This window comes from Thalassophryne amazonica, chromosome 11 (genome assembly GCF_902500255.1).
Source record: "Thalassophryne amazonica chromosome 11, fThaAma1.1, whole genome shotgun sequence".
Taxonomy (NCBI): Eukaryota; Metazoa; Chordata; class Actinopteri; order Batrachoidiformes; family Batrachoididae; genus Thalassophryne; species Thalassophryne amazonica.
In genome coordinates this window covers 76216604-76288692 of record NC_047113.1, presented here as the reverse complement: position 1 = coordinate 76288692, position 72089 = coordinate 76216604, and the positions used below count along the sequence as shown (strand labels likewise).

Sequence of the window (72089 nt, the reverse complement as noted above, 5' to 3'; positions counted from 1 at the left end):
GAAAATTGGGAGTTTGTCAAACATACTAAAACTGAAAAATCAATCTCAAGTTTCAGGTCTTTATTATTACTGTCATACTGCACCAACAGGTCCAAAATACTTCATGAGCACAATCTCTAAAGCCCCTTTCACACCGGGGCTGCCTCGAGCTTCCTGTGGTGTCATGACGTCGCAGGAATGTCTGCGTCAGGTGCGCGCAGCAGGGGGCAGAGAGGAGGTGAGAACGCAGCCTGCAGGTTCTCTGCACAGAGGAATCAGAGTGCAGACAGACTGTGCACTCTGATTTATCTTCTAGTTTATATTTCTGCTGAGTTCTGTTATAGTTTATCTTTCCTACTTTGACCGCGAGATGCAGGTGCGAATGAACTGTCTGTGAGTAAATGTGGAGATGTCTGGAGTTATACTTGATGTGGACATGTCCTGTCAATCAGTCTGTGAGCAGGACTTTTATGGACTGTATTTAAACACATTTGTGAGAGAAGACCGAGGAGCTGCTGCAGCCAGCAGCGTTTTTTTTTCTGTGCCCTTAGTTTTTACTGCATTGTGTACACAGCATCGTCATGACGACGCACGACACAACTCAAAGCGGGCCAAAGTAGGCGTTGTATCGTGTTATCTGATTGGATAGATTTGATAGAAGGCGTCGCTCGATTGGCTAGCACTACGCTGCATGCAAGGTGTACTCGGCTCCACCAGCAGTCAACTCAGCATGTGGTACAGCTCAGAAAGTGGCGAATGGGCCAATCAGAAGTTGGCAAAATCACATACCACATAATAATATACAATTATAGACTTTTGATGAGGTGTACCCGTGATTATGCGGACCTGGTCAGGATGGACCCCCCCCCCCACTTCCACAATTTCTCAGATAGTCACACGACTGAAGTCATGAAAGCCATCTGAATCATCCGAATGGTTTCCACCTGGCTGTCGCCCAGTTTCTGGCAAAATTTGATGCGGCGCTGCTCCAGTCGTTCCGTCTTTTTCCTTGAAATGAAAATCCGCTGAGCGCACTACACACAACCTCACACAAATGCTGCTTACCAGAAAATGAAGTTCATGCATGCGCACGAAGGTTCAAGGTTTGCTCATGCAAGCACATGTGATTCAAATCCATCAGGTTTTTGCAAAAAATAAAAAAGGTCCGATACTTTTCTAACAGACCTTGTAAACTGCCCTGTCCCAACCTTTTTTTTTTTCTTGGAAAATGCTACAGGCCTTAAATGTAGGAATGGATATATATGAACAAAAAATAAATAAATTAAAAACAAAGCTGACCACACAAAACATGAAATATGTTGGTTTCATACAGTCTGCAGTTACAGAAATAGAAGTCAAAGTAAATGTCAGGATCATTACATGTCCGCCACCATTTTGAAAAACTGTAAGACCACAGGCCATGCATTATTTATGTTTTGTGTCTTTTAGTGAAGTTTTTTTTTTTTTTTTTGGATTAAGGCAATAAGTGCCTCCATGTATTACCACAGATGAACTGTTTCTGTTGCTACATCTTCTGAATTAAAACTGCTGAACAATAAAGCCTAAAACCTAAAAGAAGGAAAAAAAAATGGGAGCGGTACAGGAGTGGGAGTCATTCTGAATGGGAGTGGGATTCATTTTACCAGGAGTGGGATGGGACAGGAATTTTTTTTTTTTTTTTTTTTTTTCTGCTCTGGCCCAGGACTGGGATGGGACAGGAATTTTTCTGTGGGAGTGGGACAGGACAGGAGTGAAAATCTACTCCTGTGTCACTCTCCAGTTCAGACATCTGATGAGGATGCCCCTGATATCCCAAGGGAGGTCTTCCAGGCACATCCAACTAGGAGGAGGTCCCCAGGGAGGACCGAGGACACGCTGGAGGTTTATATTTCCCAGCTGGCTTGGGAATGTCTTGGGATCCCCGGAAAGATTTACAGGAAACCCCTGATTTAAATAATGAATAGATAAATAGACCAAAATGACCCATAAGCTGCACAGCACAAAACAGCAAGAAAAACCTTTCGTGATGCCGGGCTTGGAGAACATTCACCCACACAGCTTTGGTTTTACAAAAGTCACCTTACAGAGTCACCAGCCGTTATTGACACTTGCCAGTAGTGAGAGTATGCACTCTCTGGTTGCATCTCTCCTTGAAAAGAGCAGGAAAAGGACTGAATCCCGACATCTGGAGAATGTTTGTACAGTGCTGCTCAGCCACTGTGCAGCTGATGAGAAATTCATGCACCTGGAGAACACCTTTCAGTGACACGTCTGCTATTTTTGCCATGTCCCATTTTGGAACAGAGCGCCTTGGCTGCCACACAGGCACCATTTTCCATCCTGATGGCCCTAATGGTAGCCTCCGGCTTGTCTTTCTGTGTCCTCTGGTGGGCAGGAGCAGCAGCAGCAACATATGAAGAATTGGAATCAATTTATTTGCCGGTGGAATGCGACATTTCTTATTGCAGTATAGTTTTGTATAGTCTGTACAGTCTGATCTATCCCTTTCAGTCACCTCTAGAGAACAATTGCTGATTGTGACCAGAGGAAAATAAATGGAGCAGACAAACAAAGTCTTTCTGTCAGCGCTGACTTTATATTTATACGGTGCACCAGGAAACTGGGTTTTTTTTTTTTTTAATTTTTTTACATATAATAAATGTGGCTCCTTTGCCCCATTTCCCCAGGTGTCACGGTGAAGAAACATCTTATTTTTCCCTGTACACAAAGCGTTTTACACAAACAGAAGCCCGGAGGAGCACATATCTCGAGTGGTGCTGTTTTAATTGGATTCCTTTGAAAGTTCAGATTAACCTTGAGGGGACCTGGGTTTTTCATTGTGGTTCGAGGCCCTGTTTGAGTCGGCCTCTCTGCGACGCTGATTAAATGATTCAAAGGAACACGATTCATCCTGTGTAGCTTTTGATCGATTCTAAATTTGTAAACAACAAATGTTGCAGAGTCAGTTCAGAGTTTTTGAAGAGCATTTGCATGCTTTTTATTGTGCATTGGAATAATAATAATATAATGCAACATTTCACTGGTGAAACCAGAGCGGTTAGGACTGTTTTTCCATCAGTTCACTTGTCTTTAGGTACCTCAGGGCAAAGTAGTGAAACGTACACAGTCATTTCTATCCCTTCCTGGGTTTCCCTGTGTTTACCATCATTGTGTTGAATTAACTCTAATAAGACTTATTTGTCCTACGATTTCAGCAGTGACATAAAAGTCTCAGGATTGTTGGCCTCTGACATCAAGAGATAACTGGGAAGAGTTTTTGGAGTCGTGAGGTCATTGGACAGAGGTGTTTGGTGATGCCAATATCTTTGCAAGAGGGGTTATACTCCAGAGAGAGGGGTGTCACTAAATTAAAACTGACTGTGGATGCAAGGGGCCAACCACTACCAGGATCAAGTGTTCTTGGATATGCCTTCACTGGACATTAGAAAGCCTTGGAAACTGTAAAGGTTTGGACAAAGTTAAGAGTTCTGAGGGATTGGGATGTTCTGTGTGGTTCCAAGGATACTCTGAACTCTGTGAAGATCACAGTTATGTTCTGTTTCATGGTGCATGGTCTTTGCTGCTTGATTGTTTGGACAGTTTGTTCATACAACTGCTAAACTATATGAGTAATTGTATCTTTATATTTCTATTGCATGGTTTGGTTTCCTTTTTATTTTTGCTGTCAGCTTTCGATTTATGATGTTGAAAAACTCTGATGGCAATAATTCTGACTCTCCTTTGATGATTGTAATCGCCTTTGATGATCGCCTTTAACTGCTATGCTGATACTTATACATGTGCTGATGACTGTTGGTAGTCTTATCCACATAAAATCCTTAGAAGATTGTATCAGTGAGAAGTTGGTTGTCTAGTAACTTCCTACTCTTAAACTCTGATAAGACTGAAATGATGGTTCTTGGTCCAGCCAGACATCGGCATCAATTTGACCAGATGGCGCTTATTTTGGGTTTGTGTGTTATACATCATAGGGACAAAGTGAGGAATCTTGGGGTACTTTTTGATCCTACCTTGTCCTTTGACCTCCACATTAGAGATACTACGAGGACTGCCTCTTTCCATCTGCGACACATAGCGAAGATTCATCCCATCCTGTCTATGGCTGATGCTGAGACTCATACATGTGTTTATCTCTTCTAGATTGTATTATTACAATGCTTTTTTTCTGGTCTGTCGTAGTCCAGCATGGGTCTTCAATTAGTGCAGAATGCTGCTGCCAGACTTTTGACACAAAACAGAAGGTTTGACCACATTACACCCATTCTGGCATGCCTTCATTGACTTCATGTTTCTGCCAGATCGGATTTTAAAGTCCTGTTGCTGGTCTATACAATTGTTCATGGACTGGCTCCTTTCTGTCATGCTGTAAGGCAACATGGCTCAGAAAGGTTGGGACACAAAGGCAGACTCACACACAGGAACACAGGATTGATCAAAAAAGACTTTATCTCATAACCAGGCAGTTGTTCGGTACACAGAGTAGTGTGGCAGAGGTATCAGGCAAGGGTAAGACTGAGGCGTGTTCAAAACTGGCTGAGGTCAAAAACACAGTAACAGAGTTCAAAGGCTGAGACAAAACCGTGATCCAAAAATACAAAGCAAAGTAAAAAAAAAAAAAAAAAAAATCAGCAAGGCAATCAGGAATATGACAAAAGGCTTGGACGAGGTTTACAGAAACAACAAACTAGCAAGAAGAACCAAACACACAAGGCTTAAATAACAGAGGTGTCAATCACAGCAAACAAGGCACAGGTGTGGGGAAACAAAGAGACAAAGATGAGAGCAAGAGGGTGCAGTCAGACAAAAAGCAAAGCAGACAGAAATGGAGGCGGAAGGAGGAAACAAAGATGAGGTGAGCAGGTGCAAGAGAGTGCAGTAGAGTGAACACTAAGCAGACAGAACTAAACTGAAAGGTGAATCCTAAATACAATGCAAAATTCTACACACAGAAGGAGCAAAGAAACAAAACAAAGAAAAACAAAGGTGAAAATTGGAAAGTGATCAAGACAATTAAAGGCAGGGGCTGAAACTAATATGTGACAAAAGCAAAAAATAACAGAAATTACAAGCAATGACTCTAGTGGTAAAATGCAAAAATAAAACCAGTGACTAAAGTCATTCTAAACTGAAAAACAAAAACAGAGGATCAAAGTGTAAAGCAGATGCAGACAGAAAGTGACAAAGACCAAAGCACAGGGAGGACATGGGACCAGACAAGGACAGACCTGACACTTTCTACCTGTGGACTTGCCCAAGCCCTACGTACAGGCGCGCCCTTGTGTTCACAAGGCGCAGGACTTCTGTGTGTTCCAAGGGTGAATAAGAAGTCTGCAGGTCATAGAGCTTTCTCTTATCATGCCCCTGTTCTGTTGAATGATCTACCTGCATCTATAAGGCAGTCCGACATGGAGGAGACTTTTAAATCAAGATTGAAGACACACTGTCTTATTGTTAATTTATTATGTCTTTATGTTTGCTTTGTAATTTCTTTTTATTCTACTATATTTTTATTTTTTTTTATTGTGCCCTTTTCAATTTTAATTCATTTTGTGCTGCTATGAATTGTGTGTTGTGTGAAGCACCTTGAGGCAACTCTGTCATGAGATGGCGCTATATAAATTAATAAAATTGAAAATTGGATTAAATTGTAACAATGGTTGTCTATTATTCTGGTGGAGATGTGCACCTGTTGGACTTACAGTTGCATAGTCCTTAATTATTTTTGCTAATTCTAGTCATAACCATATGTGAAACATGCATTGCGTATGTAGGGGAAAACTGGGGCACTGGGGTGGATAAATTATGATAGTGATGACTAAACAGGGTGTGTGACTACAAACAGAGAAGCAGGTGTGTGAACTGAAAGCAAGCCGGTGTGCAAACAGGACAGAGAAAAAGAAAACATGACATGACTGAAGTGTGAATTGGCGCTATATAAATGAAAATAAATTGAAATTGAAATTGATTGAGTTCATCTCTTTACCGGGGTTCTGCAGATTTACAATCGCTTTAGTCATTTCTGTTTTGTGACTGTCGCCCTTACAGACGCCAAGGAAAATGTCTCCAAGGAACAATTGATTTCTGCATCTTGGAGGCTCCTGTTTAACTTTAGGGTGGTCTGACCTAGGTTTGACCTCAATTTCAGTACCAATTTCAAAATGGAAGAAATCAGACCTGAGGTTTCAAAATAGTAGATAAAATATATATATTACATCGACTTACATATGCATGTAACCGATTATTTCCGAATACACCGAGTAATTTCAGCTCCCATTACACGGTTGATTTTGCACATTGCTTCTCAAAACTTTTTTACCTGATTGCCGCAAAGTTTAAGTGAAACAAATCAAAATGTGCCATCAGGAATTGGCAGCGACAATCGGGTATCTAAACTCATCAATGGAAGACTGCCCAGAGGTCCCAAATGATAATTTATTTATTGTTTCAATATATCTCACAGCACAGTGTCTATATTTTTCTATTGCACTAAAATAAGAGAACTGTGGCTGTTTTCAGCACCATATTCCCACAAAACATAGTCTTCTTTAATATTTAATTAGTAAGCTCATTTAAGTCTTATTTAGTACTTGCTTACTACCAGTGTGTTTCCATGACACTTTATTCTTGAATATACAGCTCAGCCATTATTTTCCATGTAATCTTGTGTTAACAATGGTGTAATTAAGGCCGCATAGGTCATGATATCCTCCTTTTACAATGCAATTATAGTTGTACCCAACCAACCCACTCAAATCTTTAATATTAAACTTTGATATTTGCACGGGCCTAACTGCAAATATAAATAGCTTCAGTACGTGTTGTGTACACTGTGAAAATGATTAACCCACCTGTCATCATTTTCCTGTCTGTCATTGCATAGAACATTTTTCTTCACTGTTTAATCAAAAATGTGTATTACTTCCATCCATTCTCTATACCTGTTTACTCCACTTAAGGGTCACGCACAGCAGTCATAGGGCATGAGGCGGGGTTCATCCTGGACAGAATTACAGTTTATAACAGGACCTAGTCTCACATTTTTTTTCATGCCCCCGTCACTATAACCCCCCAGACCCCACCCCACATTTGGTGCTCCCATCACGAAATGAAATTGTGAAGTCGTTATGAAAAGTGCCCCATTTTTGTGTCCCCATCACAAACCCATAGATTAATGTAGTTTTTGTAATGGCGCCACAGACTGTTGTGAGATTGGGTTGTTTATGACGTATAGTAATAATGATGGATCATGTTGGAGGCACTCTAGAATGGCATGGTGGCCATCTCTAATTTTGCTATTTATTATCCTCAGAAAAAACTGAGTTAGGTATGATATCTAAAAAACATTTATATATTCATATAATATATATATTTCAAGATTTCATTTCCCAATGTTCATTAACTATATTATATCATTCATTGCTCCATCCATATATGACCTATTGTATTGAGGTATGGGGAAATACGTATCAAACTAATACTAATCCAGTATTTTTGTTACAAAAGAAAGCTATTAGAATTATCATATGACAAATCATATTGTGAGCCAGCAAATCCATTATTTGCCTGTTTACATATTCTAAAATTCTGGGACTTTGGTTGATTACATCACAATAAAAATGAAGTATGAAGTTAAAAATAAGCTGTGGCCACAAAAATGTCCAGGATCTGTTTATTTTTTGAGAAATTAAGGGTCCGAACTACTGCAAAAAGTCATTGTGTTTCTATTAAAGATGTTAACATCTGGAATAACTGTCCTGACAATATTAAAGGGCTTGATACTTTAGTAGGCTTTAAAAGGCATTACAAGAGGAATAAAATTGCATGTTATAGTTTGAAGACTTAAGTTTATGGATTTTATTATTGCTGTTGGGCTTGTGTGTTGTGTGCCACTGGTTGTCTGGTTGTTTTTTGTAAATTTGATTTCATTGACTAATTTTGCAAGCTTTGAGCAGATCCTGAACACGGATTTGGACGCCCCTCGTGTGGTACTGGTCCTGCTGCAGACAGAGAGGTGGGTCTGACATCACACGGAATGAGTCGAGCTCTGTATTCAGTTATCACAGGCAGGTTTGGTGGAAAAACGTTTCACTGCAGCGTGCTTCACGCCGGCTGAACTTCCCTCAGCTAACCGATGCATATGGTTAACTGCTGGCACGTGGTGTGCCGTCATTCCTTAGAAATACACGAACAACAAGAGTTATGGTGAAGGATCGTCAGTAAGCGTGCTGAACCGTTCAGATTCCAGCTGTGACAGAACTGCGATGGCACAGAGGGAAGATCTCATTAATTTTCTATCATAGTCTCTTATGATTTCTGGTTCCTTCTCTCTGATGATGTGTGACAGTTGCCACACATCTATCTGGCCACATGCTGGTTGAAGAATTACTTTAAGAGACTTAAAGAGAACTGAATCAGAGCTGCATGTGGATAAATGGGTACTGTTTGGTTCCAAATAAAAGAACAGAGAAGGGCGGGGCCAAAACATCTTCCTGTAAATATCAGCTGGATCCAGATGTATCGAAAATGTTTTCAGTAATTGTCTATGTTTGAGAAACATATTGTCCTGTTGGCTTTTGTCTGTGATGATACTAAGGTTGGGGTTTAGTTTTTTTTGGGGGGGGCGGGGGGTTGTAGAGATTATAACTGTGGTTTGTTCCTGAGATTCATTATTAATAATAATGTAACTCCTCAGCAGAGTTTGCACCGATCTGCATTGGGATTTGGCACAAGTTTTACGCCGTATGCCCTTCCTGACTCCAATTTTTCATGGAGAAACACCAAAAAGGTCTCCCATCCGAGTGCTAACCAGGACACAGGGCAGACTGGCTGCAATAATAATCATGATAATAATAACACTATAATGTTTGTAGTGTGTGTGTGTGTGTGTGTGTGTGTGTGTGTGTGTGTGTGTGTGTGTGTGTGTGTGTGTGTGTGTGTGTGTGTGTAGCAGCAACACCCTCCCCCCAAAACATATTTAAAACAAAAATAATAACAATAATACTAATAATTCTAGCAGTTAGTCTTTTCTTTTTTAAAAAAAAAACTTGTATAAAATAATTATGCATAAGAAAATTGTATATGCAAGAAAATTGAATTGAATATTTGTTTTTTTGTTTTTGTTTTTGTTTTTACACTTTCAATGTGTAAACAAAGAAGGTTTTTAAATGTATCAGAATCATTGATCGGTAAATGTATTGATTTATGTATTGATCGTATGAATTGATTCATACGAATGCTATGCATTCATATGAATCAATCAGTCTTCTTAATTACTGGTTTGATAAATAAAGACAACTGCCCAAAACCAACATGGCTGCTATCTTTAAATAAATCAAAAAGTCAGTTAAAATATGCTTATTGATGCCGTGATTACATTTTTACCCAGACTAATGCGTTTTCTGGATTATAATTTTATTTGTTTGTTTGTTTGTATGTTTTTTGACCAGTTTGGGAGATCCTGCGACTTCTATTTTGAAGTGCCTATATATGAAAAAATATTGCATTATCTGTGGCCACAATATGAAAAACAAAGGGGTGTAAAGGTACACACACGTGCAAAAAAAAAATCACACTTTGATATGTTTTCAGTACAACAGAAACAAGAATCACAACATTATCATTTTTTTTAGTTTTTAATTAAATATATGTTACCCCAACAGGTATCAGGTATCTGGGCTTACACTCTGGGACAGGATGAGAAGCTCGACTGTGTGGGAGGGACTCTGAGTAGAGCCACTGCTGAGGATACTCCCAGGTCGTCTCACTAAGGAGGTCTTCCAGGTACGTCCAACTGTGAAGAGCCCCCCTGGGATTGTATCACCAACCTATCTTGGAAATGCCTCAGGATCCTTCAGGAAGAGTTGGAGGTTTTTGCTGAAGATAGGGAAGAGTGGGATGAGCTTCTTGGTCTACTGCCACAGTGGCCTGGCTCAGCATCAGAAAGTGAATGAACGCATATGTGTTTCACATAATATACGTTTCAAAAATATAAGCAACATACTCTGGTGCAACTTATACGCTGGAAAATATACAGTTATTTACCCAGTGGTGGTGTTTTTACTTCAAACATCTGCAGAGGCTTCAAAGTCCACGCTTGAACCACCAATACAAAATTTCAGAAGAGAGCTCACTGAATCTTTCCTGACAGGGTGCGCGACTGTCGTCTGACTTTCGGCCCCAGTCACAGCCTCACGTATGTTGGCAGGAATCCAATAAATCCAGCGTCATGTCTGATCCGCCATCTGCCGAGTCACGTAACCGCAATTTGCACAAAATGTTGAGCAACACTTTCATCAAAAAAGAGACCAGTGTGCTGCAGGAGAGCTGGTTCAGTACTGCCAGCAGGCACTGAGGGGTCACTCGCTGTGCCAATAGACATGTTGGCCTACTTATAGCCGCAATCCTGCAGGAAAGAAGTGTGAATCAATTATTCACTGCACCATAAGAGAGGCTGGAAAGGCGCATGTGCTGCCATCTCTGAAGGAGGAATTTAAGAAAAAAAAATCTGCTTTGCTCTTAAACTTCTAAAACACCGTGTGACCATGAATCAGTCAGAGTGTGGATGTGTGCAGCGGGTGTGGGTGGGTTTGGAAATGGCGTAACCAAAATGATGGATTGCTGCAGTGCGGCGTGTGACTCCCTCATTGACCAACGCCCACTGATTCTCTCCATCAGTCCCCTTTAACAGCCAAAGCTTGTGTTGCTTCAGCATCACTGACTGTGCGATCAAACAACCACCTGCAGTTTCTCGTATTATTAACATATAAAATTATGCAGAAGCTGGTCAAATGTAAAAAGAATATCATACAGTTGTTTCGCATGCTGACTCGATTCATATAAATATCTTGTCATAATGTTATCACTTATCAGTCTTTTATTTACTTTATTTGTTCAGAATCCCATAACGAAAAACATTTTGACAGGTTAGTTCTCATAATCTCACAGTCTACGTAGGTCCAAGAATACATGTGGTAGCGCAGGCGGCACAGCGGGATACGAAGGTGGACTAATGTTGGGTTTCCATTTTTTTTCATATATTATCCACTTATTTCTATTCATTCATTTCATATTTATTCTTTTGTTCATTTCACTCATTTGTTTATGTTTTGGTGTAAACTGGAGAGCAGATGGATCTGTGATGTGAAAGCAGTGCAGAAGTCAGTGGAGGATTGTTTTGTCCAACATGCTGACCAAGACGGTGGGACTCAAGATCTGTAAAACTCTGACTGGTTGTACTTGTTCATAAATGGTCTTCCTCGTGGAACATATAATAGAAGTATCTGTACATAGTAGTAATCTGAACGTGGTCAGCATATTAATTCCTGGATTTGTTTGCAGCTCTGTTGCTGGTGTTTAAGAATGTACTGCAATACCTTGTTAATACTATTGTTACTATAGTGTTGTGTCATAGCCACTCAGATTTTCAAACTGTGACATACTCAGTTCCACCACCCATTACTGGGCGTGCACAGAAAAGTCTTGTACCTGTAAGGACATACTTAGAATTTTCATGAGACAAGCAGCCAATTAAGAGCTCACGTTGAAGAAATTAACTGAAAGGTTTTTGCTATGCTAATGCTCTGCTGAAGCATTTACTCAAAAGAAAATCTGAAGGACCTATATGACATGGTGAGATACTGACGAGCTTCGCTCATTCATGTCCACAACATACAAATATTAGTTTTACTTACGTAGGATTTTGAAATGGGAATTTTCACTTTTACTTAATTGCAATTTTACCAACATTAACTTACTGAAAACATGGATCATATGATGCTATTGAAAAATGTATTGTTGACATCGGACATTCAGCTGCATTATTTCTGTCTCAATGAGGAAATTAATGGAACATAAATATTTTTAGGCAGGTGATTATGTCACAAATATATAGATGGACTACATAATCTCACAGCAGTTGCCAACAGAATGTGGCACATATACTTCATCAACATCAAAAAATTATCACTTTGAGATAACCACTTTGTCAAAACTCCATGACTTTCTTCTGAAATGAAATACAGCACTCAAAACCATGTTCAAACATCAGCATTAATCTCTCCATGAAGCAGGTCTTTTCTATTAGTCATCAGCTCTCACCCAGTAGGAACCAAGCACATTCTTTAAATCAGTATTGTCATTGATCACTGACAAGTTGTCCCCTTCTCCACCCCACTGCCACCAGTTGGTCAATTTCAATTTTCATTTATATAGCGCCAAATTACAACAACATTGCCTCAAGGTGCTTCACACAAGTAAGGTCTAACCTTACCAACCCCTAGAGCAAGCACACAGGTGAGAGTGGTAAGGAAAAACTCCCTTTGATGATTTGAGGAAGAAACCTCAAGCAGACCAGACTCAAAGGGGTGACCCTCTGCTTGGGACATGCTACTGACACAATTGACAAAACAATTCATAAAACAAACATACAGGAAATGTTGCCAGTGCAGTGGACAGGAGGGTTTCAGAAACAGACACCACACCCATCTCTGGATGAAGCCACACCTCAAACAGAGAGAAAAAACAAACAGAATCAGGCATCAGAAAGACAACAAATACAGTATAATTTGTTAGCATTAAGTAACAAGAAAAACAGAAGAAATACTAAGGTGATCGTCGGCCACTAGCCCTAAGCTTCACTAAAAGACCCAGAATTTAGATAAAGTTGAGGCTGCAGCCCTCTCCGTTTCCTAATAAAATGAATTTAAAAGGGTAAAAAGCATAGTAACATACTATGCCAGTATGCTAGCCATATGAAAGGGAAAATAAGTGCGTCTTAAGTCTGGACTTGAAAGTCTCTACAGAATCTGACAGTTTTATTGACGCAGGGAGAAAGTAGTCCTGCACCCTGAGAACACAGGGCCAGTATGTAGGGTTTAATTAGGTCAGCTAAGTAGGGAGGTGCCAGTCCGTGAACAATTTTATAGGCTAGTAGCAGAACCTTAAAATTTGATCTCACTGGGACAGGAAGCCAGTGAAGAGATGCCAAAATGAGTGTAATGTGGTTGAACCTTCTGCTTTGTGTCAAACGTCTGGCTGCAGCATTTTGAACCAATTGGAGAGCCCTAATACTGGACTGCAGTAAACCAGAAATACAACATTGCAGTAGTCCAATCTAGAAGAGATAATCACATGGATCAGGGTCTCAGCATCAGCCATAAACAGGATGGGACAAATCTTCACTATATTTTGCAGGTGGAAGAAAGCAGTCCTCGTAATATTTCTACTGTGGAGATCAAAGGTCAACATAGGATCAAAAAATACCCCAAGGTTTCTCACTTTGTCAGTGTGATATATGATGCACAAACCTAGGCTAAGCGTTAGCTAGTCAAATTGCTGCAGATGTCTCACTGGACCAAGAACCATCATTTCAGTCTTATCAGATTTTAAAAAGTATGAAGTTGCTACACATCCAGCTTCTCACTGATGCAAGGTAATCTTTTTAGGATTTTATGTGGATGAGATTACCAGCAGTTATCGGCATGTATAACTGAGTATCATCAGCATAGCAGTGAAAGGTAACCCCAAAGCCTGGCCCCTGTCCTTTCCCTGGGAGCAGGCTTTGCCTCTGCCATTTGCACTGGCAGGCTTTCCGATCATCTCAAGTCTACTCTCTGCCACGATGGGGACAAGCTCCAAATCTACTCCACCATACATTCTAACTTTCGGTACATTATCTTGTTACATTAAAATGATCAACTTTAACTTGTCTTCTGAGTCTTTCCAGTAGAAATGGCATTTACAGTACAACATGTATTTGCAGCAAAATAGTAATTTGAACTGTAAGTATACTCAACAAAAATATAAACGCAACACTTTTGGTTTTGCTCCCATTTTGTATGAGATGAACTCAAAGATCTAAAACTTTTTCCACATACACAATATCACCATTTCCCTCAAATATTGTTCACAAACCAGTCTAAATCTGTGATAGTGAGCACTTCTCCTTTGCTGAGATAATCCATCCCACCTCACAGGTGTGCCATACCAAGATGCTGATTAGACACCATGATTAGTGCACAGGTGTGCCTTAGACTGTCCACAATAAAAGGCCACTCTGAAAGGTGCAGTTTTGTTTTATTGGGGGGGGGATACCAGTCAGTATCTGGTGTGACCACCATTTGCCTCATGCAGTGCAACACATCTCCTTCGCATCATCCGTGAAGAGAACACCTCTCCAACGTGCCAAATGCCAGCGAATGTGAGCATTTGCCCACTCAAGTCGGTTATGACGACAAACTGGAGCCAGGTCGAGACCCCGATGAGGACGACGAGCATGCAGATGAGCTTCCCTGAGATGGTTTCTGACAGTTTGTGCAGAAATTCTTTGGTTATGCAAACCGATTGTTTCAGCAGCTGTCCGAGTGGCTGGTCTCAGACGATCTTGGAGGTGAACATGCTGGATGTGGAGGTCCTGGGCTGGTGTGGTTACACGTGGTCTGCGATTGTGAGGCTGGTTGGATGTACTGCCAAATTCTCTGAAACGCCTTTGGAGACAGCTTATGGTAGAGAAATGAACATTCAATACACGAGCAACAGCTCTGGTTGACATTCCTGCTGTCAGCATGCCAATTGCACGCTCCCTCAAATCTTGCGACATCTGTGGCATTGTGCTGTGTGATAAAACTGCACCTTTCAGAGTGGCCTTTTATTGTGGGCAGTCTAAGGCACACCTGTGCACTAATCATGGTGTCTAATCAGCATCTTGGTATGGCACACCTGTGAGGTGGGATGGATTATCTCAGCAAAGGAGAAGTGCTCACTGTCACAGATTTAGACTGGTTTGTGAACAATATTTGAGAGAAATGGTGATATTGTATATGTGGAAAAAGTTTTAGATCTTTGAGTTCATCTCATACAAAATGGGAGCAAAACCAAAAGTGTTGCGTTTATATTTTTGTTGAGTGCACTACAAAGACAATCAGTGTACAGGCACAAAAGGTTAACACAATAAACGTGTTCATTACTGTAACACTGAGTGCTGAGACCTCTTTTAAAGTCTAACACATGAATGAAATGTTCTTGCAAAAGAGTTTCCAATTGTGGGCATACTTAGTTCCATTTTGTTAATACATTCTACACTTTCAAAATAAACACCATAAAAGCTCACAATAAATGCTCATTACAGCCAGACAGCCAAATAAAATAAACAAATATATAAATACACGGCAAAACACATAAAAATGCTTTGTAAGCATCTGTGACAATTCTTTTAATCAAGATTCTGTGATTTGATCAGCGTCCCTGCTACACTGGTGACAGCAGTAATTTAAATGAAGATATGAAAGAATTGGTAACGAAGCAGATAAAAGCGAATCTCTGAATAATGTCACAAAATGAAAGGCTGACATTCTGCATACATACACACACACAGATTTTGGGTGACAGTGACGATATTGAATTTTCAATTATTCATTTGAGTCATAAGAACATAATGAAGTAGAAGGAAATGAATGTAACCACCTTTAATTCAGACTATCATTTTGTCCAAATGCATAATTTAATCGATTCCCCGCCGAGCATGCTCACTTCAAACACAAGCAGAGACGCACGATTAAGAGGAAAATGAAAAACTAATGTACCAAGACTCTTAAAATGCACAATGTGTCAATGGTCGTGTGGTTCCAGAAGCTGTTGTGCAGTATTTTGTTTTGCTCTTCGTTTATTATAACTGGTGATAAACAACTATACAGGATGAGACTAAAGATGTGTGTGTGTAAGAAAATTAAAACTGGAGTGAAAAATGTTGCAAATTAATTATTGTGTTTATTTGGATTAAAAAAAACCTCATGTTCTTCTTGACTGATCGAATTATAAATCTTTGAAATGACCAAACATCTGTTTGCTCATCTGACTATTTTTATTCATACAGTTTTCAACTAACACAAGATAATTACAGGTTGCGTGGTAGCTGTCACTCGAGGTTCTTCAAGAGATTGCAGAGAACAAATTCTGACTTCTGAGCTTGGAATGTAAATAACCAAGAAGTGTGAAAAAACAGTGAAATAAATCTTTGATTTGAGTCGAGCCAAAAGGATGCCTCATTTACATGTTGAAAGTTTGTCACTTTTGCACCCAGTGGCGGCTCCATAGAAATGTTTGTAGATGTACTCAGTGATGGTATGAATTTGTAGGCAGTTCTATCATTTACTCCTGTCTGTTAAGCTGCAGCAGAAAGTTGTTCCACTATAATGTTTCACTTTTTGGGCTCTGCAGGGGATTTTTGTTCAGCTCCATATGCTACAGATTAAAATGCGCATCACTAGCAAATAAAAAGTCAAATGAGCTGATGCAACACTTTTCACTTTTCCCATTTTAAGTTACTTTTTTAAACGATATGCCCATGTGTTGCATATCAAAGTGTTGACAACAGTCTCAGCTCTTAGAACACAGTTTGTCGAAATATTGGCTAAAAAAAAAATTGATTTTTTGAAAATTCTTCATATCTTTATTGGAAATACACCTTTATTCATGTAAACAAACAGTTTTGGTGCAAGAAATCTTCAAAGTCTTTGGCTCTATCTTAATTCTATCATATCTATCGTCATACAATCTACAAATATCCATCATTGAATGAACCATGGAATGTCCCTTCCAAAAAATATCCACTTGCTCCATTGGGGAGTAAACTTGTTGATCCTGGAAAAACAAATAATAATTTTGCTTTGGAAAAAAACAAATCTCTCTTTTTTTTCTGACAGTATGCTTTGTCTGTAGAACTAAAAAAGTAAGAAGTGTTTCTAGACTGACAGTTTTGTTTAGCATTTCTGAGATTTTAGCGGTAGTCTTAATGAGCCTGTTGAAACAACAGGCAGAGAGAGAGAGAGAGAGAGAGAGAGAACCCATGTGAGGTTCTATGAGGACTAGGATTGGTTGTGAGGCAGAGATCATCTACAACAGGGATTGAAACAACAGGTGACAGGTGACACTGTACTTTCAGGAAGTGGTCAAGTGAAGTCTCTGGGACATTCCATTGCTGACCTGTTAATAGAAACATGATGAAAACCCGAGTGGGATGCGGCCGAGTGTTCACTGGCCCCAAAGGGTTAAGACCAAACTAGAGACCTGTTTCTGGTCTTTTGCCCACAAGCAATATTTCAGTTTAAATAATGTTTCTCAACTTTTATACCCCTGTCACACACAGAGTGGCGTTGCTCTTATGAATTGGCGCACATCCGAAAAGTGTCAGATTTCAGTTCCAAAACGTTCAGACAGCCATCTGCGGAAATCGACACAGTTGGTCAAAATCGGCCAGCAGCCCCGAGTGTGATGCATATGTTCAAAACTCTCTGGGCGCCATCGAGATGGGACACCTATCCGACAGCAGTCCATGTGTAATCTGACGACCATCTGACAGCAATTTACATATTCTGACGGCATAAAAACAGCATTTGAAATGATCTGATCTTGGCTGATTGAGCTCTGAGATCAACTGGTCACAGCAAAGCCTGTCGGCATGTTGTGCCACATTTGACCACCTCCACTGGATCCCGGCCAGGGAGGGTGAAGGAAATGCTGTTATGTAATAACATTTATGTGGTACTGTGCGTTCATCAGAGGCTCGGTGCAGTGCCGCAACGAGCTGAACGGGATGTCACCGCTGTAACACACATATTATTACATTTACACCTCCTACGTCTGTAGCAGGTATGATGTGGAAATGTTTGCCCAGCACATGATGACATAAATAAACATGTAACTCACCTGCGGTACCTTGCGTTCCACAGCGCACTGCAGACAGCTGGTCAAGCCCCTTTCACCCAGCTGCACTGCATGCTGGCAATGTTGATTTTATTTTTTTCATTTATATAGTGCCAAATCACAACAAAGTTGCCTCAAGGCGCTTCACACAAGTAAGGTCTAACCTTACCAACCCCCAGAGCAACAGTGATAAGGAAAAACTCCCTCTGAGGAAGAAACCTCAAGCAGACCAGACTCAAAGGGGTTACCCTCTGCTTGGGCCGTGCTACAGACACAAGTTACAAAACAATTCACAAAACGAATATACAAGGAATGCTGTTGGTGGACAGGACAGGAGGGTTTTCAGCACAAATAACAGTTGATCAGATAACAAATACATAATCCACCTTTTGCATAAATAAGTCCCATGTGAAGTGCTGTCCCACAACAATATTCCAACTATAGTTGTGTTAAGATGCGTATCAAGTAAAATGACAACAAAAAAGAGTTAAAAAAAAAAAAAAAAGAAGGTCCACCGGCTGCATCTGAAAGTTGCACACATGTAGGAGGTTGGCGCGCTGCCAGCACAGGTCAACAGCAGTTATGGAGTCCAGACGGACAAATAAAATCTAGCAATGCAAGTATATACTGATGAGACACCTAAAGGGATTTTTCAGCGGACTAACAGCAGGTGATCACTGACAGCTGTCAGCCTGTTTGTGCACTCTCTGGGTGGACAGCTCCCATGCTCGCGTGCACACACCTGCACATGGAGTGGCTGGTACAGCGTTTATGAACACACATACACGCAGCTGTGCGATCAGCTGTTCTACACAAGCAGGCACATGTGGCTCATTCAGCCACTGTGAATACGCTTGTGCAGGTGAGTGGACACGCACTCATCACCTGTTCTACGCACGTACACGCGCGCAATCCATCATGTGAGACACACTGAAGAGAGGTCAGTTTAGCGTGGGGAATATGAGGATGAGTGGAGATTTGATTGAGTGAGTGAGTGAGTGACACCTCCAATGTCGGTGTCGTCTGACAGCTGTCTGTGTCATCTGACTGTTGTCTGAAATATGTTTGGGCTGCATCCTGCAGGTCTGCACGAGGCAGTCCGGATGCATTCGGACCACGGCTGACCACGCCTCTTTTCCTCCCAAATGTGTCGGATTATGGCAATATTTGCTGTGTCGGAATGGTTCCTCCATATTCTTGCTATGTGGGGGCCTTAGCCTCTACTGCCCAGGTACTCAAAGCACGTCAGCATGAATAGCAGTTTGAATAGCATCAGTTTTCTCCAAAATGAGTAGTGACAAAGTAAAACAAATGGTAAAGTTGCTGCACTACACAGCGTCTGAGCTGCTTTGATGTCAGACATCAAAGACTCGGTCAGCGGGAGAAGATCCCTGGTTTAAAAATGAGCAGCAGCTGCTCTGCTGTCCAGCTCTGCTTTTGATGAGCAGGATTATTATTCATCCATGAAGACAGTGACACATGAAGGACGGCAGTGCATCAATCTCGCTCCTTTTATTCCCACACAGAACAAAGAACCTCATCGGTTTGACCAAAACTGGGTTACAAAGCACTTTTGACACATCATTATCCAACCATGACAGCCAGGCTGCTGAAAATCTTTCAAACTTTATGGCATTTAACTTCTGCATCGCAAATCAAAAGGTGAATTCTGGTGAGCCCAGAATTCCTCCTGCATACATTAAAAGCTGAAAGGTCAACTGAAAAGTTCATGTCGGTGTGACAAAGGTTAATAATGTACCAAGAAAGCTCTCAGGTGGCTGTGGCTTCTGTTTTGCTTTCAAATGGCTTCAAACATCATCAAACACTACATTAAACTTTCATCATCTGTTCATTGCCATTCATGTGCTCAATTGGCTGAGTGTTGTTTGATGTGACTAGTGTGCACGGAGATACCCGACTAACATATTCACAATACACCCATAATAGTGATTGGCACCACCAGCCAAGGATGACCCCAGTTAATTGCATATTTGGTTTTGTGGGGGGAGGCAGCAGTAAAATGGCATCATATTTGTGGATAAGAGTTGATGTGGAGGTCTTACAAAGCGTTGCACATTCCATGTTCTCACCACAAAGACTCAGGAGACAAGAAAAACTTACATTTTAATCCATAGTGATATTGTATACAATGTTAGGACAGTTTTTGGCAGAGATCCTGCCACAACGAAGTTTAGGGCTCATAAATCACAAATTCTGCCATTAGAAAAAGGCAGGGGTGGAACCTACCTGTGGCATCGGATAGAGACTGACTGGTGACAGTGGGATGGAGGAGGTAACATCCAGGTCAGCAACTGGGCAGCAGAGAGATGAGTTAGAACTGGCATTTTTTTCCTAAAGCAAAAGCGCTCTACTCCAAAGTCCTTCCTGGATAGTGAAGCTTCTCATCTTGTCCAAAAGTGTAAGCCCAGATAGATACCTGGCGGGGAATCTCATTTCCGCTGCTTGTATTCACCATCTTATTCTTTTGGTCATTACGGAAAGCTCATGAATGCAGGTCAAAATAGGAGTGTCGATTGACTGGAAAATTGAAAGTCTCACCTTCTGGCTCATCTCTTTCTTCACCACAACAGTCTTGTTCAACAATCGCAGGACCACAGATGCAGCCCTAAATCATTCAAGAAAATCAATCAAGTTGAGAAATTCTAATAGTTAATTTACACAATGATAAACTTGATCTAACACAATGTGATAGTACACCCAAACACAAATGTGAACACTGCAAAAACTGATATCTAAAAAAGTCAAAAAAAAAGAAAAAGACTTGTTTAAAGAAAATTTGACTTAATTTTTGTCTAAATAGAAAAATTATCTTGTCAAGCATTTTTTTTTTTACATGAGAAAAAAATGTCTTATTTTGGGGAAAATGTATCACTTTTTCTTAATAAGTTTGTTTTTTGTTTTTTTTTTTCCAGCTAGCTTTATTTAACCAGTAACAGGGAAAGGCAATGGATTTCAAATTATCCAAACAAAAGAACAAGATTGTGTTCCTTATTTTAAAATAAAAATTCTGTCTAGTTTTAAGGCACATTTTGATTATTTAGTGCCTAGAAAATTTGCTAGTTTTGAGTAATTTTTTCTTACCCATTGACAGATTTTTTTTTTTTTTTTGCTTAATACAAGACAATTTAGCAAGATTTCAGATTATTTATGTTATTTTGAGAGGGACAGTTTTTGCAGTGCAGATGGAGAGTGCGCACTCTGATACTTTGTCCAGGTGAACGTGAATATAACGGATGTAAAATCCTTTTGTCTTTGTAACAAGAGTAGGGGGAAACCATCTGAGAAATCTTGAGGAGTAAATTCCTCATTGTTCAATAATCACAGTGTGGAGCTGTAAGCATTGGGAATTAAATACAAAGACTTGGAATCATTGGAAAATGAGATCTGTTATTAGACCTTGGTTTTGTCCCCAGTATGAACAAGGATACTCGGTCTGACACCAAAGGTTCATCTGGATATCGACTTCGATTGATGATCTAATTAAACTCTGATTATGTCATTTCCATGAACGCTGGGTGACATGAAAAAGACCGACTCGTCTTGTGCCTTTGTGCTTTTCCAGTCCATTTAACACCATGAATGCAGCGTCTTCAGGCAGACCTGCTGGTGAATTGATTTATGGGCCTCTGTCTCTCACTTTTTATCTGTGTCATGACTGAATTCAGCCGGTGATGGAAATGAGGTTCTCTCAACTGGTGTCTCTTAGCAGTTGTTTTTGCACTGCAGAACCCAAGCAGGTCACATAATGTGCAAAATCTGGAACCAAGTCTAGCCTGAGGTGAAAAACTGGTGCAATAAAGTCATTTTTAGCCTCCCATGGCATAAAATGACCATGAGTTATCAAATTAAAAAGGCTGATCTGGTTATGATGTGTACTGTGTCCTGGTAATTACTGTAGATGATCATCTGTTGGGATTTCAAGCTTATCAAAACTCATTTTTCAGGACAGTTTTGCAGGCAGGTTTAATGTCATCACACAAATATGGTCTCATCTCAAGAAGATTCCAGCATATCACATAATCCCTGTGATACTGGATCACAACCACCAAGTCAAGTCTGGGGTGATGTTCTGGTGCCGTGTCTTGCCACATCCACTGCACTATGGAACCACCTAGATGGCAACCACACAGGCAGACAACCGCTCCATCCGCACCTCTTGTTCTGTGTGCGTTTGTGTGGGTTGGTGCACTCCCAGTCCTGGTTCCTTGTCAGTGTCTTGTGTTCTGTGTCTGTTCTCCTTCTTGTTTTGGTTCATGTTGGTGTCTGGTTCCCCTTGTGGTTTGCCCTAGGTCTTTGCCTTTGTGGAGTATGTTGCCCGTCCTCTGTCTCGGGTTCATGGTCAGGTTCCTCTGTCCTGGTCTGGCAGTTGTGTGTGTGGCCCTGTGAGCGTGTTTGCTCTATATGTTCCCCTGTCTCTGTTAGACAGCTATGTGGGTGGCTTCCTGGTATGTGATTGCTGTGTTCATTCCTCTGTTCCGTAGCCCTCCGTGTCCGAGTGTCCCTGTGGACGAGTTCCCACGTGGTGTCGCACTTTTGATCTTGTTTTGTTTTTATTATGTTCCATGTGAGAATTGTACATGTATGCTGTATTAGTTCTGTTATTGTGGTGTTTCACTTATATTATTTTCTGAGAGTACTAGTTTGGGTTTGTTCCTGTTTTGGTTCTGATTTTACAGAAGTTTATTTGCGTGTTAGTTGCTGTAGATTTTCACTTTGGATTTATATGTTTGTTTTTGTTACTTGTTCAGCTTCTGAAAGCCAAAAGTGCTAACCCCCACTAATATAAATGAAATTACATAAAAATTTCACTTGACAGAAATACTGGAGCACAGACTTCTTAAATGACGCATTAGGACAATTAACTGCACAGCAAGCCATATTATTACAGATATGTGTAATAAAATGCTCAGAAAGCACAGACACTGTCCTCCACAAAAACTAGCAGCCCCAGCGAGTGGCCTCTAAGTTACCAGAACTCTGAGCTTGCCTCAGTAGCTGTCACTCAAAGTGACCACGGGCCTAATTATGCGCAACCTTATGGCTTAAAACATGTTACACTAATGAGTTGCTGTCAGGAAGGGTGACGCTAACTATAGAGACTGAAACAACTTTTGTACCAGGATGTAAACATGTTTATTTCTACTCTAAATTCTGACATTTTAACATGGGCTTCTATGGGTTTTGCACTCTGGCTAACATTATCAAAGTAGGTTTTCATCGTTTCTGCACCGACTGTGAAAGCATGGCCATTTACAACGATAATGGACAGCGTGGTCAAAACGCATCAGACTAGAAACAAGAATCACCATTATTTCATAATGATTTGCTGGAAACATGAGACAGCTTTCATTTTGCTCCTGCAACATTCTGCAACCATTTGAGACAGTATAAATTACAAAAAAATACCCTCATGAATGCCTGAAAAAACAAAGAACTGTGATTATAAAATGTGCGTTTCTGAGTTCTGTCACAATCAACAGCTCTGGGTAATGAACGCAGCAGCTGTGGATAGACCCAGAAGTGACGTTTAATATCAGTGTGCATTTATTCTGATAGCTAAAAAATATTGAGATCTCTGTGGACAACTGAAAGAGAAGCTCATCAGGATTTGTTTTTTTTCCACCTTAAATCCAAAGCAGAAGTTGTCTTTTTTTCCTCTACAAATGAGCCTCTGTGTGCAAAGTAAGTCTTCTCTCAGTGGACCACCTCTGATTCATTTTCCACTTATTTGTTCTGTCTTTTTGGGGGGTGGGGGGGGGGGGGGGATTTTACAGGTCTTAGGGCTGCTTTGGCGATGTAAGTCCCAAGTCATCTCCCAATATGTGATATTCAAGCTGACTTGGTACTTCAGGTACCACCTCATTTGTCACGTCCACTCACCGGCCACTTTTTTAGGTACACCAATTCAATTGCTTGTTAACACAAATAGCTAAACAGCCAATCACATGGCAGCAACTCAATGAATTTAGGAATCTAGACGTGGTAAAGACAACTTGTTGACATTCAAACAGAGCATCAAAATGGGGAAGAAAGAGGATTTATGTGACTTTGAACGTGGCGTGATTGTTGGTGCCAGACAGGCTGGTCTGAGTATTTCAAAAACTGTTGATCTACTGGGATTTTCACCCACAACCATCTCAAGGCTTTACAGAGAATGGTCTGAAAAAAGAGTAAGTGGCAGTTGTGTGGACGAAAACGCCTTGTTGATGTCAGAGGTCAGAGGAGAATGGACAGACTGGTTGAATGGGCGACTGCATGATGTATCAAGTCAATATGGACCAACATCTCTGAGGAATGTTTTTCTTCTTATATGGCTGGGGTTTATATATATATATATATATATATATAAAATTTTATTTAAATTAATAATTTATTTGTATGTTACTGCTGTAAATAAGTATCTGAACACCTGTGAAAATCAATGTTAATATTTGGTACAGTAGCCTGCCTGTAGTTTTTCACCAGGTTTTCACACACTGCAGCAGGGAATTTGGTCGTCGACTCCATACAGATTTCAGAGTTTCAGCTCCCTCCAAAGATTTTCTATTGAGTTCAGGTCTGGAGACTGACCAGGTCACTCCAGGACCTTGAAATGCTTCTTACGGAGCCCCTCCTTAGTTGCCCTGGCTGTGTGTTTGGGGTCATTGTCATGCTGGAAGACCCAGCCATGACCCATCTTAGAGTGTGTGAACAGGTGTCTTTTATACAGGTAACAAGTTCAAACAGGTGCAATTAATACAGGTAAAGAGTACAGAATAAGAGGGCTTCTTAAAGAAAAATTAACAGGTCTGTGTGAGACAGAATTCTTGCTGGTTGGTAGGTGTTCAAATACTTATTTGCAGCAGTAACATACAAATAAATTATTAAAAAAAATCATACATTGTGATTTCCGGATTGTGTTTTTTTTTTTTTTTTTAGATTATGTATCTCACAGTGGACATGCACCTAAGATGAAAATTTCAGACCCCTCCATGATTTCTAAGTGGGAGAACTTGCAAAACCGCAGAGTGTTCAAATACTTATTTTCCACACTGTATCAATCAATCAATTTTATTTATATAGCGCCAAATCACAACAAACAGTTGCCCCAAGGCGCTTTATATTGTAAGGCAAGGCCATACAATAATTACGTAAAAACCCCAATGGTCAAAACGACCCCCTGTGAGCAAGCACTTGGCGACAGTGGGAAGGAAAAACTCCCTTTTAACAGGAAGAAACCTCCAGCAGAACCAGGCTCAGGGAGGGGCAGTCTTCTGCTGGGACTGGTTGGGGCTGAGGGAGAGAACCAGGAAAAAGACATGCTGTGGAGGGGAGCAGAGATCGATCACTAATGATTAAATGCAGAGTGGTGCATACAGAGCAAAAAGAGAAAGAAACACTCAGTGCATTATGGGAACCCCCCAGCAGTCTAAGTCTATAGCAGCATAACTAAGGGATGGTTCAGGGTCACCTGATCCAGCCCTAACTATAAGCTTTAGCAAAAAGGAAAGTTTTAAGCCTAATCTTAAAAGTAGAGAGCTCACTCACTGTATATACATACATATACGAGGTCTGTTAGAAAAGTATCCGACCTTTGGCTGGGGAAATAAAATTGGCATACCTGGAGCGTTGGAAACCTAATCACCCTCAAAGTAGTCTCCTTGGGATGCCACACACTTCTCCCAGTGGTGTCGCCACTGTTGGAAGCATTCCGAAAAAGCCTCTTTTGAAATGGAGTTCAGCTCCGCTGTCGTTGCAGCCATAATGTCCTCTCTCGTCTCAAATCTCATTCCTTTCAATGGCCTCTTGGGTTTGGGGAACAGCCAGAAGTCGCAAAGGGCCATATCAGGAGAGTAAGGAGCCTGTTGAACCACAGGAGTCTGGTTTTTTGTCAAAAAAGTCTGAATTAAGTTCAAGGAATGTGCTGGAGCATTGTCATGATGGATGCGCCAATTTCCTGTGGCCCACAACTCCAGTCTTTTGCACCGCGCAGCATTATGTAGGTGATGGAGGACATCCCTGTAGTAGTCCTTCGTGATTGTTTGACCCTGTGGTGCGTACTCATGATGTACCACACCACGGGAGTCAAAGAAAACAGTCAGCATCACCTTGACGTTGTTGTGCACTTGGCGAGCCTTCTTTGGTCTTGGTGACGTGGAATGCTTCCACTGTGATGACTGGAATTTGGTTTCCGGGTCGTACCCATACACCCAGGACTCATCACCAGTGATAATGGTGTTCATGAAGTCGGCATCACTTTTTGTGGAGTCCAGCATGTCCTGTGAGACTTCAACACGAAGTTGCTTTTGCTCCGCAGTTAGCAGCTTCGGCACGAATTTTGTCGCCACTCTCTTCATGCTCAAATCTTCGGTCACAATGGAATGTGCCAAAAAAGTGCTGATGTCCATCTCTTCCGCAGTTTCTCTGATAGTCACACGACGGTCCTGCATCACCACAGTGTTCACTTTGGCAATGATCTGGTCATTTCGGCATGTTGATGGCTGACCGGAGCGCAGCTCGCTCTCCACCGTTACGCGCCCGTCTTTAAACTGGTTGTACCGCTCTTTAATTTGTATGACGCCCATAGCATCATCACCGAAAGCCGTCTGAATCTTCCGAATGGTTTCCACCTGGCTGTCGCCCAGTTTCTGGCAAAATTTGATGCAGTAGCACTGCTCCACTTGTTCCGCCATTTTCCTTGAAATGAAAATCCGCCGAGAGACCACACCCGTCCTCACACAAAGGCTGCTTACCAGAAAATGATGCAATGGACAGGCATGACAAAGTTCAGGCATGCGCACATGCAAGCACACGTGATTCAAATCCATCAGGTTTTTTAAAAAAATAAAAAGGTCAGATACTTTTCTAACAGACCTTGTATATATATATACAAGGTCTGTTAGAAAAGTATCTGGCCTTTTTATTTTTTTAAATATAATATATATATATATATATATATTATATATATACATATATATATATATATATATATATATATATATATATATATACTGCTTTTCTACATGGGTCTCTGTTTGTCTGTGTAGTAACATGAGCAGTTTAGTTTTAGATTAATGAAGCTGTCTTCAGATCAAGACTCAAGGAGCTTACTGACTTATTCCAGCCTAGCCGTCATTGTCAGAACTGTATACACTAAAACATTGCAGCCTCGTTTAGTTATGTCCACTTCCTACCTCACTTTAACATAAGGAGCTCTTGCAAGTTTTGGATGTTCAGACAACTTTATTGATCCTAAAAAAGGGCAGGTACGTTTACACTCCAATTACCTCAGACAAGATACAGCAATTAATCCACAATTATTACTGTTTACCGTAATAATGGCACACATCAAAATTAAAGACAACACATATATGAGGTCTGTTAGAAAAGTATGCGACCTTATTATTGTTTTCAAAAACCATATGGATTTGAATCACGTGTGATTGCGTCAGCCAAGCTTGAACCCTCGTGCGCATGCGTGAGTTTTTTCATGCCTGTCGGTTGCTTCATTCGCCTGTGAGCAGGCTTTGAGTGAGGTGTGGTCTACCCCTCTCGTCTATTTTTTATTACGAATAAATGTCTTTTCACAATTCCTGTGCTAGTCAGAGGACATACCGGATCAAGACAGCGTCCAGTTTAGAAATGAACGGCATATTTCACTGTTACAGGAGTTTTTGTCATGGAAAGAGGAACAAAGGCAGAGGAATTCCCCGCGTTGCGGCGGAGCTGCATGGTGAAAAGAAACACCGTGATGAAGCCTCACAGGCAGTGTTGCCACAGTTACTTTGAAAAAGTAATCCAATTACTGATGACTGATTACTCCTTGAAAAAGTAACTTAGTTACTTTACTGATTACTCAATTGTAAAAGTAACTAAGTTAGATTACTAGTTACTTTTTTAGTTACTTTTCCCAGCTGTCGACAACAACCCTCTGCCACCTCAACATGACAATGATACTTGTTTTGCCAAAACTCACTTTATAGTCACCCTTTCTTGACTTCAATGAAAATAAATACTTGTTTTATAAAAAGTAAAATAAAGACCTCTTTCTTGACCTCATATTTAACTGTTGACAGCACTGTAACAGTAAAACTTGCAATTTTGAACCTACATTGTTTATAAATGTAACTATTAAATTCTAACATTTTTCTAACATTTAAATTCTCTCTAAACATTTTACTTGTCGAAATTATTATTATTTTAAGCAATATTAGTAGTTGTAGTAAAAAACGGCTTCAAAACTGGACCTTTAATCTAGGGGTGTTGTGGGAGGGGGCACATCCTTGCCCCACACCCCCATTCCATCTAGATTCACCCCTGCTTTGGCGTTTGAGCACAAAGAATGGATAATATTTATTTATGCAGAAAACATGACCAGATTTACAGGTAAGAAAGTTTTATTGCGTTTTCACATCATGTGGTCCTCAGAAAGAGCGTTTAGGTGCATTTGAGTGGAAAATAGTGTTAGTTGTTGACACGTTGCAGAGGATCAGCTGTTTTTAACCACCAGATACAGAGCGGCTCAGCTCAGAATTCTAAATAAAGGAGGAAAAAAAGTATAAAAATGTCTTTGTAAAGCTCAGTGCAGGTGTGCTGATCACCACGCTTTAAGAGGTGAGGACGAGTCGAGCAGCTGCAAAAAACCGCGGATGAAAAGCTCACAGCTCGCTGAAAGTGGGCAGTTCAGTCGAACCCCGACCTCCTGCCCACAGACCAAGTTTAATGCTGCTATCGACCCACAATGAAAAATAATAGTAACGCACAGTGACATGGAGAAGTAACTTTAATCTGATTACTGATTTGGAAAGATTAACGCGTTAGATTACTCGTTACTAAAAAAAGTGGTCAGATTAGAGTAACGCGTTACTAAGTAACGCGTTACCGGCATCACTGCTCACAGGACATGTTCTGGCATGTTCAGCTCATGCACAATCACAATCAGATATTCACACGACTGGAAAGCAACCGGGATCCGTCTGAAATCCACCTTTAAGCCGTCCTGTGAGACCAACACCAAGGTGGTTTTGTCCCGCGTAATGAACGGCTCCGTGGCGCATCCCTTGGCTTCTTTTTCCATGAAAAAAAAAAACTCCTGTAACGGTGGAATGTGCCGGAAAAAGTGCAGATGTCCACATCTTCTGCCTTTTTATGAAAGTCAGATGAGGTCCCGGATCAACAAAGCTTTCACGTTGGAAATGATATGGTTGTTTGTGCGGGGTGTCAGCCTGTCCATTGGCACTGGGAGCGCGCTGCGCTGTCAGCAGTTGTGGGCCATCCTTAAAGGGGCAGTAACACCCCATAATCTGTTTAATTCCCATAAAATCATCCCTGAAAGCCATATTAATTTTTCGAACAGTGTCCACCTGGAGGTCTCTTACAATTTCTGGAAAAAAATTGATGTAGCAAAGATCCAAATTGTTCAGACATTTATTCGCAATAAAAAATAGACGAGAGGGGTAGACCACACCTCACTCAAAGCCTGCTCACAGGCAAATGAAGCAACCGACAGGCATGAAAAAACTCACGCATGCGCACGAGGGTTCAAGCTTGGCTGACGCAATCACACGTGATTCAAATCAATATGGTTTTTGAAAAAAATAATAAGGTCGGATACTTTTCTAACAGACCTCGTACATTTGACATTGTTTATGTGTACTAAACTTGAAGCAGTCCATCATCCGAATTGAGGTAAAGTGGGTGAAGGCCGCTGCAACTGGAGTCGCGCTGCCGCTAGCTTGGGGGGAGTGAGGACCTGCTGCAGTTAAAAACCGCGCAGCCCCCGGAGGGGGAAGGGGTGGTGTGAGCGGGGGCTGGGATGGGGTAAGTGATGGGGGAGCAGGAAGGGAGGTAAAGGGAAAAATGGAGCATGCTTCAGTCTTTGTCCATGTGTAAGTCTGTCAGTTTATTGTCTTTGTGGGTTGAGATAAGAAGGAGCCAAATAATCTCACCAGAGCCTGAAGACATTCCTCTGGAGGAAAACAGTGGGCAATTTGTCCATGAGGCTAGATAAGCCTGGAGTGTTGTGGTTGAGCAGTGAAAAACACTTTTAACAGTTCCACTTGAACAACCAAATCCCAATTATGAATTAAGAATATTCCCAATTATGAATTAAGAATATTCACTGGCCTCCGAAACCTTCAGCTTCAACTGCAAGGCACCCATCAGCTCCAAGATGTCATCCAATTTGCGTCTGAGTTCAAGAGTCAATGCAATCTGAGAATGCACTGCCTTGCCAACCTCGTTAATCATGATGGACAAGCGAGGGGCCGTGGTTCTTGATGCCGCCGTCTTGCCAATTTTCCGGTAGATCAGGGCAGCACATAAGCCAAAAAGTACCAGCCCTGCTACCATAACACCAAAAATGAATAAATCCTCGACGTCCTCAACGGAGAAAGGCGCCAAGCATGCCACACGCCACGACTCCCAGGAGTCGAGGACATCTGGGCAGGTAGGATCCCCCGGTCCTGACCTTCTTGCAGAAAAAATGGTGTCAATAGCGTTCAGAGACCAGCTGATCAATTCCATGGTTAATCCAATAGTAGTCCAATAGATCCAGAATCCAATATAATTTGAGGAATTCACAGTCTGGTGAAGTCGGGACTTGAAGGTTAAAGGCAGAGAACAGAGATAAGGGAGAGTGGAGGAGATGCGACCGCCCTTGTCAGAGTCCCAAGCTGAGTTGAACTCAGTTTTACAACTTGAGCTGTAAAGTTGAGTTCAGTGTTTTGAGTGTACACCTGAGCTGATGCGTTCTGTCTCCAGATCTTTTCGCCCTGTTTTATACAACATGAAAATACAAACGTTCACTTTATTGCCTCACCTCAAGGAGTTTGGTGGCTGCTCTTTGATCACACAGATCCATTTCCACACCAGAAAACCTCTCACTTGAATCCGCTATATAAATAACAATTCGCCAGGTGAGGACAGACAACAATCTGTTTGACAGTATTCATGTTATGAATAAGAGATCCCTCGGTGGTGAAGAAGATTGTCTGTTGATCAGTTCCCGAAGGTACATCCAGGGTTCATCTAGAGCCACTTGTTAGTGGGCTTGTTTAACATGGGGATGTCTTTGCACACAGACAAACACACACAGCCGTTGACAGATCCTTAGCTTGAACCAATAGCTGGGAAATCCCAGGTGATAGGGGTCTGAGGACCTGCTGCATCCTGCACCTCACTTTGCACTCAGATTACATACCACGTAAATCCCAAAGAGGAGTTCTACACAGCACAGATGCACTTGCACTGTGCACTATAGATCATGTGCTATGCATCATTACAGAAGTAGAGAGATGGAATGCCAACTCAAGATCTCGTTCCATTGAGTTCTGTTTGTGAGCTTGCGACCTCGAGATTTCAGCCGCAGGAAATTTACTTCCTGTCATCTGCCAGCAATAACACCAGATGCGCTTGTAAAGGACAGTTTCTGCACAGTAAAATTACCAGTGTAAAACTAACACTGACTGCTAAATTAACACTGCCAGTGTACACATGGTCCTACTCTGGCTAGAGTGGGTCATATGTTCACTGTCAGTGTTAATTTAACACTGGTGATTTTACTGTGTGCATGTTTTCTTGCATTTTCTGTCATGGCTTCAGCAAGTTATCCCCTCAGAGTATGTTCAAAGTGTAGCTTGAATGAAGTTCTTGTTGATTTTAAATCGTATTCAGGACAAAACCTGCTAATATTATTGATAAGAACATGCAGACTGTCAGCAACTGTGATGGAAAATCACAGTCAATAATCATTAATTATTCATAAAACGTGTATAAAAATACAATAAAAGCAGACACCATTTGTCATTTAAAAAAGCATCATAGTAAAATGCCGTAATATAACCGTATAAACTCATAAATAGCAGAGTAAAAGTCATCAAACACCATAAAAATCATCAATCAATAAAAATCATACGCTGTAAAAATAATCATAGTATTCCTTTGAAGTAATAACACTTAGAACATTTACCACATGATGAGGGAGGCTGTTCCACAGAGTCACAACATCTTCTTGAGTCATATCTGCATATTTGCACCTCAAAAATGTCAGAGTGACCTCTCAAACATAATACTCCCATCACACATAGCCGGAATCACGCAGAATGGCATCGGAATTATGAATCAGCGCACATCTGAAAAGTGTCGGATTTCAGTTCCAAAATGCTCTGACAGCCATCTATGGAAGTCCACACAGTTGGTCAAAAAATCGGCCGACGGCCCCAAGTGTGATGCACATGTTCAAAACTTTCCAGGCGCCGTTGAGATGGGACACCTACAGCGACAGCACTTTATGTGCAGTCTGAGGACCGTCTAACTGTAATTTACATATTCCAATGGCGGCAAAACGGTATCCCAAATGATTTGAGCGCATACGAGTTAACCTCAAGATGGATCTGGCAGGGCAAAGCCTGCCGGTATGTGACCTGTACGCGCCACGTATAATAATGTCAGTGTTGAAATGTATGTGGCATGCTTCATCATGAGAATAATTATGACTTATTATGAAGTACAGTGAACGTGAACAGTGGCTATCAAACTGAAAGCACCATGCGCTACTGTGCGTTGTGTAGTTGCGTTGTGCTCCTGAAGGAAAGGCGTTCCGTCTGAGGGACTACATGGCCCACTGCCAGCAAACTTTGAGTGAAGCTGTCCAGTGGCTCTCCTGCTTAACAACAAAACTCATTAAGAACAATTCTCATTTTATTTTCAGTCATAAATTATTTTGATATCACTGAGGTATCACACAGTCAATACGATGAAATATGCATCATTTATTTCAGTCCACACAAATCAAAGAAAATATGAGAGGCATCATGAAGGACCTGACACCTGCCTTCAGTTTCTATCAAGCTGCCAAAACTGTGGAAAAATGACCAGCAAGCCCAGTGGGTTTGTATATTACATGATTCAAATTGACATGAAAATTTTGTACTTTCGGAACTGTGCACATTACTAGTTCTTGCATCGTGAAGACATCCAGGTTATCTGGATCAACCGTGAGGCCTCACAGGCGGCATTCTACCAGACGGCGGCTGGCAGGATGACGCAGGTGACCGCTGTCATGGGAGACCACCAGCTGACTCTTGGATGCTGAGTCGAGCAGTTCTCAGTCTGACAACGTGGACAGCCTTGTTACCTCAGATAAAATAGTATTTAGAGTTAAACAGAAATCATCAGTATTTACAGAACCGATTGAGTTCATTTTGTAAAATTAATACGAGGTCTGTTAGAAAAGTAACGGACCTTTTTATTTTTTGAAAAAACTATATGGATTTGAATCATGTGCGCTTGCATCAGCCAAGCTTGAACCTTCGTGCGCATGAACAAAAGCAAGTCCGTGTTGGAAGTCTCACAGGACATGTTGACATGCCCAGCTCTCCACAATTTCTCGGATACTCACTCGACTAAAAAGCCACTGAAAGCCATCTGAATCTTCTGAATGGTGGAAGACATGTCCCGTGAGACTTCCAACACGGACTTGCTTTTGTTCTCCGCCATTGCGGCTTCGTCCCGACGTGTGAATTCCGCCGCACGTCTTTCATTACAAAATCTCTTTTAACAGTGGAATGTGCCTAAAAATGGCTATGCCCACCTCTTCCGCAATTTCTCTGGGTCACACGACATCCCGGATCAACACAGCCTTCACTTTGGAAATGATCTGGTAATTTCAGCCTGTCGATGGCCACTCGGAGCGCAGCGCGCCCTCAGCCACTCTGGGCCGTCTTTAATCTGGTTGTAATGCTCCTTAGTCCTTGTGACGCCCATAGAGTCTTCACCGAAAGCCATCTGTTTTTTCCCAAATGGTTTCCACCTGGCTGTCTCTCACAGTTTCTGAAAAAATTTGATTCAGCGCTGCTCCAATCGTTCAGACATTTTCCTGACAATGAAAATCCGACGAGGGGGGTGGACCAGTGCTCACTCAAAGCCTGCTCACAGGCGAATGACGCAATCGACAGGCGTGAAAAAACGCATGCGCACGAAGGTTCAAGCTTGGCTGATGCAAGCACACGATTCAAATCCATATAGTTTTTGAAAAAAATAAAAAGGTCGGATAGTTTTCTAACAGACCTCGTATATATATATATATATATATATATATATATATATATATATATATATATATATATATATATATATATACACAAATACAATAAGTACAAATTGAACAGAAAACAATAAGATCTCAATAAATTAAAATAAATAATTACTGTATCCCTGTAGAAGTGTAGACAACAACAAATTTAGCACCATGTTTTGGACAAGAAAATAATGGAGTAGAAGATGAGCTCGTCTTTTGGTCCAGAAATCACATTAAAAAATATAAATAAATAAAAGGGTGGCGTGATCCTCTTCCCTTAGTTGACTGTATAAAATTGAATTGTCTTTTAAAACTTGCCTTGTTGTTAATTGACTGCAAGATCTATATTTTATATAAGATATGTTTGATCTGAATAGTTCCCAACATGTGGAATACATGGGTTACATCTTGATCTTTCAACCTAACCTGTTGTTTCCACACCCTCGCAGCAGTAACAGTTCGGCATTGACAAAGCATTTTCTTTCAGAGAGCAGCATGACTTTGTGAGCAATAATGGGGGCAGCTACAAAATGGAAGGCTCAGTAAATTATTCAGAATAACTGATCAAAACCTTTAACCTTATTTTGTGATGTTTGATATCGTCGATTCCCAGCAGAATATTGGAGTTTATAAAATCTGTGAACAAAGCGCTGGGTGCAGAGCAAAAGACCAGAAGTGAAAAACCTGACATCCTCTCATGCATGTGTGGCACAACCTCAGCCCCCGAGATCAGGAGTTGGTGTTCCATCTCTCTACTTCTATGGCATCATCAAGGTCAGACCCTGTATCCCATGAAAATTCAGTAAGGTATGTCTTCTATAATATATTCCAGTTCTAAGGTAGAACTATACTAGTGTATACTAAGGTATATCTAAATATCTAAAAAAGGAAAAGTAGAATAGAAGAGTAGAAAAGAGTAGAGTAGAGCCACTTAGGTGCCTGGTCTGGAGATCCAGGGATGGTAGGTTGAAAAGCTTTTTTATCCCATGGGAACTCTCCCTACCCACCCAAGCAGCTCAAGAATGTGGCCCATGTTCATGCGGTGTCAGAGTGTGACGGTATCATGCCCCAAGACGGAGCACTTTTTCGGTTTTAATGCCTTGTTCATTTCCATTCATTGACTGAATCTTCAGTTCGTGGACAAACTGTTGTAGTTGAACATGTACCGACCCAGGATGGGAACCAGTGACTTTCATAACAGCACAACAAAGCGGGACTGATGATCCCTCAAAAGTGGACAGGATCACCATGAAAACAGGAAGTCGTGTGACCTGTATGTCCTCAAAGACGTAGCAGGTTTTCCTTCACTGGGATCTTCCTTCATCTTTGGGCATTTTTATCTTCTGGAATTAGATTTGGTCCCACTACAAATAGAGAGATATAAATTTCATCAGAGTGAAATCAGTTGTATCATAGTGTTAAATCAAATCCATTCAAATCCAATAAGAGTCATTTTTACTGTGATAGAGGTGATTTCACTCTGATAGAGTGCATATAACTTTATCTGGAGTGTGACCAAATGTAAGCACAGCAGGAATAAAATTCACTGCAAAATTTACTGTGTAACTACATCAGGTGAAAACTAGCACTCGCACGTGCACTGCATTTTAACGCTATCATCTAGCATAAGAACAGCTGATTATCGTGCATAACAGCTGGAGGAAGCAGATCCTGCTGGATTCACTTCACAGCATTGCCTGGTTGACGTCTTTTCCCTGTTTCTGCTTCGTCTTGATTGTTCCTGTCTGAGGAAAGTTCTGCAGGACCCGTCACTCTTAACCTGACTGACTCAAAGGTCAGCTGATCCCTGAAGGAAACACAAGAGGGTCTGTGACAGGAGCAAGACCGGGTTGAAGCTCTGGACCAGCTGGTGAGACCTCAGCAGATGCAATGAGTGACGTGTTCCTTCTCCGTGTCAGCAGTCGCTCTCCAAACACAGGCAGTAGTGTGATTCCTGCCCGCTGAGGACATCTGCTCCTAAACCCTTTCTGCACTTTATTAAACTTATCTGCGCTCATTTGGGTGACTGAGAGAATGGCTTGTTTTATAAGTGCTGCATTAAGCAACCATAGAGTTAGAGAGGATTCAGACACTTCCATTGGTCCAAATGAGCCAGAGGCATTATTGGCTTTTGTTCGCAGCTATAAGTTATGCTTGTCAGGGGAAATTTCATCCTTAAAGGGAAACATTACACAGTGAGAAATACAATACATACCTTTATCGGACATTTGAACTTCGCGCTCTCCCGAGTGCCCCCGGGCTGCCATCATTGTAGAATATCCTGGTATTTCCCACTTGGCGCTGATGTTATTGACGAAAGACTGTACATACGTGCCAATGTTCACTGTTGGAATTACAATTTTGTACATGGCCCATGTCAAACAAGCGTTACTTCCGTACATTAATTGAAGTCTCTGTTGCTGTGCTGCAAAACACAGGGCATGACGCAGGGTGTTTGTGGCCAATTAACGAGTGAAGCTTGAATTCAAGGTCCGTTTTGCGTGTTACACACCATCGGCATCAGCCTGCAGTTTCCGCATCTTCACCAAAGAATGTTGTTCAGGCGCAAAGTTTCTGTGTCAATATCTTTGCCATCCCAGACTTGAATCCAGTCGTCCATGCTCCTGGCTGGAATAGATTCCAGATCTACCGGAGGAGACTCGTTTATATCGGCTGCAGTGGCGCCCCCCCTCCCCACTTTCTTCGAGCTGCTCATTCCTGTTTGTGGTGGCTGACACGGCACCTGCTTCCCCGCTGCCTTCTGCCTGGTTATTTTTCCTCTTCTTGTTTTTCTTGTCGTCAGACCACCTCGGCTATATGTTACAATGTCCCGAGGATTGGGACAATCCTCTGTCTCAAACTCCTCTGTCTCAGACTCAGCTTCAATAGATTCCATAATTTTCCGCACAATTACAGACCGGATCAGTTTGATTTGTAACCACATGGGCCTGCGCACCGCAAGAAGACTACATAAAGATCAACCTCGCAGCTCAGCGGTGTCAAAGAAAGACATACTGAAATGGTGCCTCAAACAAGAGAGACGACCCTCTGCCCCGTGACCTTTCCCACTTCCTTATTTGGTCATGCAAGCTCATGTACAGTCTTTCGTCAATGACGTCAGCGCCGAGCGGGAAATCCCTAGATATTCTACGATGGTGGCCCGGGGGCACTCGGGAGAGTGCGAAGTTCAAATATCCGATAAAGGTATGTACTTGCGGGACTAGTGTAAAAAGTCTGGAATATCAGTGCTTTGGTATGTTTCTTATAGGAAAATATTGCATTTCTCACTGGGTAATGTTCCCCTTTAAGTTCATCCTCCCTGTAAACTTTTGCATCTTAAAACTCAAGAACCATAAAACTTTCAAAATTGAAATTTTGATATATTAATACTTGGAGGTCAAAACTCTGTGTGTCAAAAAATCATGGTGACTTGTATAAATGCTTTTTTAATTGAATTTTGGATTTAAAGTAGGAAATGTACCAGTTACCCTGAAGTGCTCAATTGCCTGCTAGATGGAGACAAAAACTGTTCAAATGTGCGGCAAGGTTAACTTTTGGCAAAAATAAGATGGACAGATGGCCAAAAATGAATTCACAGTTGTGTCCCTTGCCATTATGGGCAACTCTGGTGTCAAAGCCCAAAGCCTCTTCTGCATTGTGACATCTGGATAACAGATCAAGAAGAGGATTGCATGTTGTGGTGACATATGGTGGGGATCCTGTGTGCCCAGTGGTCACTATCAGAATGATGAAGGCCCAACAGGAACCATGAACACCAGACAGCTAATGGGGATCTGGTGACACAAGTCGTCAAAGGTGAATAAGAGGTTGAGGTTCCCTTATTTAACGTGGGTAACCAACGACGGTCTCAACGTGTCTGTCACTCATCCCCAGCACTGTTGTTAAGAGTGCCAGTTGGGAGCGTGCCTGCAATTGGGAAGTGAACTTGAATTGCTGGCATCCCAGTCCCACGTGCAAGCCGTTACACCACCACCTCCCACCACCTAAGCCAGAGGGGGTGATGGTTTGTAGTCCAACAGCTGTGAAGGCTGCAGCAAGTCCTCTGCTGGGATTTCCCAGGCATCACACCAGGCTGAGGATCTGACTGTGCATTTGTTGGTGTGCAAGGACATTCCCACATTAACCTTCTGGGGTCCGAGGGCATTTTCTGGACAGTTCACTCGCCTGGCATAAATGTTTTACTATTGCTGTTAACAGCTCTCCCTGCACCCCACAATCAAGTTTGATGTCTCTTTTTTCAGGACAACCTGTGCTTTCATAATATATATGCTTTGTTGTGTTTTATAAGTGTAATAATGGTTTGCAATCAGAAATAAGAAAGAAAAAAGTAAAGTGGAAAAATAATTTTCCACACACATTTATTCAAAACACACAGCAAACCATAATAAACAACGGTTTTGACACTTTATAAAGGTAATTTGAGGTCTTGTGTGAAAGACTGTACAACAAAAAGGTTCAAACAATGAACACAAATGCACATTTTGAACAATATATACAAAATGACCTATACGTTTTGTTTGTCATCTCAAAGCAATTTCTGTCTGCTATTACACAAAGGTTACATCACAAATTTCTACTTCTGCTGTGTTTTGGAGTGTTCTGTGCTGCTCCTAAAGCAGCTTTCATTCACACTTTGGCCCACTTTGGCTCCTTACAGTCTGAGGAGTGGCCTTCCCCCTCACTCTATTGATATGGTAAACAGTGCTTTACGCCGAGAAAGCAACAGAGTTATCCAGTAACATTCACATGCAAACTAGTGGAGCAATCCTGATAGTTACACACTCTTTGTTTGAGCATGTGAGATTGTCATCAGAGGCTCTCCGTCTGCTCCGTCTGCTTTCACTGATCGCTGTGCGTAATGGCGCAGGGTGCACTGTAGTCCAATAGTATGTGCTCATTGGAGCATCCAGGGGGCTATTCAAACGGGCCAACTAGTAACATATCACTCCTGAAAACGATCTTTGGCTTTTCATGTGAGGTAAATCTGCCCTACGATTGGATTTTGGAAAACCGTGTGATGGTGAAACAATTCAGATTGGACACTCACATTGCACACGTCATCACACAGCTTCTATGAGGAGTACAAAGATGGCTGATGACTGGCTCGAAAGTCCACGGAGTTAACTTTTCAGCAAAAAAAAGTAAGTTTCTATCTCATATCATTAAAACATTATTTCTAATTTAGTAAAGCTTTGTCTTAGCTGTCGTATACGACAACGTCAGCCCCAGAGGGTTAAACAAACCCACACACCTGTGTCTCTAGATCATAGGTGTCAAACTGATTCCAGAAAGGGCCATGAGGGTGCAGGGTTTCTTTGTAACCACCAATTCTAGCAGGTGATTTCACTGATGAACATCACTTTGAGCAGATGGGAAGAGTTCAAGCTGAAGAAGGAGTCCTACTTATCTTTGTTGGTAGGTGGGACCCCAGAGGCAGCTGACAGGTACTGGCAGGCCAAGCGTGCCGCATCCCGTGCGGTCGCAGAGGCAAAAACTCGGGTCTGGGAGGAGTTCGGGGAGGCCATAGAGGAGAACTATCGGGTGGCCTCGAAGAGATTCTGGCAAACCGTCCAACACCTCACGAGGCGGAAGCAGCTCTGCACCAGTACTGTTTAAGGTGCGGGTGGGGAGCTGATGACCCTGACTGGGGATGTTGTTGGGCGGTGGAAGGAATACTTCGAGGATCTCCTAAATCCCATCGTCACATCTTCCATTACCCTGGCCAAAGTCACCGAGGTGGTTAGAAAGCTCCTTGGTGGCAAGGCTCCTGGGATGGATGAAATCCGTCCTGAGTACCTTAAGTCTCTGGATGTTGTCGGACTGTCTTGGCTGACACGCCTCTGCAACATCGTGTGGTGATCGGGGACAGTGCCTCTGGATTGGCAGACCGGGGTGGTGGTCTCTCTGTTTAAGAAGGGGGACCGGAGGGTGTGTTCCAACTATAGGGGGATCACATTCCTCAGCCTCCCCGGTAAGGTCTATTCCAGAGTGCTGGAGAGGAGAATTCGACCGATGGTCGAACCTAGGATTCAGGAGGAGCAGTGTGGTTTTCATCCTGGTCGCGGCACACTGGACCAGCTCTACACGCTCCATCGGGTGCTCCAGGGTTCATGGGAGTTCGCCCAACCAGTCCACATGTGTTTTGTAGATCTGGAGAAGGTGTTCGACCGTGTCCCTCGGGGCACTCTGTGGGGGGTGCTCCGGGAGTATGGGGTCCGGGGTCCTTTGCTACGGGCTTTCCGGTCCCTGTACGACCGCAGCAGGAGCTTGGTTCGCATTGCCAGTAGTAAGTCAAACCTGTTTCCAGTGCACGTTGGCCTCCTCCAGGGCTGCCCTTTGTCACCGGTTCTGTTCATTATTTTTATGGACAGAATTTCTAGGCACAGCCAGGGTGTACAGGGGGTCTGGTTTGGGAACCACAGAATCTCGTCCCTGCTGTTTGCGGACGATGTGGTTCTGTTGGCTTCTAAGTATCTCGTTGTCTTGTTTACGAGTGAGGGATGGATGGAGCATGAGATCGATAGACGGATCGGTGCAGCATCTGCAGTGATGCAGTCGCTGTATCGGACCGTCGTAGTGAAGAGAGAGCTGAGTAGGGGGGCAAAGCTCTTGATTTACCAATCGATCTACGTTCCGATCCTCACCTATGGTCATGAGATTTGGCTCATGACCGAAAGCTAAGCTAAACTGAGAGTTCCAGGCCCAAGCTCTGGAACTCTCTGCCATTGAATGTCCGACTGGCTCCTTCAGTTGACTCTTTTAAGACTCTTTTAAAGACACATCTTTTTGTGCTGGCTTTTAACACAAGATGAGCTGAATACTGCCACATCTTTTATTGTCTTGTTGATTTATTTTGTTCTTGTATTTAACTAAATATAATTTTAATTCCTTTTATTGTACAGCACTTTGGGGCAGTGTTGACTGTTTGCAAATGTGCTTTATAAATAAACCTGACCTTGACCTTGAAAGAACAAGATCGCGAGTACAAGCGGCTGAGATGAGTTTCCTCCGCAGGGTGGCTGGGCGCTCCCTTAGAGATAGGGTGAGGAGCTCTGTCACTCGGGAGGAGCTCGGAGTCGAGCCGCTGCTCCTCCACGTCGAAAGGAGTCAGTTGAGGTGGCTCGGGCATCTTTTCCGGATGCCCCCTAGACGCCTCACTGGAGAGGTGTTCCGGGCACGTCCCATTGGGAGGAGGCCCCGGGGAAGACCCAGGACACGCTGGAGGGACTATATCTCTCGGCTGGCTTGGGAATGCCTTGGGGTTCCCCCGGAGGAGCTGGAGCAGGTGTGTGTGGATCAGGAGTTCTGGGCAGCTTTGCTTGAGCTGCTGCCCCCATGACCCGACTCCGGATAGAGCGGAAGAAAATGATTGAATGGATGGAAGTGTTCATCAGTGAAATCACCTGGTTTAGTTGGTGCTTACAATGAAAACCTGCACCCTCTTGGCCCTTTCTAGAATCAGTTTGACACCTGTGCTAGATCGACCCTTGATGTTGATATCCTGTCCACTAATCGATGAAGAGGCTATCTTCTTTGCCACAGTGGCCTTTGGGCAACTTAGTTGTTTCCAAATATCTGCAGACTTTCCTTTTACTTGGCGGGGAGACATGATTAAAAGGTGCAACACATGAAGTATTAATTGGTTTGTATGTTTGTAGAATCTCTACGCCTGGCAGTAAATTCCTTCCAGTGAAACTTTTCAACACTGGAGGTTTGATACTAGCAGCAATCTGTAGCTCGCTGAACCAGAATGAGCTGTGAAAACTAATCCATGCTTCACTCTCTCTCCCTGCCTTGGGGTTGGGGGTTGGGGGAGTGATGGTTTCAGGGGACTACAGGAGGCAGTAGCACAGTAATTGGGGCAAAAATAGGTTTCCCTCCATGTCTTATACTCCTCCCTAAGCCATCTCCCTCTTCATTTCACTCTACCAAAAATCCTTAGCAAGAAGCCGCCAAAATAATCCAACCAGCTCCCTCTCTCATGGATTTCATTTGTTGTTAATTGCCTTGCTTGCTCTTAGAGGTTACCCGCCACATTGCAGATCTGGCCAAGGTCACTGCTGACTACATCTCTGTTAATGGCTCAATTCCCCCCAGGATTACCAGTAATGGTGCCTCAATATTCTGCACATCTGTGAAACCATTACACCAAGCCCAGGGCCTGAGCCCAGCAGCATGTCAAATAGTGTTATTGTAAAACGCACTGGTCATTTAGCACCATTTGTCACGTGCAATTTGTTGTTAGAGCACAAATCGTTATTTGAAATATCCTGTCAAACCTTACAGAGGAGCTTTATATCTCTATTGTGGTTTGTACCTGTTTTTTTTTATTATTATTATTCCATCACTCAGAACAGGAATCTAAACCCACAAAATACAGATAACTCAATGGTCCTTTTTTCTATGGATGATGTTTTTCTTTATTTAAGACACTGTTTAGCTTTTACACTCCCTGAAACTGGAGCTCATGCAAACTGAAGTGGCTCAAGACTCACGTCTATTCCACATGTATTCTCTATTTATTTCCACTCTGACGAAACAGCACTGGGTAGTACTTTTTTAAGCCTCCCACCCGTCGCGTTTTGTCCCAGACAGAACGTGCCGTTTGATGCATGCGCGGCTTTTAGAGCTTTTCCTCTGCAGAGAAAAGAGAGCGAGGTTGAAGCAACAGAGAGGATATGATGCGGGTCGAGCATGTGCCATTGTTCAAGAAGAATACATTCATTATACAGTGGAGAAGAAAATAAAAAGCCTTTCTGTACAAGCAGATAATGATGTGTACAGAATGCAATTGTCCAGTGAATGTATGCATATACAGCATCCGTCAGAAAGCTTATTATGGGAGGAAAACCTTCAATCTTATCTGAATGTCAGACTATTCTCTTTAAAAAAATTGTTTTACTTCATGTGGATTTATGATACATAATGCATTTTCAGGTGTGTGAGAAGAGGTTTTAAAATAAGGAAGCTTGCAATCAGAGTATTAATGTATGACATCATTTATGTAAACACAGTGTATCCAGAAAGTATTCACACTTTTACAATATTTTCTTACGTTACAGCCTTATTCCAAAATGGATTAAATTATTTTTTCCACAATATTCTATGCACAATACCCCATAATGACAATGTGAAAAAAGTTTTTGAGATTTTTGCAAATAAAAAAAACTAAGAAATCACATGTACATAAGTATTCCCAGCCTTTTCCATGAAGTTAAAAATTGAGCTCAGGTGCATCTTGTTTCCACTGATCATCCTTGAGATGTTTCTACAGTTTAACTGGATTCTACCTGGGGTAAATTCAGTTGATTGGACATGATTTGGAAAGGCACACACCTGTCTACATATACGGTCTCACAGTTGACAGTGCATGTCAAAGCACAAACCAAGCATGAAGTCAAAGGAATTGTCTACAGACCGATGAGGCAGGATTGTCTCAAGGCACAAATCTGGGGAAGGATACAGAAACATTTCTGCTGCTTTGAAGGTCCCAATGAGCACACTGGCCTCCACCATTTGTAAATGGAAGACGTTTGGATCCATCAGGACTCTTCCTAGAGCTGGCTGCCCATCTAAACTGACCAAGAACCCAATGGTTACTCTGTCAGAGCTCCAGCATTCCTCTGTGGAGAGAGGAGAACCTTCCAGAAGGACAACTTCCTCCAATCCTCCAATCAGGCCTGTATGGTAGAGTGGCCAGATGGAAGCAACTCCTTAGTAAAAGGCACATGGCAGCCCACCTGGAGTTTGCCAAAAGGCACTGGCAGACTAGTCAGGATTTTGGGAAAAATGAATACAGCAATGTAAAGAGACATCCTGGATGACAACCTGCTCCAGAGCCCTCTTGACTAAGACTGGAGTGATGTTCATCTTTCAGCAGGACAGTGACCCCAAGCACACAGCATGATATCAAAGGAGTGGCTTCAGGACAACTCTGTGAATGTCCTTGAGTGGTCCAGCCAGAGCCCAGACCTGAATCCTATTGAACAACTTTGGTGAGATCTGAAAATGGCTGTGTGCCGACACTCCCCATCCAACCTGATGGAGCTTGAGAGGTGCTGCAAAGAATAATGGGAAAAACTGCCCAAAGATAGGTGCACCAAGCTTATGGCATCATATTCAAGAAGACTTAAAGCTGTAATTGCTGCCAAATGTGCATCAACAAAGTTGCAAAGACTGTGAATACTTATGTACATGTGATTTCTTAGTGTTTGGGTTTTTTTTGTTATTGTTGTTCAATACATTTGCAAACATTTAAAACTTTTTTTCATGTTGTCATTATGGGGTGTTGTGAGTAGAATTTTGGGGGGAAAATTAATTTACTCTATTTTGAATAAAGCAGTAGCATAAAATGTGGAAAAGTGAAGCACTGAATACTTTCTGGATGCACTGTATACTGTTAAGGCTCTATGGGGGTATTAGTGTGGCTTTCATGGAAGTTTCATTTATGAATTTCATGCAATTGCATAGATTTTGAATAAAGTACGCTTATGTAGTATAGGAACCTTGGTTTAGACATACAGTAGGTTTCAATGCAAAAACAAAGATGTGTCAATGAGCCAGGTGTGATGGGAGTATTTGGAAGCTGTTCACTTGGTTGCATTCCAGATCATTTCAAAAACACCAGATTATAGCCAGCCTGGCGTAAGTGTACCTCACTTTGTCCCATGCGTGTGTTTGTTACGTTTTTATTTATTTGTTTGCATCACCCAAAGCTGTTCCATGGTGTCATTGATGCAGCAAAGCACAGCACCAGTGCATGCTCCCAGATTTGACTTTATTAAAAAATCTTTCAAAACATGGTGTGAACCACATTGTTAGTCTTTTCCCTCAGGTCCCCCAGGGTCCCTTGGTTGTCTGCCTTTCCCCCAGTTCCCAGAGTTGTTATTCCTTTCCCACCCAATCCTGTAATTGAGTTGATTGTTGGCCTTTCTCCCCAGGTGTCATGGTTGTCAGTCTTCACCCCCTCTCAACCACCACCTTTAGTTGTTGGCATGTCCCCCTCTGGTCCCCTAGTTCCCCAGGTTCTTGGCATTTGGGTCTTCTGTTTGTTGGCCTTTTGCCAGGGCCCCCTGTTGATTGATCTTCCTCCTGGTATGCAGACGACCTGTGTCTGATTTTACCTTAACAGCATGAAGTTTAAAAAACAGATTCCATCAAGCATCAATAGATCCATCATCCTTCTCCACTAATTCTCCCTTGAATTGCTGCAGTCTGTTACACTCTGAGAGAATAATGTGGGAAAACACCTCTATTTATATAAATAAAGTAAGTGCCTTCAGCTGCTCCCTTGTTCTCACTCGGGGTCGCCACAGCAGATTCAAGGTGGATCTGCTGTTGGGAAAGTGAAGTACACGGACCCACGCCAGGGGGTGTAAATGAACGGCCAATAGGAAGTCCAATAAATAACAATTTATTCTGCAAATGTGCACAACAACCAAATATGCTTTTAGTCTGTCAATCAATCTACACAAAAGATGGCGCGTGGGCAGGCCTGAGGGTAGGAGACGCCTATCCAGAGAAGAGCCGGGACCCATGAGGTTCCACCGCCAACGGAGACCTGCAACACACCGGAGCCGCCAAGTCCTGAGTCCCCAGGTGGCCACTGCTTCCAGCTGTCAGATCCGGTACTGCTGGCAGGAACAGACACAGGTTAAAGATGGGTGTGTGTACACCCAGAAAACAGTCAGCAAAAATACAGTTCCTTCCTGAGGGAAAAATCTCCACCTCCAAACACAGGAACACAGAGTATGTGCAGTGCCTTATGTATCACTTAATCAAAGTCTGAAGTGAGGAGTGGAGACACCAACTCCTCCAACTTCCACAAACTCGGCTACAAGCTGCAAGTGTACAAAAGGTTACGACTGCAAAAAGCTCTGCTGCAAAAACGTTTGCGTACGGCACAGAACGGCTGAGTAGTTTACCTGACGGGTAAGCTGATAACTCGGCAGAGTTGTGGTGTCTCTTCCAGGCTTTTATGGACTGTGATGATGCTGGGATGATTGCTGACAGCTGTCAGCTCCTGGTAGACTCCTACAGCGACTGCGCCCTCTGGTGCCCGAAGCCCGACGACAGGCAGGGCACCCTCTGGTGTTGACCAGCAGTACCTCCTCTTTGGGCGGCCCACACAACATCTGTATGTTGATTTGGCACATGTTTTACACCAGATGCCCTTCCACATTACATGGAGAAATGTGGCAGGGGTGGGGTTTGAACCCGTAACCTTCCACACTGAAACTAAGCACAATAATCATTTGGCCACAGCCTCTATTTATAGCTGAGTACTGCACTAAGTACACTGACTGGTTGCTCTCCATGTCAGGGGTGAGTTTATATAAGTGAAGTGCGCAACGTATCTGCACATGCATGGGTCAAACGGGAGCAAAAATCCAAATTACCAAACTTACACTGTTCCCATTGAATTTCATATACAGTAGCATTAGCGGACTGTAAAAGTTAAGGTTTACAGGGATTGTTTCAAAGGCTTTAAGCCTTAAGCGATGCATACAATAATGACAGGGGCGCATTGTGCTGTTTTCAAATGCTAGAACGGAATTTATAGGCTTGAAAGTTGGTAGAGAAGCTTGAATCTTCGACTGAACTGGGTTGCTTGACGCGAGGACATTTCTTTTTCGTCTTTTCTTTTTTTTTTTTTATATAGCGCCAAATCACAACAAACAGTTGCCCCAAGGCGCTTTATATTGTAAGGCAAGGCCATACAATAATTATGTAAAACCCCAACGGTCAAAACGACCCCCTGTGAGCAAGCACTTGGCTACAGTGGGAAGGAAAAACTCCCTTTTAACAGGAAGAAACCTCCAGCAGAACCAGGCTCATTTCGCTTCAAATCGCAGAAGCTTCCTCAGCTAAAATTCTTGCTCTGGAAGTCTGACTTCTGTCTGACTCTTGTAGAGAAGAATAAAACAGAAGCCAACAAAAGCTGGAGTTTTAAACCTAACCAGACCCCTCCTACTGAGAGGCAGACTGCTATAGGCTAGTGACTAAACAATAGCTCTAATTAGCAACTATTGGATGGATGCCTTTCTGATGGCTCCCTTGATGACGTGAATGACTCATTACCATGAACAAAAGACTGAAACTGCTTTGACCTGAGTACCCCATTGTAAACAGGGGATAAAGCGTGTCTCAGACCCCCTCCCTGGTTAAGGCTGGGTTTCAAACGTTTCACAAAGAATGCCTCCTTGACCCCTCTCTCAAACCATTTCTTCTCTCTGGCTAATATTTTAACTTCCTTGTCCTCAAACATGTGGTTAGTGTCTTTAAGGTGGAGATGAACCGCAGACTGAGGTCCACTGGCGCCCTCTCTGCGGTGCTGGTATAGCCTTTTGTGTAAAGGTTGCACACATTTATTTTGTCAATATTCTGAAACTGTGCCGAATTATAATGTGGTTGATGACGTTTTCGTGCATTGGCTTATGACTGTAATGTCACGCCATGAATGACGTGGCACGTAATATTATAAAATTGACATGTTCTATAAACAAACTCCATGCATGCAACTTAAACTCCAAATCTGTCAACTTATCAAAACAAACGTGACACCAAAGAAGTTATGTGTGAGACCCACCTTCATTGTAGTTATTATGAAGCCGGAGGAGTAGCGATTTCTCATCGCTGCTTAGCAAATATTCTGCAATATCCATAGTTTCAGACTCTGGACTTCGTCTAACCGTCCGTCAGTTGCCTTCAAGGAGTCAGAAATTTGTTTGTCTCCAACTATCAACAAGGACCGGCCATTTTTGACAACAGCACTCTCTTCCTCCTTCGTCGGCACCAACGGTAGTTTCTGTACCGATGCAGCGTATGCAAAGGCAGCCCGCGCTTCTTTCCGTTTCTGTCCACTGCCGTACGTAGTCCTGGTTGTAACAGGCAAGCCGCGGAGCTTACAAAAATGCTTTAAATTGTCAACTTTCCAGCGGTTGAAATGATCAAATCATAGCACTCCTCGCTGCTTTCTGCTGTCATACCTTGTGGATTGGTAGTCGAAAAATTTATCCTACCCGTAATGCACCGCGCGGCCTGAGATGTGCACTTCGCTTATTAACTTGGTAATAGTGAAAACCGACGCTGTCCATGGTGCTGAAGCTGTTCCTGGAAATTTTCAATGGATGTTCAAAAGCAAGTATGACACATCACATTAAAATTGAGTGAAGATGGTTCTCAATCATCCAATTAAGGATTATTTTAAAAGTTTACATCCTTCCTTGTTGGTCTTTAAGACATTCAGTTCAATATTAAGGATTAGTGGCAAGGAAACACACTAAAACCACATAAGAAACACTCTTACTTATGGGTTGCCCAGGAGGGCTGATAAGGCTGTGATTTCATTATCACAAAATGTGCCCTTTTCAAGCACCTTGTGCAACTGATGTTGTGATTTGGTGCTATATAAATAAACTGAATTGAAATTTCAAAACCTGTAATTTAGATGTATTTGCAAATTTAAAGTCTAGAGAATTTTTCAGTTGGGTAAGCTCAGTTTTGCCCTAGTCTTCAAAAATTCCAAAGTTTAACTGAAATCCAAACAGTTTTAAAGGAGATGAACTTACAAGATTCAAGAACAGACAGATGGTTGGATGGACAGGATCATTTTGTATATTTTCTATATCCCTTGTAAATTGTTTGCACTGGTGGTGGTGTGGGGGGTGGGGGGGGGATAATGATCTTGAGACGCTCATCCATGGAATATTCCTGCCAAGTTTGTTGAAAATCTGCTCCCATATATCTGAGTTATTTTATACACAGACACATACAGACCATTAATTACAATAACTGAGACGATTGCTGGCTCACACGATCAAAACCGATCCATCATGTTACTTGGGAAACTGTAATGCATCTGCGCTATAGTCAACCCAAGTATAATATAATCAGTCTACATTTATTTTTAAAGTGATTTTGAAGCTTATTCTACTCTAGTAAACAGACCCAAGTAGAATATGTTAATTGTTTTGATTGAAACAGCAGTAATTTAATCACTTGGTCGAGTTTCTTCACACTGATGAATATTGATGGATGAGTTGTGAGAATAACATGGAGAGCTAAATGGATCATTATCACAGACAAAAGGACACACACATACACACACACACAGCTTGGATGAGCTGATGTCTGTTAATTGTGCTCATGCACATCCATGTATGCCCACACTCACAGATGTGAAGTCGTCTCTAAAATGGGGTTGAGGGATCACCTGGAACGGCAGCAGTGTCTTGGGAGGTTTCAGCTGAACAGAAGACATAATGGATTGGCTGTTTGCGGTTGTGAATTTACTGAGGATTCAACAGCGAGACTGCAGAGAAATGTTTGCGTGCACGTGTGCAACATATTCATCATTTTGTCAGGGCAGCAGTCTGCTCACGTAGTAACATCAGGAGGACTCATCTCCCACCTGGAGATGTTCAGGCCCCAGAGACAGAAACAATATGATGTTGTCACAGACCACATTGTGAAACCCCTCGCAGTGAACAACAAAGTCAAATGGCTGTAAACGGTGTATATTACAGGTCAGGAACAAGCCTGGGTTATACACAGTAAGGTGGTCCAACTGAAGCCAGACTTTCTAATCCGAGAGGTGTTACACAACAAGGAGTCAGGCTGGCATTCAGTACACAGCAAAGCAGGATATTTGGCAGCAGGAGGCATAACCAAGAATGTGAGTAACACAGAAGCATCCCAACATGGCAGCAGTGTCCAAAAGATATCAGGTGGACTCAGAGGTCAGGATACAGAGCAATGGTCAAAATGCAGGTACACTCTAACAAATAAAATGTTGAATTTAATTGATAAAGTTAAGGTAACTTTTTCCACATAACATTGTCAATTAAGTGCAAAACAATATTGTAGTTGAAATTAATTCAATCAAATGAAACATTATTACTTAAATACCTCAGATTAACAATTGCATGTATGTAAGTATGCATGTATGTAAAACCCAGAAGAACTAATACAAGAGGAAAGTACACTTCAAAGAATTACAACAAATAGTACTGTGATCACTATATTGTGATAAAATTGTGTTCACTATGAGGATGATAGAAAAAACACAACATGCAAAAGGAAAAGACACAGACACAAAGGAAAATGTAAGAGCGATAATAGCGCATCAGCTAAAAGTCATCCCAGAGAGCAACCAGCACCATGCTCTGAAAACTATGGAAAAACAAACAACACAGAGAAACCAGAAGAGTGCTTTGTGTGCCATGGGAAAACAAACACCGAGCACCCAGCACCATGCTCTGTAAACTATGGAAAAACAAACGACACAGAGAAACCAGAAGAGTGCTTTATGTACCATGGGAAAACAAACACAGAGCACCCAGCACCATGCTCTGTAAACTATGGAAAAACAAACAACACAGAGAAACCAGAAGAGTGCTTTGTGTGCCATGGGAAAACAAACACAGAGCAACCAGCACCATGCTCTGTAATCCATAGAAAAACAAACAACACAGAGAAACCAGAAGAGTGCTTTGTGTGCCATGGGAAAACAAACACAGAGCAACCAGCACCATGCTCTGTAAACCATGGGAAAACAAATAAAACAGAGCAACCAGCACCATGCTCTGTAAACCATGGGAAAACAAATAAAACAGAGCACCCAGCACCATGCTCTGTAAACCATGGGAAAACAAACAAAACAGAGCAACCAGCACCATGCTCTGTTCACCATGGGAAAACAACACAGAGAAACCAGAAGAGTGCTTTGTGCACCATGGGAAAACAAACAAAACAGAGCAACCAGCACCATGCTCTGTAAACCATGGGAAAACAAACAAAACAGAGCAACCAGCACCATGCTCTGTAAACCATGGGAAGACAAACAAAACAGAGCAACCAGCACCATGCTCTGTTCACCATGGGAAAACAAACAACATAGAGAAACCAGCAGAGTGTTTGTGCATCATGGGAAAACAAACAAAACAGAGCAACCAGCACAATGCTCTGTGCACCATGGGAAACAAACACAGAGCAACCAGCACCCTGCTTTGTGTGCCATAGGAAAATAAACAACACAGAGAAACCAGCAAAGTGAAAACATTTCAAAAGCTAACAAAAGCTATTCATGGAATGGAGATCTGGCAACTTGCTTCCAATGGATTGTTTGCTGTTGTAATGCTCTTCCAATCTCTACAAGGTTGTATTTGTTTCTTTTATTTCTGTTTAATATTTCTTTTGGTTTTTAAGTGTATCTACTCTGAATCTTATTTAACTACAGTCCTCCTGTTGTGAATCGCTAGTTCTTGTGAAGTTCTTGTTCGACACGATGGCAACACTTATTCATGGACAACCACCTGTAAGTCACTCTCCTTTTACAGTACAAGATTTCTTGGATTATTTTGAGAAGAAAATAGAAGACATTAGGTTAAACATATCCCACCATGCCTTAACCCAGCCACTACATCCTACTATTGAGGTGGGTGGCATTACTGAGGTATTACCTAGATTTACAGAATTTGATAGTATCTCTCTAGGCATGCTGACGAAACTGGTAACGTCTCCAAAAAGCACAACCCGCTTATTTGATCCTATACCAACAAAACTGTTTAAGGACCTGTGGCCCACTCTTGGGCTGACTGTGCTGGAAATTATTAATCTCTCATTCATTTCTGGATCTGTTCTTAAATTTTTCAAATCTGCAGTGATTAAACCATTACTTAAGAAACCTAATCTTGACCCTTGTGTATTGAAAAACTAATGGCCGATATCAAATCTATCATTTTGCTTTAAAATTCTGGAAAAAGTGGTTTCACTGCAGCTCGTGGACTATCTTACTGAGAATAATCTTTTTGAGTCACTGCAGTCTGCTTTTAGAAAATATCATTCCACAGAGACAGCTCTCACTAAAGTGGTGAATGATCTTCTGCTTATAATGGATTTGGACACCACTACGGTTCTGGTGCTGTTGAATCTCAGTGCTGCGTTTGATACTGTGGATCATCATATTCTACTCTATAGGCTGGAGCAGTGGTCTCCAAACTATTCCAGAAAGGGCCGAGAGGGTACAGGTTTTCTTTGCAGCCACTGACTCCAGCAGGTGATTTCACTGATGAACTCATCCCACCTGCTCCAAGTGATGTTAATCAGTGAAATCACCTGCTGAAGTCAGTGGCTGCAAAGAAAACCTGCACCCTCTCGGCCCTTTCTGGAATAGTTTGGAGACCACTGGGCTGGAGAATCATTTTGGGATTACTGGGAGTGCCCTTGCATGGTTGATGTCATACCTGACCAGTCGTTCTCACTGTGTTTTGTACAATAACACTACCTCTAACCTTAGTGACATGAAACTTGGGGTTCCACAGGGGTCCATCTTAGGCCCCCTGCTTTTTTCCTTTTATATAACACCCCTTGGGCACATATTGCGGCGTTTTGGGATTACCTTTCACTGCTATGCTGATGATACTCATTATGCAACTTTATCTAAATTCTGGGTCTTTTAGTGAAGCTTAGGGCTAGTGGCCGACGATCACCTTAGTATTTCCTTTGTTTTTCTTGTTGCACAATGCTGGTAAATTATACTGTATTTGGTGTCTTTCTGATGCTTGATTCTATTTTTTTTTTTTTTCTCTGTTTGAGGTGCGGCTCCATCCAGAGATGGGTGTGGTGTCTATTTCTGAAACTCTCTTGTCCTGTGCATCGGCAACATTTCCTGTATATTCGTTTTGTGTATTATTTTGTAATTTGTGTCTGTAGCATGACCCAAGCAGAGGGTCACCCCTTTGAGTCTGGTCTGCTTGAGGTTTCTTCCTCAAATCATCAGAGGGAGTTTTTCCTTACCACTGTCGCCTGTGTTCTTGCTCTGGGGGTTGGTAAAGTTAGACCTTGTTAGTTACTTGTGTGAAGCGCCTTGAGGCAACTTTGTTGTGATTTGGCGCTATATAAATGAAAATAAATTGAAATTGAACATTAATCACATCAGTTCACTGCAATGGGAAAGTAATAATAATCAAATAAAGTAACTCACAATACCAAGCCTACACTAATGCCTGTGACCTGCGACACATGCAAAAATTAATATGAAGCAGCTGCAACTCATTTCCTTGTTTCCCTGCCTGGTACAGATTTCTCCCGTACTTTCCTGTTGAAAGACCTCCATCCAAAGAACATGAAGCTTATCACTGAAGGGTTGTTAGTTCAATCCCTGGATATTTGAGACATCATACCTCTACTCACTACTGTGACAGGGACATAAGCAAAGTCTACAATTCTGTACATTATCTTAAGGTATTAAAATTGCATCAAATGTTGGACTGTTGGAGTCACTGTTGGTGCGTGCACGGTGTCTCTGCTCCACACAGAGAACTGAGTGGGGATTACTTCCGGGTTATCCGAGTGTGAGCAGCGTGAGAAGAGGCAAAAGAAACTTTGAAAACTTATTTATATAATTTTTTCTTCGGAATCCGACCAAACGGACAATGGCTATGGATTAAAATACAACGTAAAAAAAGGTTACTGGACCTTGGATTTATGTAAAACAATAACTTTCAGCACAGTTTGGGATCGGGGCTAGCGGTTAGCCACGCTGCTTCCAGGTAAGGTACAGAGCAGTGTAAACAACCGGAGTCGAAAACACTACAAATGGCACCAAAGAAAAGCTTGGTGGTTGAGGAGTCGGAGGAGGTTAAAAAGGCGCTTGAGTCAGTGTCACTGGACGTAGCTGACATAAAGGACAAGCAGGACAAGATACTCAAGCTTGTGGAGGAAGTCGCGCGACTACGAGCGTTATTAGAGGATAAGGACAAGAAGATCGAGGCTCTTGAGAAGAGAGTTGAGGACTTGGAGCAGTATTCAAGGATTAACGATGTGGTTGTGACTGGCTTAAAGATTAAACCCGCTCATATGCCCACGCAGTGATCGCGGGCAGTGATCTAGAACCCGGCGAGATGGAGGAGAGCTCTGCGGAACAACAGGTTGCCGCGTTCCTGGCGTCCAGGAACATTGATTTGGACATAAACTGTCTTGAAGCTTGTCACCCTCTCCCAATTAAGAAAGGCGCTCCTCCTGTGCTTATCATGAGGTTTTTCAACAGAAAGGATAAGGTTACATTGTTGAGGCAAGGAAGAAAACTGAAAGGTACGAATGTTTACTTGAATGATCACTTAACAAAAACAAATGCAGACATTGCTAAAAAAGCCAGATACTTAAGGAAAACAAACAAAATTCAGAATACATGGGTCAGGAATTGTAAAGTCTTCATTAAACTGAATGGGTCTCCTGAAGTAGCTAAGGTGCTGGTTATTAAGGACATAAAAGAGCTGGAAAAATATGAAATATGAGTCAATAATGTATGGAGAAATAAAAAAGTAAAAAAAAAAAAAAAAAAAAAACTAGTTCTACTTCACAAGCCATTGAAATAAAAAAGTAAAAAAAAAAAAACTAGTTCTACTTCACAAACCATTGAATCAAAACCCAAAATCTCTACTTCAGGAGATGAAATAATACAACAGAGGATAATAAACCAGGAATTATTGGAATTAAAAGCAACTGAGTATACTGAACATAAGATAATGGATTTGGAAAACGAAATAGACCCTGATAATATGATTTTTTTCGACTGATACCGTTCATTGCAACTACTATATGGAAGAGGATTACAATAATACAGTTAAAACAGAAGGTAAATTATCAATTATCCACTTTAACAGCAGAAGTATGTACACAAACTTTAACAGTATCAAAGAATATCTCCAGCAGTTTACAAAACCCTTTAGTATAATAACAATTTCAGAAACATGGTTCAATGCGCAAAAAGGAATACAATTTGAGTTGGATGGTTATAATCTAAACTACATCAACAGAGTGAATAAAGGAGGTGGAGGTGTTGCTATATATGTGCATAAAAATATTAAATTTAAGGTAATAGAAAGTATGACATTAACAATAAAGGATGTGTTAGAATGTATATCAATAGAGGTTTATAATGGAAACAAGAAAAACATTATTATAAGTTGTTTATATAGGGCGCCAGGCTCAAATATGGCTATATTTACAAACTGGGTGGACAAAATGTTTTCATCAATAAATAACAAAAAAAATATTTATATGTGGAGATTATAACATTGATCTAATAAACCCCAATAGACACACATCAACTGACGAATTTATAAACACAATGTACAGCATGAGCTTATACCCAGTTATCACCAGGCCAAGCAGAATTACATTGAATAGTGCAACTCTAATAGATAACATCTTCACAAACAATATAGAAACTAAAAATATAAGTGGTTTATTGATATGTGACATAACTGACCATCTTCCTGTGTTCACTGTGTATGACTCCAATTGTAATTTTCAAGTAAAACCCCAATACTCTGCATTTAAACGAGTAACAACCCAAAAAGCAATAGATCAACTCAATAATGACTTAACAAAACAAGACTGGCACACTGTGTACAGGGAGAATGATGTGGATTGTGCCTTCAATAAATTTCTAGACATTTTCAGTTCATTATATGAGATAAACTGTCCAATACGCCAAGTCAACAAAAACAGTACTGCCACCAAAAGTCCATGGTTAACAAAAGGTCTACAAAATGCTTGCAAAAAGAAGAATACATTATACAGACAATTTGTTAGACTAAGGACAAAAGAATCTGAACATAGATATAAATTATATAAAAACAAACTAACTAATATAATTAGAGCCAGCAAGAAATTATATTATACCAATCTATTAAATAATAATAAAAATGACACCAAGAGAATCTGGGAAATTCTTAACACTATAATCAAAAATAAGGTAAGAGGTCATTCTTATCCAAATTATTTTATTGATAAGAACAGGGACATCTATAATATGAATAACATAGTTAATGGTTTTAATAACTTCTTTGTTAATATTGGACCCGACATGGCAGCAAAAATTCCCGAAGGTGGTAACAAGGAGCAGGAATCACTCATAAAAATCAATCCAAACACAATGTTTCTCTCCAGTGTTAGTGAAGCCGAAATAATAGATATTGTTAATAAATGTAAAAATAAAAAATCAACTGACTGTTATGACATAGATATGAAGCTAGTAAAAACAATAATTAAAAGCATATCAAAACCCCTAACTCATATATGTAACTTGTCATTCCAAACTGGGACATTCCCGAACAAAATGAAAATGGCAAAAGTTATTCCACTATACAAAAATGGAAATAGACACATCTTCACAAACTACAGACCGGTCTCTCTACTCGCACAATTTTCCAAAATTTTAGAAAAGCTTTTTAACAACAGGTTAGAATCCTTTATAGAAAAATATAACATAATTAACAAAAGTCAATATGGGTTTAGTGTTGTGTGGGCCGCTGAAGAGGAGGTACTGCTGGCCCACCACCACTAGAGGGCGCCCTGCCTGGAGTGCGGGCTCCAGGCACCGGAGGGCGCTGCCGCCTTACAGGAGCAGCCAGGATGACAGCTGTCACCCATCACTGGAGACAGCTGATCCCAATCAATAAGGAGGTATATCAGCAGGACGGCATCTCCACCTCATTGCCGAGATATCGCCTTACCAAAGAGGTAACAATCTCAGCCTACACATACGTGTGACTTTAAGTGTATTCTTGTTGATTATCTGTAGGACAGCTGACTACCAGACAGCATTTGGATAAGTACTCACCTTCCTACATTTCTTGATTGTTGTTGACGAGAGGTGGAGGTGGACTCTCCACCCTCCGTGTTGCTGGGTGCAGCCGCATCCGCACCTGACTGTTTCTGTTTCCTGCCAGCAGTACCGGATCCGACGAGCGGAGGCAGTGGCCACCTGGGAATTCGGGACTTGGCGGCTCCAGTATTCCCGGGGTTCGGTGGCAGAGGAAATCGGGTTGGTTCCGGTTCGACTTGGACAGACGTCTCCTATCGTCGAGCCTGCCCACACGACACCGTTGTAATTAAGCTCAATCTCCATATTGTAATCGGTTGTATTTGTTGTGCCTGTTTCACAACAGTAAAAACAGTCTTATTTGACTCCTCCATTGTCCGTTCATTTGCGCCCCCTGTTGTGGGTCCGTGTTCCTACACTTTCACAACAGGATATCTCGGCCAACGTCATGGATCCCGAGGGGCATCAACCGGCTGTTGAACGGCCAATGGAAGACCAGGACGCGCAGGCGTCCTCGGGAGGGGTGATCGGTGAGTTGCAGCGGATCCTCGCCGCTTTCACGACTCGGATGGATTTAATGACCGAGCAGAACGTCCTCCTGAACCGCAGGGTGGAGGCTCTCGCCGCACAAGTGGAAGCGCGCCCCCTGGGCGCCGCTGCGGCTCTCCCTCCCGCCGACCCTGTGCGTAACAGCGATGTTCCACTGGTCGTCCAACGACCCCCCCCCCACCTTCCACTGAAGCTTACATAAGCCCCCCAGAGCCGTACGGAGGCTGTGTGGAGACGTGCGCAGATTTTCTTATGCAGTGCTCGCTCGTCTTCGCACAGGGTCCAGTCATGTACGCGACCGATGCTAGCAAAGTAGCTTATGTAATAAACCTGCTTCGCGGTGAGGCACGCGCTTGGGCTACAGCGCTCTGGGAGCAGAATTCACGGCTCCTTCTGACATATGATGGGTTTGTGAGGGAGCTCAGAACCGTGTTCGATCACCCTAATAGAGGCGAAACCGCTTCAACCGTGCTACTGTCAATGAGACAGGGGCGTCGGAGCGCAGCTGCCTATGCAGTCGACTTCCGCATCGCGGCTGCGAGGTCCGGCTGGAATAGCACTGCGCTCCGCGCCGCCTTCGTAAACGGACTGTCATTTGTTCTTAAGGAGCATCTGGTGGCTAAGGACGAACCGCGGGATTTAGATGGGCTCATCGATCTCGTCATACGGTTAGACAACCGGTTAGAAGAACGTCGGCGGGAACGAGACGAAGGGCGCGGCCGGGCACGCGCCGTCCCTCTCCCTTCCGGTTCCGACCGCGCTCCGCCCTCCCCACGCTCCACGGCCCCTGCGCTCCGTGGGACCACAGCTCCCCCTACTGACGAAGCTATGGACACGAGTAGGGCAACATTTAGGGCACCGGATGCACAGAGGAGACGGGCCCACGGAGCTTGTTTTGTTTGTGGTGCCATAGAGCACCATGTGAGAGACTGCCCCGAGCGGTTAAAACTCCAACGCCCGCCCCTAGAGACTGGGCTAGGGGTGAGCCGAGACATTCACGTGGGACACACCCACATTGCCACATGACTCCCAGTCATGATCCTTTATGAGGACTCAACCCTGAAGGCCCCAGCACTGGTGGACACGGGCTCTGAAGGGAATCTGTTGGACAGCAGATGGGCCAGGGAAATAGGGCTCCTTCTGGTGGCGCTTACCTCGCCTGTTCAGGTTCGGGCGCTAGATGGCTCCCTACTCCCTCCGATCACGCATAAGACACCTCCTGTAACTCTGGTGGTGTCAGGAAATCACCGGGAGGTGATCGAGTTTTTTGTGACCCAGGCCACCTCCCGTGTGGTTTTAGGATTTCCCTGGATGTTGAAGCACAATCCCCGGATTGATTGGCCGTCCGGGGTAGTAGTGCAGTGGAGCGAGACCTGCCATCGGGTGTGTCTAGGTTCCTCGGTTCCTCCCGGCTCCCAAGCTAAGGAGGAGGTGAGAGTCCCGCCCAGTCTGGGGTCGGTGCCGGTGGAGTACCACGACCTTGTTGACGTGTTCAGCAAGGATCTGGCTCTCACTCTTCCCCCCCACCGTCCGTATGATTGTGCCATTGATTTGGTTCCGGGCAGTGAGTTCCCGTCCAGTAGGCTGTACAACCTCTCACGGCCTGAGCGCGAATCAATGGAGACCTACATCCGGGACTCGTTAGCTGCCGGGTTGATCCGGAATTCCACCTCCCCGATGGGTGCAGGTATCTTTTTTGTGGGTAAAAAAGACGGCGGACTTCGTCCATGCATTGATTATAGGGGGTTGAACGAGATCACGGTTCGCAACCGATACCCGTTGCCCCTGTTGGATTCAGTGTTCACACCCCTGCATGGAGCCCAGATTTTCACCAAGCTCGATCTTAGAAATGTGTACCACCTGGTTCGGATCCGGAAGGGAGACGAGTGGAAGACGGCATTTAACACCCCCTTAGGTCACTTTGAGTACCTGGTCATGCCGTTCGGTCTCACAAACGCTCCCGCGACTTTCCAAGCGTTGGTTAACGATGTCTTACGGGATTTCCTGCACCGGTTCGTCTTCGTATATCTAGACGACATACTCATCTTTTCTCCGGACCCTGAGATCCATGTCCAGCATGTACGTCAGGTCCTGCAGCGGTTGTTGGAGAACCGGCTGTTTGTGAAGGGCGAGAAGTGTGAGTTCCACCGCACGTCTTTGTCCTTCTTGGGGTTCATTATCTCCTCCAACTCCGTCGCTCCTGATCCAGCCAAGGTTGCGGCGGTGAGAGACTGGCCCCAACCCACAAGCCGTAGGAAGTTGCAACAGTTCCTCGGCTTTGCTAATTTCTACAGGAGGTTCATTAAGGGCTACAGTCAGGTAGTTAGCCCCCTGACAGCCCTGACCTCACCAAAAGTCCCCTTCACCTGGTCGGATCGGTGCGATGCCGCGTTCAAGGAGTTGAAACGGCGCTTCTCGTCTGCACCTGTTCTGGTGCAGCCCGATCCTAGTCGCCAGTTAGTGGTTGAAGTGGACGCCTCGGACTCAGGGATAGGAGCCGTGCTGTCCCAGAGCGGGAAGACCGATAAGGTCCTTCACCCGTGTGCCTATTTTTCCCGCAGGTTGACCCCAGCCGAACGGAACTATGACATCGGCAATCGAGAGCTCCTTGCGGTGAAAGAGGCTCTTGAGGAGTGGAGACATCTGTTGGAGGGAACGTCCGTGCCATTCACGGTTTTCACTGACCACCGGAACCTGGAGTATATCAGGACCGCCAAGCGGCTGAATCCCAGGCAAGCCCGCTGGTCACTGTTCTTCGGCCGTTTTGACTTCCGGATCACCTACCGTCCCGGGACCAAAAATCAAAGATCGGATGCTTTGTCCCGGGTACATGAAGATGAGGTCAAAACGGAGTCGTCGGATCCCCCGGATCCCATCATCCCGGAGTCCGCTATCGTGGCCGCCCTCACCTGGGACGTGGAGAAGACCGTCCGGGAGGCCCTGACACGAGACCCGGACCCCGGAACCGGACCGAAGAACAAACTCTACGTCCCACCAGAAGCCAGGGCTGCAGTTCTGGACTTCTGTCACGGTTCTAAGCTCTCCTGTCATCCTGGGGTGCGAAGAACCGTGGCAGTCGTCCGGCAGCGCTTCTGGTGGGCGTCCCTGGAGGCTGACATCCGGGGTTACATCCAGGCCTGTACCACCTGCGCCAGGGGCAAGGCCGACCACCGCAAGACAATCTACCGTCGCCACCCTGACAAACCCGGTCGTGCGCCAGGAGGCGCCCGTTGAGGGGGGGGTCCTGTTGTGTGGGCCGCTGAAGAGGAGGTACTGCTGGCCCACCACCACTAGAGGGCGCCCTGCCTGGAGTGCGGGCTCCAGGCACCGGAGGGCGCTGCCGCCTTACAGGAGCAGCCAGGATGACAGCTGTCACCCATCACTGGAGACAGCTGATCCCAATCAATAAGGAGGTATATCAGCAGGACGGCATCTCCACCTCATTTGCCGAGATATCGCCTTACCAAAGAGGTAACAATCTCAGCCTACACATACGTGTGACTTTAAGTGTATTCTTGTTGATTATCTGTAGGACAGCTGACTACCAGACAGCATTTGGATAAGTACTCACCTTCCTACATTTCTTGATTGTTGTTGACGAGAGGTGGAGGTGGACTCTCCACCCTCCGTGTTGCTGGGTGCAGCCGCATCCGCACCTGACTGTTTTTGTTTCCTGCCAGCAGTACCGGATCTGACGAGCGGAGGCAGTGGCCACCTGGGAATTCGGGACTTGGCGGCTCCAGTATTCCCGGGGTTCGGTGGCAGAGGAAATCGGGTTGGTTCCGGTTCGACTTGGACAGACATCTCCTATCGTCGAGCCTGCCCACACGACACCGTTGTAATTAAGCTCAATCTCCATATTGTAATCGGTTGTATTTGTTGTGCCTGTTTCACAACAGTAAAAACAGTGTTATTTGACTCCTCCATTGTCCGTTCATTTGCGCCCCCTGTTGTGGGTCCGTGTTCCTACACTTTCACAACATTTAGGTCTGGAAGGTCAACTTCACTTGCAATAATTGAAACAATAGAAGAGATCACAAAAAACAGTCCTTAAAGCGACAGTATCACCTCAAAGTCTCTCATCAGCCGTTAAAATTTTCACTGAAAACCAGCTTAATTTTTCGAACTGTGTCCACTTCGATGTGTCTCACAGGTTTAGAAAACATTTTGATCAAACAAAGCGCCAGTCTCTCAGCAACTTCTCAGACAAAGGAATTCCGACGAGGGGCTGGACGACTCCTCCCACAAGGAGTGCTCACAGGCGAATGACGTCACCGACAGGCGTGGAAAAACTCACGCATGCGCACGAGGGTTCAAGCATGTCTGACGTAAAAATATATGAATGAAATCCATATAGTTTTTGAAAAAAATAAAAAGGACCTATACTTTATTGACAGCCCTCATATGCAGAATGCACATGCCACCCAAAGTCTGGGTGGAAAGTGGGGAGGGGGAGGGAGTGCATGCCAGGACAAGCACTGTGGCCCAATCATAGGAAAACCTGCCATGTCCCACATCACATGTCAGTACATGGATTGGACCCCCCCCCCCCCCACACACACACACACACACTCTTTCTCTCTCTCTGGAAATCAGCTGCTTACAGGGGAGTGGCACAGCATGGTCTGCTCTCTCCCTGGTAGATTTCAAATGACATCCAATCCATGATGTGATTACATGTCAACCAGGGTCCCCTGATAAATGCATAACTGTAGTGGATGTGATCGCGTGTGATCATGTCAATACAGATATCGCATCACTAATGTGCACACCCACAGCCATTATTACCAGTAAACCAGTCCACGGTGCAACGCAGACAGTCAACACATGATCACGGGGCCATGGTTCACATCAGTCCATATAGTGGATCACGGACGTAATCTAGAGGACAGCTGAAGCAGATTCTGTTATTACAGCATCACACAGAGGCTGCACCCCGCCTCCCCCGACCCATGCATGCTCTCGCCCTCTCTCATTTTACTCTTCAGTTTATTCTAATTCATTCACCTCCTCAGTGTCATTTCTGTTTATTTCCAACATTTTACACTTGCTTTTCACTCGTGCTCCCAAAGCTTCCGGGATATCAGATGTCCAGTGTGAGCTGACACACCCCTCTGTCCAGACCAGCAATCACATGAATGAGCTCACAACTTTCCCCTCTCCAGGATGAGGGGCCCATGAGCTGGCCACGCTTTGGTACATGCATGTGTCCTGGCTGTCAGTTAATGTTCCACATGAGCGATAGACTGTGTGGATGTTGCGATTGCATGGTATGTGCCGTGGTGCGCAGCGGCCCCTTGCACTGTCCAGTGGGATGGCGTGCTGGCTGAGATGGCACTGCGGATTTATGTGTCGTGGTGGGCGTTGCTTTTGTGAGCTGGGAGCTGGAACTACACTTTGCTAGGGAGCAAAGTGTAGTTCAATAGCCCTAAAGGCACTTGCGCTACTCCAATTTCAAAACTGAGGAAACTTACCCAGAGTTTTTAAAATAGTCCCCAAAATTCATGTTACCTGCTATTTTATGTCCACTTCCAACCGAGTGTCACGCATTATTGTCAGATGTAGAACCACACCCGTCGCTATGGGCGAGCCCTAGGGGGCAGTGCCCGCCCACTGATATGCTTGGGCCCGCCCCGGCCCGCCCACCCAAGCCAGATCACAGTCACAGATCTCAAATAAATAAATAAATAGAATCCTAATTTCATTTTATTGTACTTGCTTTGGGTTAAAATGGCCAGTGTTGCATAATCACTAAGACATTAAATATATTAAAACCGTGTGAGTTTGTTGGAAAGTTTGTCTAGTATGTAATCACGTCAGTGTTGCCCAGCAACAATCAGTTACCGCGTTTATGGGGGGAAACGAAGTGTGAGTTTTTGCCGGCAGATAGCAGCTAGTTTTTGTGCTTTCCTAAATGTGGATATACGTAACTGGTTTAAAACCCCAACATCGGTAACTTCGGATAAACCAACATGATGTCGTTGGCAAAGAAAACCCTGGACCCATTTCTACCTCCGTGGATCCTGCACTGACACAGGGTGGACGAAAGAGAGGACAGCGCTGGCACTCTACTCAAAGTAGGTCCAAATTTTTATTGTGTGTGTGTGTGTGTGTGTGTGTGTGTGTGTGTGTGTGTGTGTGTGTGTGTGTGTGTGTGTGTGTGTGTGTGTGTGTGTGTGTGTGTGTGTGTCAGAGGCGATTGCTCTAAGACTGCAAGAGAAGCTCAGCTTCTCCTAAATTGTCAAAAAATAAGTGATCAAATATATACTGTTGTGTGTACATGTCACTGACTAAATATGCGCTACAACGCGCTCATCTTTTGTTCAGAATCAGCTTCTTATCACTGGTAACGACGCGACTTTCCTCTCACTCAAACCCGCAGCTTCACAGTGCTTTAAACAGTGTCCACAGAGTTCAATAGCGAAGCAAAGTGCAGCGAAACGAGACGAGTGCTGGGCTTTGTCCCGCCCATCGGACGCTCAGCGTGTCTGGGGGTCTATGGGGCAGTGGGCTGGCCTCGGCTGGCCCGGACGCTCAGCTTCTGCATGATGATTGGATGATGTGTCTGAGGCTGAATCCCGTTTTGATTGACAGCGAAATGAGCGAATCGGCGATCTTTTGGTGTAAACATCCGTGGGAGCATTTTTTAATTTTCATTCTGTTCTGAGTTGAACTGGAGACTTTCCTAATCCTCTTACCGGTATTTTCTTTGTTAAAAACGACTAGCGACAAATCGAGCTTCTATTTCTGGTGTTTTTTTTTGTAGCTGTTTGTGTTTGGAGACTGACTTCTATCACTCTTTCTGACTTCTATCGCAGTTTCTGTCCCTACCGAGCAGCGGGTGCTGCTGAGCTCCTCCACCGTCACAAAGCACTCACAGGCGGACACACTTCACACTAGCCTCGCGCCAGTCCCAGCTAGCGAGCTAGCTAGGTAGCAAGCTGCACATAATGGCAGACAATTTGAATGTTGTGGACCGGATTTTGGCGAAGCCATTTGATAGTCTTCCTTACGAAGAAAAACTTAGCGTTAAACAGCAGGGCAGATCAACTCCTCAGATTAATTTGGTGCAAAAGGTGGGGAAAAGTAAGGTCTTTTCAGCTGTCCTGGTATGACAAAGTGAGCTGGCTGACTGGAAGTGCTGTAACAAATAAAATGTACTGTTTCTTGAAAAGGAACGGAGGGTAGAATTTACGTATAAATAAACCGACACATTTTATGACGTAGGCCGAAATTAAGCTTCCCCTCCTTGAAAGACCAGCATCCGCCACAGGTGCGTGTGTGTTGGCAACTGGTACTATTGCGACTGCGACCCCTCTATTGGTTGCTTTGAAATGCACCCGCCGTGGTGTTTTTTTTTTGTTTGTTTGTTTTGTTTTTTTTTAGTTTGAGATGCTGCTTGTCATCTAATACGTCATGTGCACACTCAGTTGGTGGTGGTGGCGGTGTGTGTGTGTGTGTGTGTTGGCAATTGGTAGCTACCCCTCTGTTGGTTGCTTTGAAATGCACCCGCCGTGATGTTTTTTTGTTTGTTTAGTTCGAGATGCTGCGTGTGATCTAATACGTTATTTGTACTTGTGTGTGTGTGCGTGCGAACATGTGCGCGCGTTTGTTTGTGTGTGTGTGAGAGAGGGGGGGGGGGAGAGAGAGAGAGAGCGCTGGTCCGGTGGTTAATGTGATGATTATTGTGAGTGATTAGAGCTGCGTGAATAGTGAAAATAAGCAAAAATAAGCTATTAATAGTGGGCCCACCTGGTGGATTTCATAAGCCCCCCTTAAGACTGAGATCTGGCGACGGGACTGTGTAGAACTCCTATTAGACTATTGTTTTTGCAAGTGCGCAAAATGCTACTTCTGTATTTTCCCCACATTGTTACATGGTGACATGTTTTTCATGAATTTCATGTAGCGGAACAGGTTCAGAAGGAGGCTTCCTTTGCTCAGATGACTGGAGGATCCCATAACTGCACACTGAACCTGCTCATCCACTTTTACACAACAGTGCCCCATTCTTTATCAAATAAATCTGATCATTTATTTTTTTGTGGATTATGATTTATCCCAATATCACAATTTTTTGAAACATTTTTTAACACTTTCCCAGTTGATCAAAATGTTCTTTAATTTTACTGCAGATTACACCCATTTTCAGGCCCTTAATGGATATCCATTTTCCTTGTTTTTTTCCTTTGTTTTGTTAAATAAAAAATGTACCCTTGAGAACTTTTGGATGTACAACGGCATTAAGTTGAAACCCGATTGCTGGTCTAGTCACAGCAGTACATGTCCATAGTCATCGTGTGGGTTGAAATGTAGAATTTAAGGTGTTGTGTTGGACCCCTAAAGCTCTGTGGCCTTTGGGTTTAAGATGGTAAATGGACTGCATTTATATAGCGCTTTTCCATCTGCATCAGACACTCAAAGTGCTTTACAATGATGCCTCACATTCACCGATTCACACATACACACTCACACACCGATGTGAGGCTGCTGCCACACAAGGCGCTCACTACACACTGGGAGCAACTAGGGGATTAAGGACCTTGCCCAAGGGCCCTTAGTGATTTTCTGGTCAGGCTGGGATTTGAACTGAAGATCCTCTGGTCTCAAGTCCAGTGTTTAACCACTAGACTATCACCTCCCATTAAAGATTTAAAATAATTTTCTTTTGCACCACTATAATTTTATTCCTTAGCATTTAAAGAAAGGATTCATAACATGATATTGTCAATATGATCAAAATTTGCACTGTCTGGAAACAATTTAAAAATTTCAACCCCTGATGGGTAGAAATTCAAGCGATCAGACGCCATGACCTACATTTGGTAGTGATGTCACAGATCATATGGGGGCTTCCCCTGAGCTGCATGAGGATGCTGGGAAAGAAACAACTGCCAGAGCAAAGAAAGGTGGCATGAAATCAACCGGCTGGTTGCTCGAACAAAATAAACAAAGTTGGTGGAAAACGCTCTAAAACGCTCTTATTTCTGTTTAAATCCAGTATGTTTCTCATATGATTTTTTTTTTAAACATTAGTGAGAAATAAACACTTATGAATATAAAAATGCTGCTTTTGAAACTAGATAACACCTCTGAAGTGATTTACAAAACATCTTACAGATGTTAGCTTGTACACTCCGGGAATACGCATCAAGCGAGTCACAGGTCATCTCAATACCTCATGCATGCGCACACATACACTTCCTCCTGCAGTAAAGTTAGAAGACAAATAAAATATTTGCCACAGAATCCCTGCCCCCCCCCCCCCCCCCCCCCCCCCAATAAATATGCCCTTTTCATAAAATCTGTGATGAAAACCTTCACTGGTGCTGTATAAAAATAAAAGTAGGAGGGGAAAAGTTTGTACTTAGATCTTCAAATTAGGTCAATTAGCAGATGATTCATAAATATTCAATATCTGCGGCTCTGTAAAGCTGTGGATGTCCTGGATTTGGAAGATGTGCATTCAGTACAGTCAACTGGAACCACCGGCGTCGGCTCGGAGGTTTTCATTTCTCCTCAGCAGCACATTTGAGATTATCGATTGGCTTCTCCAGGTCCTTGATTTAAAGCATAAAACTACTGCAGTCCTGCACAGATTTCCTGAATTTTAAACTCATCTCGTACATCAACACCTTAAAAAGTGTGAAAAATATATCGACAAAGGTGAACGTCTCTGTTATAACACTGAGAAAACCGCAGATAATTTCCACTTGAAAATAAATCCTACATGACATTTTAGCATCACAGCTAAGCTGCTGTGAATATGAGAGCCAAGTCTATTGCTGCACGTTTACCTCAGCTTTTACTGAGGGAAGGAGGTTGTTTGCCAAAATCTCGCAATACATGACCCCATCCATCCTCCCTTCAATACGGTGCAGTCGATCTGTCCCCTTTGCAGAAGAGCACCCCCAGAGTATGATGTTTCCACCCCCATGCTTCACGGTTGGGACGGTTTTCTTAGGGTTGTTCTCATCCTCTAAACATGGTAAGTGGAGTTGATTCCAAAAAGCTCTATTCTGGTCTCATCTGATCACATGACCTTCTCCCATGCCTCCTCTGGATCATCCAGATGGTCACTGGTGAACTTCAAATGGGCCTGGACATGTGCTGGCTTGAGCAGGGGGACCTTGCTGCCCTGCAGGATTTTAAACCATGACAGCATCATGTGTTACTAATGTAATCTTTGTGACTGTGGTCCCAGCTCTCTTCAAGTCATTGACCAGGTCCTCCTGTGTAGTTCTGAGCTTTCTCAGAATCATCCTTACCCCACAAAGTGCATGGAATCCCAGACCAAGGGAGATTGACAGTCATCTTGTGTTTCTTCCACTTTCTAATAAATAATCATAACAGTTGTTGTCTTCTACCAAGCTGCTTGCCTGTTGTCCTGTAGTCCATCCCAGCCTTGTGCAGGTCTACAGTTTTGTCCCTGGTGTCCTTAGACAGCTCTTTGGTCTTGGCTATGGTGGACAGGTTGGAGTGTGATTGATTGAGTGTGTGAACAGGTGTCTTTTATACAGGTAACGAGTTCAAACAGGTGCAATTAATACAGGTAAAGAGTGCAGAATAAGAGGGCTTCTTAAAGAAAAATTAACAGGTCTGTGTGAGACAGAATTCTTGCTGGTTGGTAGGTGTTCAAATACTTATTTGCAGCAGTAACATACAAATAAATTATTAAAAATCATACATTGTGATTTCCGGATTTTTTTTTTTTTTTTAGATTATGTCTCTCACAGTGGGCATGCACCTAAGATGAAAATTTCAGACCCCTCCATGATTTCTAAGTGGGAGAACTTGTACAACTGCAGGGTGTTCAAATACTTATTTTCCTCACTGTATATATATATATATATATATGTGTGTGTGTGTGTGTGTAGAGAGAGAGAGAGAGATTACCCTTTAGCTGACTTAGGTCTCACAAACTGGAGGTCTGTAGTTTTAAACCCATCAGAAGCCACAATATACTATACAAATGATGAATGTGTGAGTGCAATGGGAAGAATATTTGTATGAGCCGAAAGATGGAACCATTCAATGTGGTATTAGCTGAGTTGAATGGAATGATCCATCTTTCAATCAAAGAAAATATTATTTTCATTGCACGAATTGAAAACATTCATTATTTGTTTTATGTGACACCTAAATACAATCACATCAGTTTATTTATTTTGAAATTTGAAATAAAAATAGAGAGGTGTTTCTTCTCAGAGCAGGAATCAGAGGACAGCGGGACTCAGCGGTTCATTCAAGCCTGCAGGCAGCTCAGCGAAACGCTGTTAAAAGCAGACGGTGAGTGAGGAACTTTTCGCATTTGTAGAAAAACAGGTCTGCTTTCTGAAAGTTTGCAAACCATCATGACAAGAACTTGTTCACTTCTTCATATGACAGCATTTCAACAGCCACTAAAGATGTACCCGCAAACACTGTGGCTGCTGGATTTATCTTCCTTGTATCACAGAAGCATTTTTTATGAGAAGCAAATGGAGTAATGGAACGGAGCGAAATGCATGGGAGGAAAATGCACCACAAAATAGTTCAAAAAAGTTTTCTAAAACTGGACTGATAATGTCATAAAATATCACTGTTTAAAAGCTCCTTAAGCTGTTCATAAAAACATTTCAAGGACTTTAGCCAAAATACATAATTTAGAGACTGGCCTGTAGTTATTAATACCCGAGGGATCCCTCCTTTCAGCAAAGGGAGAACATAAGCAGATTTCCAAATGTGAGCAATTCTAATATTTTGAAATGCAATATGTAATATGTAATAAAGTGTGCATTAGAGGTTCTGTTATTAAAAAATATATAAAATGACGTTTATTCCCATGTTAATACAATGGAACAAGTTTGGTTGCTTTTAGTGTACATGAGAGTGTTTCCCGTATGGATCCACGGGCTCTAGATTAGGTAGTGTTTATAAAATAGGTAGCTCACAAATTTCTATAATGAGTTGTAAAGGCGTGTGAATCCAGAATATTTTTAGAACCTTATTAGACATCAACAGTTTTTAGAAGTGGAATTCAACACTTTAATTTCCTGTTAATTATGCAATTTTTTAATATGAATTTAATGTCTTAATGTATTTATAAACTGTTTAGTTTCTTGTTATCACATACAAACTATTATTATTTCATTATTAAGAAAAAGAAAGAACTTTATTAATCTCCAAGGAAATTGTTTACTTTATTACTTGTATTTTGTTGTTTGATTTTTTTTTTAATGTAACACAATGGAAATAAGTGTTTTCACTTTCTTGTGTCAAAAAATATATTTTTAATGTATTTACAATTACATTATGTACTTACATTGAACTTACCCACACACACACACACCCACACTTTAACTATGTAGATGATTTACCACCCCTTGCTGGATTGGCGTGTGAATCCAGAATGTAAATTTCAATGTCCATTGTTCAGTGTTGTTTGCTAATATCCATAGTTTCTCCAAAAATATTAGTCCCATCAATGTTCCATTTTGGTTCATCCTGACCCAAAATACATAAGCATTACAAATGGCAAATATCAGCTCTCTCCAGTTTGTCTGTAATCAAAGTTATACACACACGCATACAGAGCTTTTTGTCTTTTCTGCATTCTGCTCGAAGCAGGTGCTGTTATTTTTACACGCCCACAGAGACGTGTCGGAAGACATCAAACACTCTTACACTTATCTCACTCCTAGTAACGGCAACATGATACTTGTGTAAACTGACTAAACCAATTCAGCTACAAAAACACAATGAATCAATAAAACTAACAACACTGTTAAACTAACATGAACCACAATAACATATAAAACTCCCAAACCCTGAACTCCCATGGTTTATTGCAGCACAAGGTCCATTGTTCAGTTAGCTAATATCACTAATTTCTCCAAAAACATTAGTCCTATCAACTGTCTGTTTTTGCAGCGTTCATCCTCGACCCAAAATACATAAGCATACCAAAAGGCAAATGTCAGTTCTCCCCAGTTTCTGCGTGATCGAAGCCATACACACACACACACGCACGTACACAGAGGCTACTTGGCTATTATAATTATAAATGTTCCCGTTTTGAATAATCCATTACAGATTTATGTTAATTTTTTGCTGTACTCTCAAATGCTTTCTCAACTCTTTTCATATAAAGTATTCCTTTTTCTTCTACTACTCTGGAAAAAAATTGAGCTTAGGTTTCTGTTTCTCTGATCCTACACAGTCCTATCATCTGATAACAGCAGCAATTTATCTCAGTCTTCATCTTCAGTCACATGTCATCAGGCATTCTTCTGTGTTTTTATTTTTTTCTGGAGGAGGAAAATGCAGCAGCATTTTATTTTGTGACAGCGTGACATGTCGTGTTTCAGCTGTGTGTGTGTGTGTGTGTGTGTGTGTGTGTGTGTGTGTGTGTGTGTGTGTGTGTGTGTGTGTGTGTGTGTGTGTGTGTGTGTGTGTGTGTGTGTGTGATGCTAGGAGATATGAAGGAATACCCTATTTATTTTTTATTTTTTTCCAAGTTTTAGCTTCAATCCTAATATTTGCAGTAGATATCCAGTGTCATCATGTACAACATCAAATCAGAAAAAAATTTGGGAAGGTATGTGACGTGCAAATAAAAATAAATGATTTGTACATTTCCTTTTACTTCTATTTCACTGCAAACAAAATGATCCCAAGATTTTTCATGTTTTATGTGGTCAACTTCATTCCATTTGTTCATCTGCAGCCTTTCCTGTATTGACTGCCTGCACGACATTCCAAATTAGAGCATCGCACTCATAGAGCCCCAACCTCCACTAACACTACTTTTCAATTCCACAAGGTTTTACCTTGGAAAAAAATTTTCAATGTGAAAGTCCTATTAGAAGTGGCTTTTCATAAGCTACAATATAATACAAAGATCAAAGGGGCTTTCCAATGTTAAAATCAAATATCTGTTAAATCCGTAATACAGATCAGATGTGGATCAAACTTAGTCTATTCACTATTCACTGGGCTCCAGGCTGTTCACAAACAAACAAACAGTGGCAAAAACTTTAGGAAGTTAAGTGCACAGGTCAAGTGACAGTCTCTCTTTAAGTCTCTCTTTTTTTCATTTGACAAGTTATTCCGACAGTACCCTCTGTAGACTCCTAGTACCAACAACATCCTGGAGATATGGCTGTGGTTCTCATGGATATACATTTTTGAATGACACGGTGTGCTTGTTGATGAATATTCCAGCACTCAGTTTGATGACACGTCAGGCTTCTACCAAGCAAAAACTTTAAAAAAGCTTAACTTTAGGTCCCCTTCACACATAACACGATTGAAGCCAACTAGCGCACGAAGGAGGAATTGCATGCTATTCATGAAAAATTGGAGCCGCCTCTAACACCTCGTACACCTGTCGCTACAACTATTCACGCACACCAGCGGCTGAAAGACAGAGTGTGCGCTGTGAGAGCCCATTCGATCCCCCTCGCGGCAGGTGTGCAAATTCCAGGTGACACACACGAACATCCAACACACTGCTTGCTTGGCACTTAGAAAATGTATGGTTGTTTGCGCTGTTAGCACATAAATAGTGAGCAGATGATCACTTTCGAGCTGGATGTTAAATTTGTCTAAGTGCCCCCACAAGTGTGGCGTTGCAAAGCAACACACATGGAGTGCAGGTTCATCATGGATGAGATTTCAAACCATTAGGGGCTTTATGCAGAAAGAAACCAGGTGGCTTGATAAAGATGTCTTACTGTAGCCTCGACATGAGCAAATGTCAGTTTGCAAATCAGTCTTAAGAACATTTAGTAGGAACCTGTCACCTGAGGACCAATAATTTGTCACTGCAGTCAGAATCCACACTTATTTATGCAATGCTTAGTGTCTCTGCACTTTAATTAGCTGTAACCCTCACCTGATGCGTGTGCCAGGATCGACATCCTGGTAACCCACTCCATGTGTGATGCAAGCTCAAACTGTCATTGTGGCGGTGGACGGGGGAGGGTGGACGGGGGAGGGTGGCGGGGAGGAGTCCTTTGAGCTTCACCCATGGGTGCATTTGTTTGTGTGTAGGACTGTTCATCTCATTCTGTCTGATGCCTGGAGACCATCAGGACCATCTGGAGCAGAGATCTTTGTAAATTATAACTGCTAATTATCCAGCGCTTG

At 42.6% G+C, this 72089-nt stretch overlaps 1 long non-coding RNA gene across 1 annotated transcript; it reads left to right on the top strand.

The window, feature by feature from the left end:
* Positions 1–36079: 36079 nt before the first annotated feature.
* On the top strand, positions 36080–57051 carry LOC117520411. Its single transcript, XR_004563639.1, has 3 exons — positions 36080–36276; positions 51576–51578; positions 57041–57051. It is a non-coding gene; the product is annotated as an uncharacterized LOC117520411 (long non-coding RNA).
* The last annotated feature ends 15038 nt before the right edge of the window (positions 57052–72089 follow it).